The 72,089-nt window shown below is 37.1% G+C and overlaps 4 protein-coding genes and 1 pseudogene across 4 annotated transcripts in view; 1 reads left to right on the top strand and 4 right to left on the bottom strand.

Moving 5' to 3' along the window:
- Window positions 1–5,908: 5,908 nt before the first annotated feature.
- Window positions 5,909–6,745, bottom strand: LOC114165395 (uncharacterized). The gene is made up of 2 exons (XM_028050035.1): window positions 6,433–6,745; window positions 5,909–6,006 (listed from the first exon to the last, which is right to left on the bottom strand). Exons 1-2 carry the CDS (start codon window positions 6,743–6,745, stop codon window positions 5,909–5,911), a joined length of 411 nt encoding a protein of 136 aa, XP_027905836.1.
- Window positions 6,746–9,147: 2,402 nt separating this feature from the next.
- LOC146882409 (uncharacterized) lies at window positions 9,148–14,562 on the bottom strand. The gene is made up of 5 exons (XM_085667394.1): window positions 14,309–14,562; window positions 10,686–10,771; window positions 10,421–10,491; window positions 10,063–10,287; window positions 9,148–9,906 (listed from the first exon to the last, which is right to left on the bottom strand). Exons 1-5 carry the CDS (start codon window positions 14,560–14,562, stop codon window positions 9,148–9,150), a joined length of 1,395 nt encoding a protein of 464 aa, XP_085523520.1.
- A 1,149-nt stretch (window positions 14,563–15,711) lies between these two features.
- LOC114166360 (putative envelope ADP,ATP carrier protein, chloroplastic) lies at window positions 15,712–19,132 on the bottom strand. The gene is made up of 10 exons (XM_028051080.2): window positions 18,693–19,132; window positions 18,541–18,597; window positions 17,609–17,671; window positions 17,438–17,494; window positions 17,270–17,353; window positions 17,040–17,108; window positions 16,854–16,966; window positions 16,593–16,762; window positions 16,276–16,354; window positions 15,712–16,124 (listed from the first exon to the last, which is right to left on the bottom strand). Exons 1-10 carry the CDS (start codon window positions 19,026–19,028, stop codon window positions 16,019–16,021), a joined length of 1,134 nt encoding a protein of 377 aa, XP_027906881.1. The 5' UTR covers window positions 19,029–19,132; the 3' UTR covers window positions 15,712–16,018.
- A 7,461-nt stretch (window positions 19,133–26,593) lies between these two features.
- Window positions 26,594–49,824, bottom strand: LOC146882410 (zinc finger BED domain-containing protein RICESLEEPER 2-like; annotated as a pseudogene).
- Window positions 49,825–70,333: 20,509 nt separating this feature from the next.
- The window catches only part of LOC114165398 (zinc finger BED domain-containing protein RICESLEEPER 2-like), a 1,993-nt gene continuing 237 nt past the window's right edge, over window positions 70,334–72,089 (top strand). Inside the window, exons 1-3 of the mRNA XM_028050037.1 lie at window positions 70,334–70,406; window positions 71,217–71,743; window positions 72,027–72,089. The exon at window positions 72,027–72,089 is cut by the window's right edge and continues 237 nt beyond it. Of these exons, the coding sequence (XP_027905838.1) occupies window positions 70,334–70,406; window positions 71,217–71,743; window positions 72,027–72,089 (663 nt within the window). The remainder of the gene's footprint in view (window positions 70,407–71,216; window positions 71,744–72,026) is intronic.

Raw genomic sequence — 72,089 nt, forward strand, 5'->3', positions numbered from 1 at the left:
ATTTACTCATCAAATCAAATGATGCCTTTTGTTGAATCCCTGCCTGTTCTGCCATTTCAAGATCATATGCTTGACAATCTGTTATTTTTTGTTGACAAGGTAATAGATGAACTGTTTCTGGTGGATGAAGTGGGTGGTTATGATCATCAATAAAATCAACTACTCTATATTTTTCACCAACTCTTTTAACTTTCATTCTTGCAGCACATCCTGTTCTTGTCTCAGGTCGAGGATTATTGGTCTTAAAGTCTCTTTTATGTGGTTTTCACATACCTTCCTTGCAACAAACATAGATGTAAGAAGTAATACACCCATCTTTTTTATTCTTGCTAAGGTACTGTTTTCTAACTCCAAAACCTTTACTACCACCATAATTAACCCAAAACTTTCCATGCATCTTCTAAGTTATCAAATTCAAGACCAAGTTTAAGACTCAAACCTGTATCCATCAATTACTCCTATAAAAAACAAATATAAATAAAAACATTTATTAAATTGGTCATAAGAAAACATGAATATTTTTAAGGAGAATCATGACAGAAACACAATAATATATGCTTACACATTTAAATGTTGAGAAGAAAAAAAAAACTCAAAAGAACTATGCTGAATAACAAAAAAAAAATAATGACTTGATAAACTTCCAAGGTCTTGGTCCTGAGCAGTTGCACTGTTTCATTTAGATGAGGGATTTTTTACAACAGTGAAAGAGGAACTGTTAAAACGTTACGTTTCATTTTTCTACTAAAAGTTAATATATTTTATGAAATTGGAAAAGTGCAAACGGTGTCGTTTTAACTACGTTAGCAGGGATTAAATTGAAAAAGTGCAAACAATGCCATTTTAATTGGATCAGCAAAAACTCAGTACCTTCCTATACAGTAGAGAAACCCAACTCGCTTAATTCATCTGATATATGTTCGTATGTTTTGCAGGAATTCATGTAGACGGGTTTTACCGTGTAGTTGTATGAGACCATCTAGGTGTGGTACACTAGTCCCCCAACCTTTGCTGGTGAAGATATAACGACAAAGGATGAAAAGTGTGGGTGGTTTTTGTTAGGCCGCCTAGGTGGTACACCAGTCCCCCAGCCTTTGAGAATCTTAATAGGTTATAGAAGGTGAAAGAGTGGCAGATGTCAAAGGTCTAATTAGAAGGGTTTTGTGCCATCATTTTGAGGTTTGTGGCTTTTCGTATGCGTTGTGACGCTTCATCTAATCGCTGTTTCTGGTGGGAAAAGTTGAAACGTTTGAGATGATGATTATAAATATTAGTGTAGGAGAAAAAACTTCACTGTGGTTCATTTGCAAGAAATTTGAGGGAGTTGTTTGTTTGCGTGAGATCGTGTCTGATACCTTCATTGTTTCCACCGTCTACCTAAAAAAGAAAAGGTATGTCTAGTTGTAGTGATAGCGTTTCCTTGTCGAGTCCGAGTAGTGAGCAGTTAGGGGGGAGTGGAAGTAGTCAGTCAACTAGTAGTGATAGGGAGCAACTGGGAGGTGTAGGGAGAATCCTAATGGAGACAACGATTGAAGTTATGGAATATCCGCCAAAAGAGTTGGCGAAAAGCAATTGGCCGACGAAAGCAGGATATGAATGGGTTGCGATGGATGTGCGAACACAATACTCTATATTATGGTGGTTGCAGTTGCTGAAGATGTGGCTGAATTGTACTCCCATATTTGAGAAGGGCGCTCGAAGGGACATTGTGGATATCGGAGAGGGTTAGTGCTGTCGAATGTGTATGTCACGGCCGAGAGGGAGTAGACGAGGAGTTCTTCTATATGTATATGTGTCATTTTTCGCAGCTGCATATCAGGCTGTCGTTTGATGAGTTTACCATGGGGGTGTTGAGGTTGTTGAACATCGCTCCTACTCAGCTGCATCCGAACAGTTGGGCGTGTCTGCTAGTGGGAAAGGGCCGAAAGTTGGGTTGATCGAGCTGTTGGAAACGGTTGTTCCGCGAGATATTGAAATTAACATGTCAGAGACGTTTATCAACGCAATTGACAGTATGGAGCCCAACGCTTTGGTGAGGGCTATGGTGGAGTTTAACAGGAAGGCATTATTACTAGGGCGCCGAGTGGGGTCCTTGTACCAGAGGGAACTGAAGGAGGGGAACCGGGCAAAGCTCGAGGAGCTGCAAGGTCAAGTTGACAAGCATACGAAGGAGAAGGAGGCTTGGGAGAAAGAAAGGGAGGAATGGCAGGAAGAGAGGAAAAGGCTGGGAACGTGGAGGATTCAGTGCTTGGATTTCGAAGAAAAGTTTAAAGTCAAGATTGTTGATCTTTAGGCTAATTATGACGAGTTGAAGGAAAAGGACAAGGGCCTGGAAGTTGAGCTGGAGGATCTTAAAGGTTGCATTATCCAAGAGCACATTAATGGGTTCCAGAAAGGCCTGAGTCATACGGCCTTTTTCTGTAAAGATGTGGATGTGGCAGATTCCAGGTTCAATGTGAACAAGGACGTAGTGGATGGTCAACTTATTATTGAAGTCGAGACGAGTCCTGAGGAGGAGGGAGAGAAGAAAGCGGTTGATGAAGACATGAATGTTGAAGAGGCCGTGGAGGGTGGTGATGATCAAGCAACTTAGGATAAAGCTCTTTATGTTTTGTATTCTCGATTAATTCTAAGTCTGTAATAACTCGTATAATATTTTTCCTTGTTTCTAATGTGATGCATATTCTGGATATATCTGTTGTGTGGTTGTTGACGATAGTATATGTGATAGGAACACACTTGTTGAATTATGTTGTTATGTATTCGGTTTGTTACTTTAAATGTTGTTTCATTGGGATGAGTATTATTGACTGTTGTAGTGTAGTAAGAGTATTGTTATGTGGATGCTATGTAAGTTGTAGTGCTCGACCCAGGCTGCTTACTTGTGGTAAGGGTGGGGAACTTAAATGATTAAGAGCATGTAAAGGATATTCGACCCAGGCCGCTTACTTGTGGTAAAGGTGAGGAATCTTAAATAATTAAAAACATATATAGAGGGTGTTCGACCCAGGCCCCTTACTTATGGTAAGGATGGGGAATCTTAAACGATTAAAAACATATATAGGATGTTCGACCTAAGCCGCTTACTTGTGGTAAGGGTGGGGAATCTTAAACGATTAAAAACATATATAAAGGGTGTAACATCCTGTCAGGATATTACGGACTTATAAATAAATAAAATAAATAAATAAAAACAGCGCATTTAATAATACCTCATTTTCTCAAAACGCGGGAAAATTTAAAACTTTATTAAATGAGCGGATAAAGTTTATAACGTCCATTACAAAACCAAAATCACAATATTATCAAGTCACTCATCAGGGTTTACAAATGTTTTCAAAAACAATAGATAAACATAAGAGTTTCCCTTGTCGAACCCCTCTCTGCGACTAAGCTGCACTAGAGCCACCTGCATCATCAACATCTGCTCTCGCGTACCGCGTACACGATCATCGCCACACACACGCAGATAGGGTGAGCTTAGCAGATAAATCATATATATACAATGCTATAAACATATATATCAATATGCATACATATCACAACACTTAACTTAACTTTCCACATTGCCCTATATTTTTATTCCTGCAATCCGACCCTCGATCAGATTATTCGTGTTCTACATCGTCTAATGATTACTTCAAGGTGACTTGCTGCCATACCTATCGGCCATAACCGATAAAGCACGTGCGGGAAAACATGCTACGGAGTTCCCATATACGAACATAGTCCGTATACGAACATAGTCCGTATCTTCATACACCGCAACGCCAGGTAGAGTTTCCATATACGAACATAGTCCGTATCGTCCCAAGACTACCAAACTCGTCAGCCAACAACTGAGGAGGGCAATCTATCTGGACCCATCCGTACTGGCCATAACCAGCACACTCACACCAGCAACACTCGCCCACCCGAGCCACAACTCAAGGGTTCCTCGTGTTCATCCGCCATCCCGAGCCACAACTCAAGAGATGCTATTCCAAGCCACAACTCAAGGAATACCACGTGCTTAACCCCTATCCCGAGCCACAACTCAAGGGATACGTTCCGAGTCACAACTCAAGGAACACCAGCAATGCCACCCTTAAAGCATCACTAGACACATTGCAGTTCACAAATTCATAATCAAAACTCAAAGCTGCAGCAGTATAAATCGCCTGGCGGGGGACACGTGCCGCCAGGCGCTGCCAGCTCCTAGACCACCTGGCGGATGTCGCGTACCGCCAGGCGCACAACGCCTCAAATTATACAGACTTATTAGCTACCGCCTAGCGATTCAACCCCCCACCGCCAGGCGCCACCGCTTCATACCCTACCACTGTTCTCACTACCACCTGGCGGGATACCTCTCACCGCCAGGCGCCTCCTGCTATTCAGACCCATTGTACCGTTGCTATCGCTTGGCGGGTTGAACCCCACCACCAGGCGTCATCTCAGAACCTCGTCACGTGCTGGTTTATCTACAATCCACTCCTTTGTTATTCTTCATACTTGCGTTTGTACTATCTAAAACACTCGTTTTTGATGAATATGTTAACCCCAAGACTAGTTATATCCATTCGAGTCCTCTCATCCTATCTTGTCTATGAGTTACACTAATTAAGGTTATTTATAAAATGCCCCAGTCAACCACATATCATCCATATACACATTATCCCCTAGTATGACCACAGCGTGATTAATCCTTCCATTATGCTCACATGAAGTCCCCCTCTATTTTTTGTACCCAATCTGACCAAAAAGCACTCACCTCACTGCAGGTATTTTTCAGTCCTAAGACCTATCTGTCAACATTCTCTTCTCATTGTCCACCCCATAATTGACCCCATCCTATTAGTCATACTTAACTCTACACTCTCCTAATTTTCCAATTCATCTCGTAGTCAAATTTGTTCACACCCAATATTATTACCCCTACTGCACGAATTTCCACTCCTCCAGCCCGAACCAGTCCAACTAGACCTCCAGTCTGCCACTACTGTAACGATGCCGCCTGGCGGCAACTGATCTTCCGCCAAGCGATGTACCAGACCTAAAAGCCCTCCTGCTCTCTTTCGCCACTACTAATACTCCCAACCACCATCTATCGTCTATCTCAATGCAATTCCTCCTATTTTGGCATAACAACTCCAATAATTTCAGTCCCCCCATCTCACTACCACCGTACCCCATAAGGATCACGACAATTTCATCCCAAGAGTACTCCGCTTTCATCTCCGTCACATTAAATCATTATTTCATTCATTTCTACCTACAAATGCGTAAACTGCACATCATGTAATATCGAATTCCTCTATTGTTAATCACCAACAGCTTTTCCACCGATTAGATTTAACCCAGAATTCCAGAAAACCCCAAAATAGGAAAAATGGCCCCGCGCTGCTTGGCGGTTCAACCAGCCCCGCCAGGCGCTTCATTCGCAACCCAGAAATTCAGTGTAACTTCAAGCGTCGCCTGACAACCGGAAATGTGCAGCCAGGCGGTTCCCCCCAGAACCCCCCAAACTCGCATAGACAAATGAGCCGCCTGGCGGTGATTCATCACCCGCCAGGCGGTTTCTGGAAAATTTCCAGAAACGTAGAAATTCAAGCATACAACAGCAGATAGGCATTCCATTATCATACATCACATGTTATTATTCTTTTTAAAACAAAATCGCGGAGTCCAGCTCCCCTAACCTGGTTTTCCTTCGCTTAAGCTTGATGATCGAAATTCCTCCCTACGCCAATGGTTCCCTTAGCCTTCTCACAATTCAGTCCCTAAAATCCCCCTTCAATCTCACAAGCTCTCAGATTTTCGTGCTCTCTCCCTGGGTATGTTTTCTAGCTTGCAAAACCTTCACTATTAACCTAGTTTTACCTTTTAAAGTGTGCTTAAAACTTAACTAAATGCCCTAGAACGAAAATTAATTATTAGGTGGTGTTTTAATGTCATTCACCCACTCCTTAAGGCTATTTTCCAACCACCCCTCAGTTGTCATACCACTAGGGTTTTCCTTTCCACCTTTTCATATTCAAATCAAATCCAAAAATTCCAAAAATGAAGTTTAATGTAAGTTCTCCAAGGCTTGAACCCATAACCATGTAATTACCAAATCAATATCACACCATCATGCTAATTCATGTTTCATGCTTAACGAATCCAATCCAGACATCATATCGTACCAGAACATAATTTCATAGTTTAATTAATAAAGCAATAGCACAAAAGTTAGCATACATAGGACTCGAACCCAAGTCCTCACACACAATAAAGTACTCTCAACCACTTGAGCCAGTACTTTTCCACGTCATACCAACCATAATTTAATGTCATAATTATTTCCCATCCCGCATTTATTAATTAATTATTTATTTAATTAATTAAATTCTACGGGTCTTACAATACTCTCACCTTTTAAATTTTTCGTCCTCGAAAAAGAGAACTTACCAGTGAAGAGATGAGGATAGGACCGCCTCATGACATCTTCCATCTCCCATGTCATTTCTTGAGTTGCCTCATCCCATAACACTTTCACGGTTCTGATCTCCTTCCCTCTGAGCTGTTTTACTTGAGAGTCCAAGATTCTCACCGGTCCGACTCCAATGGTCAAGTCCTCCCGTATCTGCACATCGTCATCCTCCAGAACATGCGTAGGATCGACTATGTATTTTCTCAACTGTGACACATGGAAAACATTATGCAAGTTTCCCAAGTGTGGTGGTAATGCTATCTCATACGCTGCAGGACCAATCCTCCACATGATCTAATATGGTCCGATGAATCGAGGTGTCAGCTTCCTCGATTTAAGTGCCCTGCCAATACCTGCAGTAGGAGTCACTCTAAGAAACACGTGGTCCCCTGCTCAAACTCAAGCGGCCTCCCCCTCTTGTCTGCGTAAGACTTCTGCCTGCTTTGAGTCACACGCATCCGATCCTGAATCACCCTCACCTTCTCGGTGGTCTGCTGTAAGAACTCTAGCCCAAGAACCACTGCCTCGCCATCCTGCTGCCAACACAATGGTTTCCTGCATCTCCTACCATCGTAGGGAGCCATTCCAATACTGGAATGATAACTGTTATTATACGTGAATTCTACGAACAGCAACACATCACTCCATGTACCCAGATGGTCCAAAACACATGTCCTCAGCAGGTCCTCCAATGATTGTATAGTCCGCTCAGATTGTCCATCTGTCTGAGGATGATAAGCGGAGCTCATCTTGAGCTGAGTACCCAAAGTATTCTGCAATGACTGCCAGAACCTCGATGTGAACCTCGGGTCTCTGTCTGACACAATACTTGCCGGCACCCCATGTAATCTAACAGTCTCTCGCACATACAAATCCGCCAGCCTATCCATACTCATTTTCTGATTAATCGGCAGAAAATGAGCACACTTCGTCAACCTGTCTACTATCACCCAGATTGAGTCGTGCCCTCTCACTGATCTCGGTAGGTGGGTGACGAAATCCATGAAAATGCTGTCCCATTTCCACTGTGGAATGTCCAGAGGCTCTAACATACCACCCGGCCGCTGATGTTCTATCTTCGCTTTCTAACATACCAAGCAAGAAGCGACGTAATCAGCCACGTCTGTCTTCATACCCGTCCACTAGAAAGAGGCTTTCAAATCCTTATACATCTTAGTCATACCAGGGTGTATGCTAAGACGACTCTTATGCCCCTCATCTAGGAGCATCTTCCTCAGAACCCTGCTGCTAGGAACACACACTCTCTCCCTGAACCATAGAATCCCATCTCTGCCCATCCAAAAATCCTTCCTCTTCTCAGTGCCCAACTCACCAATGATCTATTGCAGCTCTTGATCCTTACCCTGTTCCACTCGGAGCTCATCTAGGAACTCGTTCGTGATCCTCAACATGCTGCATCGTATTTGTCCAGGCCCCATATCCAACCCCAGATTCATGTCCCTCAATTGGTCTATCAGCTCCAACTCTCTAATCATCATAGCTGATACATGAATTCTCTTCCTACTCAAGGCATCCACTACGACATTAGCTTTACCAGGGTGGTACAACAGCTCAAAGTCGTAGTCCTTTAAATACTCCATCCAGCGCCTCTGTCTCATATTCAGCTCCTTCTGATCAAATAAGTATTTCAAACTTTTATGATCGCTGAATACTTGAAATTGCACCCCATACAGATAATGCCTCCATGTCTTGAGGGCAAACACGACTACCGCCAACTCCAAGTCGTTTGTCAGATAATTTTTCTCATGCACCTTCAACTGTCTCGATGCATAGGCTACCGGTCGTTTATCCTGCATCAACACACAACCTAACCCCTGATACGAGGCATCACAGTACACCTCAAATGTTTTAGTCATGTCAGGGATTGTCAATATCGGTGCAGTGGTTAGTCTTCTCTTCATATCCTCGAAACAGACTTCACACTCATCTGTCCATGAGAAAGACTGGTCCTTTCTCGTAAGCTGTGTAAGAGGACTCACCATCTTGGAGAATCCCTCAACAAACCGTCGATAATAACCTGCCAAACCCAGGAAACTCCGCACCTCTGAAACTGTCTGGGGCCTCTCCCACTTCACCACAGTCTCTATCTTTGCCGGATCAACGGCTATTCCTTGGGTTGAGATCACATGGCCCAGGAATTGTACCTCTTCCAACCAGAATTCACATTTCGATAATTTCCCATACAACTGGTGTTCTCTGAGAATCCCCAACACTACTCTTAGATGCTCTGCATGTTCTTCCCTGCTCTCAGAGTAGATCAGAATGTCATCGATAAACACTACTACAAATTGATCTAGGTATGGCCGAAAAATCCTATTCATGTAATCCATGAATATAGCCGGCGCATTGGTCACCCCGAATGGCATCACTACATACTCATAGTGACCATACCGTGACCGAAAAGCAGTCTTCTGAGCATCCTCCGGCCTGACAAGGATCTGATGATATCCAGATCTCAGGTCTATTTTTGAGAACACCGCAGCTCCCCTCAATTGGTCCAACAGATCATCAATCATCGGCAATGGGTACTTATTCTTTATCGTTAACTTGTTCAGCTGCTAGTAATCAACACATAACCTAGAGCTACCATCTTTCTTTTTCACTGATAGAACCGGTGCTCCCCACGGTGATGCACTTGGTCGGATGAACTTCTTCTCAAGCAGATCCTCAATCTATTTCTTTAACTCAGCTAACTCAGCAGGCGCCATTCTGTACGGTGTCATAGAAACTGGTCCAGCACCAGGGATGAGATCAATGGAGAAATCCACATCCCTGTTAGGCGGCAACTCTGGAATCTCATCCGGAAATACGTTTGAGTATTCATCCACTACTGGAATCCTACTGATCTTCTCGGCCGTACTCATCTTCTCCGCCTGAGCCACAATCATGTAACATGTAGCTCCATCCTCAATCTCCCTCACCCCCTGATTAGACGAGATAAGCTCCAACCCCTCTGTATCGGGAAACACTATCCTGCGCTGCCAGCAATCAATGACGACATGGTTGTTTGACAACCAGTCCATGCCCAGGATCACATCTAGACCCTCCATCGGCAGACAAATGAGATTCAGTCTGAACCTACGGCCTGCCACCTCCATAGGGCACCCCACGCACATAGAAGTGGTGGATACCTCTCCAAACGCTGGCGTCGCGACTAAAAGCTCGCACCCCAGCTCTCGCATCGTAAGCTTGAGCCTCCTCACACATTCATTAGACACAAACGAATGAGTGGCTCCTGAGTCGAACAACACTACCACCTCGTGATCACACAACAAACACAAAAACTGTAAGAGGTTACCTGACTGTTTCGCCTTCGTGGTTGTCAAGGCGAACACACGCCCCGGTGCTCTGGGTCGATCTCCTACTGGCCTCTTGGTTGGTGCACCACTGGCTGGTTTTCTATTAGGACACTGACGTGCAAAGTGCCCTTTCTACTCACACACGTAGCACTTAGCAGTGCCACTGCCCCCACCTGTACTGCTGGCAGGTCTAGTACAATCCCTCCTCAAGTGCTCCCCGCCACAGTTATAACATTGTAGCCTCCTGGAGGTAGTCGGTTTGCTATAAGGTTTCTTCTGTGATCTGACATCTGAGGTAGTCTTCTGCTGTTTCCCTCCTCCACTGGCCCCAGTCTCCAACTGCTCCACAGTCTTGGCCTGCTCGACCAAAACTGGAAACTCTCTAATCCGAAGCGGCACAATGAAGCGGCGCAACTCATGTTTTAGTCCACCCTCAAACTTTTTGCACCTCCACTCCTCTGTCACTACAGGCGTATAAAACCGAGCCAAATACTCGAACCGCTCTATGTAAGCCTACACGGTCATAGTTCCCTGTTGGAGGGTAAGAAACTCTGCCTCCTGCTCGTGCCTCGCACTGTCGGGAAAGTACTTCTCCTGGAACCTCATCCTGAATATAGTCCATGTTACCTGCTCCTCACGGGTCTACATCAACTGCTGCATCCCCTGCCACCAGTACTCTGTATCTGCCACCAGGAGAAATGTGACAAACAACAGCCTCTGCTCATCCGTGCATTCCAGCACTCTACAGATCTTCTCACATTCCCGCATCTAGGCATCTGCCTCATCGGGAGTGGCCTTGCCAGAGAACTTGGCCGACCGGTGTTTCATCAAATCTTCCATAGATACTGGCCGGGTAGGTGCCACCACAACTCTGGGTGGCGCCGCTATGGGCTACATCGCGTCCACCATACGATGGATCGCCTGAGCTATGTCGTCAGCTCCAACAGTGTTCCTCCTCCTCCTGTTAGCCATAGCTTGTGCACGCCACATATTATAGCTGGTTCACACACAAACCCCAAATTAGGTTTTCATATCAAACAAAAAAAAATAAACTAATGACACAAACAATTAGCCACGCAAGCGTAACACGGTATGCTCACTCCCCATAGACCCCAAAAATCATTTTGAAAACCATTGCTCTGATACCAAATGTAACATCCTGTCAGGATATTACGGATTTATAAATAAATAAAAACAGCGCATTTAATAATACCTCATTTTCTCAGAACGCGGGAAAATTTAAAACTTTATTAAATGAGCGGATAAAGTTTATAACGTCCATTACAAAACCAAAATCACAATATTATCAAGTTACCCATCAGGGTTTACAAATGTTTTCAAAAACAATAGACAAACATAAGAGTTCCCCAAGTCGAACCCCTCTTCGCGACTAAGCTGCACTAGAGCCACCTACATCATCAACATTTGCTCCCGTGTACCGCGTACACGATCATCGTCACACACACGCAGATAGGGTGAGCTTAGCAGATAAATCATATATATACAATGCTATAAACATATATATCAATATGCATACATATCACAGCACTTAACTTAACTTTCCACATTGCCCTATATTTTTATTCCTGCAATCTGACCCTCGATCAGATTATTCGTGTTCTACATCGTCTAATGATTACTTCAAGGTGACTTACTGCCATACCTATCGGCCACAACCGATAGAGCACGTGCGAGAAAACATGCTACGGATCATACACCGCAACGCCAGGTAGAGTTCCCATATACGAACATAGTCCGTATCGTCCCAAGACTACCAAACTCGTCAGCCAACAACTGAGGAGGGCAATCTATCTGGACCCATCCGTACTGGCCACAACCAGCACACTCACACCGGCAACACTCGTCCACCCAAGCCACAACTCAAGGGTTCCTCGTGTTCATCTGCCATCCCGAGCCACAACTCAAGAGATGCTATTCTGAGCCACAACTCAAGGAACACCAGCAATCCCACCCTTAAAGCATCACTAGACACATTGTAGTTCACAAATTCATAATCAAAACTTAAAGCTGCAGCAGTATAAATCGTCTGGCGGGGGACACGTGCCGCCAAGCGCTGCCAGCTCCCAGACCGCCTGGCGGGTGTCGCGTACCGCCAGGCACACAACGCCTCAAATTATACAGACTTATTAGCTACCGCCTGGCGGTTCAGCCCCCCACCGCCGGGCGCCACCGCTTCATACCCTACCACTGTTCTCACTACCGCCTGGCGGGATACCTCTCACCGCTAGGCGCCTCCTGCTATTCAGACCCACTGTACCGTTGCTACCGCTTGGCGGGTTGAACCCCGCCGCCAGGCGTCATCTCAGAACCTCGTCACGTGCTGGTTTGTCTACAATCCACTCCTTTGTTATTCTCCATACTTGCATTTGTACTATCTGAAACACTCGTTTTTGATGAATATGTTAACCCCAAGACTAGTTATATCCATTCGAGTCCTCTCATCCTATCTTGCCTATGAGTTACACTAATTAAGGTTATTTATAAACTCCCCCCATCAAGCACATATCATCCATATACACATTATCCCCTAGTATGACCACAGCGTGATTAATCCTTCCATTATGCTCACATGAAGTCCCCCTCTATTTTTGGTACCCAATCTGACCAAAAAGCACTCACCTCACTACAGGTATTTTTCAGTCCTAAGACATATCTGTCAACATTCTCTTCTCATTGTCCACCCCATAATTGACCCCATCTTATTAGTCATACTTAAGTCTACACTCTCCTAATTTTCCAATTCATCTCGTAGTCAAATTTGTTCACACCCAATATTATTACCCCCACTGCACGAATTTCCACTCCTCCAGCCCAAACCAGTCCAACTAGACCTCCAGTCTGCCACTACTGTAACGATGCCGCCTGGCGGCAACTGATCTTCCGCTAGGCGATGTACCAGACCTAAGAGCCCTCCTGCTCTCTTTCGCCACTGCTAATACTCCCAACCACCACCTATCATCTATCTCAATGCAATTCCTCCTATTTTGACATAACAACTCCAATAATTTCAGTCCCCCCATCTCACTACCACCGTACCCCGCAAGGATCACACGACAATTTCATCCCAAGAGTAATCTGCTTTCATCTCCGTCACATTAAATCATTGTTTCATTCATTTCTACCTACAAATGCGTAAACTGCACATCATGTAATATCGAATTCCTCTATTGTTAATCACCAACAGCTTTCCCACCGATTAGATTTAACCCAGAATTCCAGAAAACCCCAAAACAGGAAAAATGGCCTCGCGCTGCCTGGCGGTTCAACCAGCCCCGCCAGGCGCTTCATCCGCAACCCAGAAATTCAGTGTAACTTCAAGCGTCGCCTGACAACCGGGAATGTGCCGCCAAGCGGTTCCCCTCCCAGAACCCCCCAAACTCGCATAAACAGATGAGCCGCCTGGCGGTGATTCATCACCCGCTAGGCGGTTTCTGGAAAATTTCCAGCAACGTAGAAATTCAAGCATACAACAGCAGATAGGCATTCCATTATCATACATCACATGTTATTATTCTTTTTAAAACAAAATCGCGGAGTCCAGCTCCCCTAACCTGGTTTTCCTTCGCTTAAGCTTGATGATCGAAATTCCTCCCTACGCCAATGGTTCCCTTAGCCTTCTCACAATTCAGTCCCCAAAATCCCCCTTCAATCTCACAAGCTCTCAGATTTTCGTGCTCTCTCCCTGGGTATGTTTTCCAGCTTGCAAAACCTTCACTATTAACCTAGTTTTACCTTTTAAAGTGTGCTTAAAACTTAACTAAATGCCCTAGAACGAAAATTAATTATTAGGTGGTGTTTTAATGTCATTCACCCACTCCTTAAGGCTATTTTCCAGCCACCCCTCAGTTGCCATACCACTAGGGTTTTCCTTTCCACCTTTTCATATTCAAATCAAATCCAAAACTTGTCAAAAATGAAGTTACCAAATCAATATCACACCATCATGCTAATTCATGTTTCATGCTTAACAAATCCAATCCAGACATCATATCGTACCAGAACATAATTTCATAGTTTAATTAATAAAACAGTAGCACAAAAGTTAGCATACATAGGACTCGAACCCAAGTCCTCACACACAATAAAGTACTCTCAACCACTTGAGCCAGTACTTTTCCACGTCATACCAACCATAATTTAATGTCATAATTATTTCCCCTCCCGCGTTTATTAATTAATTATTTAATTAATTAATTAAATTCTACGGGTCTTACAGAGGGTGTTCGACCCAAGCCGCTTACTTGTGGTAAGAGTGAGAAATCTTAAACGATGAAAAACATATATAGGATGTTCGACCCAGGCTGCTTACTTATGGTAAGGGTGGGGAACTTAAACGATTAAAAACATATATAGAGTGTGTTGGACCCAGCCACTTACTTGTGGTAAGGGTGGGGGAATCTTAAACGATTAAAAACATAAATAGGATGTTCGACCCAGGCCGCTTACTTATGGTAAGGGTGGGGAATCTTAAACGATTAAAACATGTATAACATCTTTGACCCAGGCCGCTTACTTGTGGGTTTCCGTCTCTTCCTTGGCTTTCCCCTTCTGAGTGGGGTCAGCCTTGATCTTCCTCCTCAGTCGTGAGTTTTCTTGCCTGAGTGCCTCCATCTCATCGACACTGCGCTTTCTCAGATCATCGAGCTCTTGTTGTATCTTGGTTTGGCCTTCCAAGATGGCGGCCAAGTCCGGGGTGAGGCTAGCAGGTGTTGTAGGACCTGCTTTGGGCTGTTTCGTGACTCCAGCTCGGCTATGGGTGGAAACCATCGCTGAGAGTGTGCGGGTTGATATGCAAGGTGTTACTTTGTGCCCCACAGTGGGTGCCAATTGTTCCTACAGACTCAATTCGCACAAATATCAGACACAAATATCACCTTACCTCAATTCGCAATCCCTCTATTAGGCTTCCTCCCGACTCGCATATGCTATCTGCTGGTACTTTGGCTTGGACCCGTGAGGGGTTACCTTTAATTGCTGGGGTCCATGCATATTTATAGATTATTAATTATGTTTGACTACGTCATGGGCTGGGCCATCGTTTGGGGCTGTAGGTGGGCCTGGTCCTAGGTCAGGCCCTTTGGTTCGATCATTGTTGGCTCTAGGGGTCTTGGTTGTAGTACCTTAAGTTTGGAATAGTTGACAAGTTCTCGTTCTATCTTCTTATGTAGGTGGCTTGGGCCGCTTACGCCTGCTTGCTTGATTCATCTGATATTTGTTCGCATGTTTTGCGAGAATTCATGTAGACGGATTTTATCGTGTAGTCGTATGAGACCGCCTAGGTGTGGTACACCAGTCCCACAGTCTTTGCCAGTGAAGATATAACGGCAAATGATGAAAAATGTAGGTGGTTTTTGTTAGGTCGCCTAGGTGAGGTACATAAAGTATGATTATTCTATTTTTTTTTTCTCTACTTTAGTTACTTTTGATTCTCCAAATATACCTTAAACTCTTAAACAGATCCTAAGCTAGGAAACCACGTTATATATATACTTCCCAAATGCTTTTCTCTTGCAAGGTCGGATTTGTGTGGCTATGTCAGGACCTATATATGCTTTCCTTATAATTCTACTTGTCAAAGAATTGTTTAATTCATACTAAAACTTCAAATGAAGTGTATATCAATACATATAAAAAAGGTTAATGCAATTCAAGAAGAAATATGTGTCATTGGTTTCACTTTCTTCCTTTAATTCAATTACCAAGTTTGGTTTTAGTCCTTGGAGAAAGCTAATTACATATACATTCTAATAAAAAAAAAGTTTTCTGCATACATAAAATTAGAACTTATAAGGCTAATCAAAGTTAATTAAGTACAATTATATAAATGCTTTGTGGTATATGAAGATCTCAAGTGATCATGGTTACCTTCAAGATAATGGCTGATGGTATACACTCAATAAATGTTGAAAATTTGGCTATCAAAACAAAAAAGCAATTATCGCAAATTCTAATTGCCGAAGCATTGGTCCTGAAACTTCAGCAGCAAAAGAAAACATTTGGAGTTTCTACTGAATTTTTGGTATACAATTTCTGCTGTGCCTTTAAAATATATTGATGTCTAATTATTTTGATACAGTTTCTGCTATGCTTTCATAATATATTAAAAACTTTTAAATATATCAATGTCAGTATATTTTGAAAGCCTAGCAAAGGAACACTAAAAGAAACCAGCAGAGAATGTGAACTGAGAAAAGAATACAACAATACGAATCATTGTCATTGACTATTGAGGTTTCTTTTTGTTGCGGTTTTCCTCGGTAATTGTTTGAAACTCTTTCTCACTGGCTGCAATTAGGCGTTTGACAATGTCATATGTAGTAAGCCTGATGCTGCAAACATAAACATGGACTGGATCAGGTAATTGATCATAACAATGTGCTTCATGTCACAACTAGAATAGAACTAAGATTCAGCAAAAGGAATTTCATGAGGTGCAGTGAGAAGATTGAAAACTTATTAAAAATAGAAGATCAGAAGTACCTGCTATTTGGTAGGTTTTTCAAAGCATTTGGCACAAATCCCCGATACAAGCCAATAACTCCATCCCTTGCCACAATACCTTCATCAATGAAATAATGAATTTAATAACAGTATAATGAACTTGCCTAACTAAAGATGGCATGTAATCCACGCATGAGGTAATGATAATACTGAAGAAGACTTTGACACGCATAACAATGGTGATTATTTTGATGCGGATAAGAAAAACTCATAAATATGGTTATTATAGTTATATATCTGTCATGTCAGTGACTATAGCATGCTAATGCTAAAAGGTAAATCCGAGAAGTCCTAACCTGAAATGGCATCTAATACAGTCTTATAAGGTGTGCCCTTCAATTGCATTTGTCTTCGTACTGTGTCCAAAGGATAGCATGTGAGTGTGGCAAGAGATGATGAAATAATAGCAGTGAGTAAAGAAGTTTCAGTTCTCTTCTGATATTTCTCTGGCAATGACTTCTTTAATCTATTGTCCATAGAAGGTCACAATAATTCAATGTCAATGTCTTGCCCATATCCAATGATCTTAAAGACAAAAAGATTACTAATGAACTCACAAATCAAAAACGCAGAAGTTCACTGCAATATATGGAGCAATTCCAATGAGAGAAGGCCCAAGGCCATAGTAAAAAGATGCAAATCCTTCCTCTCTTAGCATGCTCAAGGCAACCTAGAAAAACCACAACATGCTTCATTTACATAGGAAAATCTTGTGAAAATATTTCACATACAAGTTTATATACCTCTGACATTGTTCGATAACCAGGTTCAACAGCTAATCTTAACCTTAGGACATCTAACGGGTAAGTGATCTACATATAAGACATATACAACGTTAGATACATATATTGATAATTAAGAAGTTGTTCATAAGTGTTTAAACACAAGGTTTAATCCCTTGGATGAAACAAAACAAACATTGCAAAACCAGTTGCATATCATACAAGGTTGAGCATCGTAATTAACTACTTACAAAAGTTGATGTCATGCCAGCAAAAGCACCTGCTGCAAGTCTTCCCACAACAGAGAGCTCACCATCCTTTCCCTCGAATACTTTCTATGAATCCAAAGGTATAACTTAGACATCAACATGCAATAATTGGGGTTGTAAGAAATTCATGAAAGATAATTAACAGTTAACCTTGTAAATTTCATAAGCAAAAAGTTGGACAGCACTGTAAGGTATAACTCGAATCACCTGGAACATTAGAAGTAGAGACACTGAAACAAATGAAAAGACTAGCTAACAGAATAAGAAGATATACATACAGAAATACTAATTACCGATAAATTCGTTCCTAATTATAGAGACCTGGGGGAGATTGCCCTTCCAATAACCCTTGATTCCTTCTTCCTTCCCTATTACAGTTATAGCCTGTAAATCATGATAATGTAAGCCCCATCAAAAATTTCACTGGTATTATTTCAAATCATTCATACATCACATACACAATTTGAACATTTCCTTTCTAATAAAACAACTACATTTGAAAATTAGAGTTACAATGAAAAAGGAGAGAAGAAGACACGGAAAAATTTGAAATCGGATTATACCATTCTGTTCATATTTAACTGAGTTCCAGTAGTTTTGTAGTATCATAACCACAAGCCTATTCAATAAGATTTTTAAAACAATAAGAATCCTAAAATATTCCAATATCTACGATCATCATGCTTCTCGGAAACAACCTAAACAAACACCACAAATTAAACAACCATTGACCAAAACAAACAGATAGATCTCACTAAACATTTACAAAAGCACCAATCACAAAAGTCAGACTGTCACACTTTTCAATAATGGACTTCCACTAGTTGATAACAACACATAAAATATTTTATCAACAGTGGCCAAAGAATAAGCCAGCTACTCCACATTTTGTTGCTCTCAGAATAATCTTTTCACAAATTTGCTTCCCGTTTTCAAATTGCCTTTAGAAAATCTTTTTATGGTTTTGTGTTTCTACTAATAAAATACTCCCTGAACGAGACATGACCCCATTCTCCAAAGGTGATATGATACCGAAACTCATTAACAAGAGAAGCACTAATATAAAATTAAAACAAGGATTCATGGTGAACCAAACATATAATTTTAAATTATATCACAAATTCATGCTCCTCATAAAATTCAACAATAGTTACATAAATTAATATTAGTATATGTCTGTATGTATAAGTATAAATACATGTGTGTGTGCATAAACAGAACCAAACACGGAAAAAGTTGCGATTACTCAATACCTCAATGAAACCAATCGCTCTCTTGGCACTTTCTTGTCCAACTCGCACGCCGTGAGTCTGCAAAATGCGCAATGTTGAATTGACCGAACTTTCAGACACTAACTTATCCGCGAAAACGGCGATAGAAGAAAAAAAACGAAACGAATGCGCACCTGCATGAGAAGCTTAATGCGGTCGAGGGGGGCGGTGACGGATTTGGCGGCGGCGCCGGCGATAGCGCCAGCGAAGAACAGAGCGGCGTCTCTAGGCACCAATGCCCCGACCGCGAGCGGGTGCTGCAGAAGCTGAGCCGCCGTCGGCGAGAACTCCCTTTCGAATTTCCTTTCTGCCACTGACACGCTCGCGAAATTACAGCGTGTGCCACTTCCAGGTGCGAGGCGGAGGACGGCGACGCCGTCTCGGAGCGGAGAAACGACACCGTTGCTGGAGGATTTGAGGTCCGGGATTTTGCGCCACGTCAGGGTGGCTCTCTCCTTGGATTCTACCATGTCGGAAATTTGAAACGTTGTCAAGTGTCGGGAATGAGATGCAGGGAGGATAAGTTAGTTTGGTCCGAAGGGAGAGAGAAGTTGGAGCCAATTTAAAGTATGAACGAATGATTGAAGAAAGATATAAGCAAACACGTTTTTTCAATTGGTTTTCATTTTCGTGTTTTTTAATTTATACTATTTTTTTTAAGATATAGACATTGAATTTTATATAAATTTATAATTAATTATGATATTAAATAAATTTTAATCTAATAATTTTAATGTAGTTTTATTTTATTTAAAAGATAAAAGTGTATGTAAATATTATACAAATATTTTAATATTTTATTTAATATACATGAATTCATTGTTAAAATATAATTAAATAATATAATAATGTTGTTAAAAATTAAAATAGAATTAAATGTAAAAAAGTTTAAATTAAAAAAAAATAATAAAAAATAGAGTTAAAGATGTAAAATGATTATAAAAAATAAAATAAAATATGAATTTGAAAATTTATTAAAAAAATTTTCTTTATCTTTTCGATAATTTTTTGTAACCTTTTAGTATCCGAAATTATTAATTATAAACATATAAAGTTATCGATATAAAAATTTTAATTATCTAAACTTCTAAGTGAAATATTAGATTTAAATTTACATCTCTACAAAATCTTACAAATTTTAAAGTATTTATTTTATATTAAAGAGATATATCTTAAAAATTTTAAAAGATATTTTTTTTCTTCGTAAAAGTTATTATATGAATTTATTTTATTTTAATTAATAAAGTTAATTATTTTTTATTTCTATATAAAAACAATGAAATAAAAAATGATTAATTATACATTTATTTATATTCTTCTTATTTGTTTTGATATTAAGAATGGAATTATGCATAGAGATGGGTTGTTTTTGTTTGGATCAGAAAACAAGGATTGATATTACGTAAATAAGAGAAATAAAAAGAAAAAGTAAATATATAATAAGTGTAAATAAAATGAAAGTTTACATGTATTATTGATCGTTAAAATGAAATTAAATATAAAATATTATCCATTTGTAATAAAAAAACAAGAATTATAAATTAAAATTAAAAATTAATTAATTAAAAATTAATTATTTTATAAAATTGAAAATAATAATATTAAAACTTATTTAAAATTTAAAATTTAATATATTTAAATTTAATTGTAAATTATGTAAAAAAGTTTACCTACCAAATAAAAATAATTAATTAATTAAAAGATTCAGAACGAAAAATTAGGAGTGAGGATTAAATTAAAAGAAAATTTAATAGATACAAGTATAATAACTAGTTTGATTTTTATATCGTGATACTACATTTTATTCACTACCTAAACTATTTATATTCAGATAGTTTTATTTGTATTCTTAAAGTAGGACAAATTATCAAGGATAACTAAAAATTATAAAATAGCAAAAATTTAAAATAATTTAAATTAAATTACATTGATATACTTTATTTCAATTTATGTCTACCTCATTTGATAGGAATGAAGTGAATGTCTGGTTTGAAATTAGTATTTTAATATTAATATATTAATGTGTGGATTTATATATAGAATCGAATGGTGTGCGTGGAAAATTAATTGTAAAATGAATATTGAAGAAGCGCGTGATTAATTATAACTTTAAAATCATCAATTCATGTAATTATTTCAAGCATTTATTTCAAATCAAAGTCCATTTTGATAAAATTGCATTGATTGCTATAATTATTTATCCTTTATGATTATTATTGATTTTATTAATTAAACCAAGTTAGTTTAAAATTTATATTAAAAACTTCTTTAATATTTTCCTTTTTATCTAATTTATTCACTTAATACCGGAAATACATCTGTCACTTGCATGTATGTCGATTTCTTTTTATTCTAGTAAAAATTGATTAAACTATAATTGTTTTTTAAATAATTGTAAAAATAAATAATTATATAAATTAAAAAAATGTATTAGAAGGATAAAATAGTAAAATAGTTATATTAGTTTATAAAATAATTAAATTTAGATGACAGTTATTTAGTAAACTTAGAAATGTAATTATTTTAGTTTAAAATAACTATTACTTAAAGGGTAAAATTGAAAAAAAAAATAATCTCCTTTGAATTCAGATATAGATAAAACTTGAAAAGAAAATAATACCTCGTTTGAAATACATGATAAACTTGTCGATCGGTCCCTTACTTACTATTGAGAAAAGGTAAACATGAAGAGTTGTCACTTTTTTTTATTACACTACATTGTTTTAATATGTGGTAGTTAAGGGTGTACATGGATTGTATTTTTTTAATATTCAGTCTAGATCTAATCTAAATCCAATAAAATGAATTGGATCTATAATACAAATCTGGTCAATCTAATTAAAATAGATTTATTTAAATGTTATAACAGGTACAACTCAATATTTCATAACCAAAAGGAGAGTGGATTGGTTGTTTTTTTAAAAAATTACTGATTTTAGATTTCAAGAAAACAGTTTTCAAAACTTTTGAATCAGTTAATAAGATTTATGTGATGTTTAGAATTTGGAACCTTTACACATATGAAACAATTAATCAAGCATAAGGAAAGAAAGAGTAAAATAAAACCAATTTATAATAATTCGATTATTCAAGAATCTACATCCAATTTCTAGCGAACTTAGTTAGAGAATCATTATATCAAATACAGTTTACAAGATCAATAGATCACCTAATCAATCCTAAACTCTAAGATATAAAATCTTGATAATCCTATCAAGAAAAATACACTAATGAAAAGATACACACATTTGCATAGACCCAATCACCTACACAATGATTACAATACATTAAAACTGAAGTTACACAAAGTAAAATGGAATAAAAACACCTGGTAGATTTTACAAATTCACCCTATGTCAAGCCAAGATGCATTAGAATCAACATAATCTTGATCAATTTTGAGGTTTTCCAGTAAAAATGTAAAGAATGCTCCAAGAAATCTTTAATCATTTTCAGAATCTTTGTTGAATTGAATTATTACTATTTTGAAATCAGAACTTTAGTTTTTAAAGTGAAAACTAATTTTTGAGAAATTTAATCGATTAAATTAATGAGCTAATAGATTAAGTTTTGATTTCTAGGCAAACTAAATCTTTATATAATAATCGATTATATTAGTACTATAATCTATTAATTCACATAACAAAATATTTTCTCAATTAACACAATATTAATTGATTATTATTTTTTTAGTTAAGTGAGATATCACTTTAAAATACATTCATTTCTCACCAATTTTATTCATGAACTATTAATTTGTGATTATGTTGATTTTAATAGCATTTCAACTTGGTTTTACATATTTTCTAGACACTACTTCTAGCCTCATACTCTAGCACACACCTTAATTATCAAAAAGGCAACAATCAACAACTTTTCTCCCTCTTTGGGCATTAGCAAAAAATAGGAAAACATAATGTAGTTATCATATGACAAAGGGTAATATCATTGCAGGATATATGATAATATCAAAGATTGTTTTAAGCATTTTATAATTTAGGGTAGAATCGCTTTAATATATTATTTTGAGAATACAATTTCTATTTTACAAGGCTAGAAACCTATTTCAGGAAGTATAATAATAACACCTAGATAACCAAATTCCTATGATTTAGGGATACCCATCATACACTATAATTATAATATGCTAAATAAGGAAATAATAAAACACAAATTCTGAGAAAATTAATACAGGTAATAAAACAGATTCTAACAAAGCATAACCTAGGCATCATGCAACAATTAAAACAAAATGACAGAAATATAAATGTGCATGCTTATAGAGCAATATAAACAAAAAAGATAATTATAAGTAGTGTTTCAAAGAAAGAAAAAAAAATAACCTTCAAACATGTCCTCTTCTTGAGTGGGATCTTCCTCCTCATCATCATTATCATCCTCATTCACTTCATCTCCTGTATCCTCATGTTGATCATCAACATAATCTTCCTCCACATCATCATTAACATTCTCAATCACTTCATCCCCAATATCAGTATCAAAATTTTGTTGAGCAGGTGCCTTTACCTCTTCATTGTTTGAAGCATGAGTATCCTACTTTTCCTTAATATTCATATTTTGCATTAGTTTTTCCATTTTCTTATCTAGTTTGTTAAATCTAGCCACGTTAGTTTGATGATTAGCCGTAAGTGTATCAAGTTGTCTAAGCACACACCTCTAAAAAATAGTTTTTGGTTTAACTCTAAATATTAGTTGAGCTTAACAAACATCCACATTGATGGGATCAATTTCTTTTGCTATCTTAGGAGGGTCATCTTTAAAGGCCATTCCTTATCAAATAGAAAAATTCCCATGTGGTGCAACACATTGTCTTCAATTTTGTTTGTGGAATCGAGGTCCATGGATACTTCTTTTATTAAATCAACCTTATACTATTCAAAGGCCTTTGAAAGAAAAATGTCATATAGGAGTGGATACATGGGAAGTCAAATGGCTTTTAGAATGGAGTCACAGATAAGCTCAACCGAGCCAGTTTGAATTTTAGCTTTAAGCGTAAACATAAGATATATTTCTCTTTTAGTCAATTGGGCATGATTACTCCGCTTAGGAGCTAAAATCCATCCTATAATGAAAGCCATAACCCTATCATCTCTTTTCATTTCTACAGCTTTAAACAAAGTACAATTTTCAATAGAGTTGTCAAAATGGGTCACTCGGGCCGGGTTACCACGGGTTGTCCACATAGTGTGCTAACCCAACCCGACTCACTTATTAGCAAGCCAAAAATTTTGAATTTGGCCCAGTCCACTATGGGTTGGTAGGTTAAACGGGTTGACTCACTGACTCACTTAATTAAAAAAAATGCAATTCCTTTTTCTTTAGTCTCAAAAGAACTAAATTATAATTGTGACTGTAATTATAATTGTGATTATAAAAGATAGTGATTGTGCAACTTACAAATACTAAGCCTAGTTAACGTAGAAAAAACTGGTGATAATGAACCTATCAAATTGTTCCCTTTTAAGCCCTTGTCATTTACAAAATGCTTATACTCATAGATACAACTCAAGTCTTTACATAGGAAATTTGGAATAAACCCAATGCTAAAGGAACATTAGTGAGAAAACAAAGTCAATGATAAAAGAAGAAAGACACATTCTAGAAATTACTATCAAACAATGCTTAAAAGCCAACAAAATTCACAAATTCCTTTAAACCAATATGTATGGCTTCTTCCTTATCATAATATCTCTTCAAAACATATGTAATGGAGATATCTTCCAAAAAAAAAAGCATACAAATTTGGTCCCTGCATTTGTTTGTAACAAATGCCTTAGAAAAAGACCACAACTGCATAAAAGAAAACTAGTTAAAACTTAACAAAATAATAAGTAAATTTGTTAATAATAATAATAATTAAAGTAAGACAAACATCTTAGATGGATTAAGAGTCATATTATTGATTGTTCTGAGATGATGAACCAACTCCGCTTGTAGAGCCAACTACTCTAGATGTTACTTCAACTCTTCCCATTGTATTACCATTAAATTCTAAAATTAATTAAAACACTATATTATTAATATACAAAACAACATAATTGCAAAATAATTTCTCAAAAATATAAACCAAACTCTTACATGTGAAAATATTCTCAAAAAGCTCAAACTCTTCATTAACATTAGGCTTAAATATACATTTGGTCCCTATTTTTGTTGATTTTATTCAATTTGGTCCCTATTTTCGTTTTATGTTCTATTAGGTTCTCATTTTCGTCAAATTATAGTCAATTTGATCCTTTTCACTAACGGTATTTAAATAGTTAAAGTTTTTGAACAGTACATGCCACGTGTCAGCTCCTGGTTTTTTCGACTTTTTTTATTTTAATTTTTGATTTTTTTTGATTTTTTTTAAATTTTTTTAATTTCAAAAAAAGTGTCCACGTGTCAAGTCACAATTGTGCCACGTGTCAATGCTAGTGTCATGTGTTAGTTTGTAGATGTATTATTTATTTTTGTTCAATTTAGTCCCGATATTCGTTATTTTTGTTCAATTTAGTCCCTATATTTGCTATTTTTGTTTAATTTAATTCCAAATTTTGTTAACATAAAACCATTTAATTTTTAAAATTAACATTATTATTAGTTATTTTTTAAATTTAATTATAAATTATAATATTTAATTATTAATTGAATGTAATTCTTAGATTCAATTGTTAAATAGAATATAATTATTTAAATATTATTAAAATATAATTATTAAAACTTTAAAAATATATATTAACATTTGTAAAATTCACATTTAAATTTAAAATATTTAATATTTTTATTGCATTTTAGATATTAAAATCTAAAATATTTTATATATAAATGTTAATTTTACAAATATTAGTTTATTTTTTTAAAATATTTTGAATATTTAAAATATTTTTATATATCAATTTTAAAAATATTTTAGAATATAAATATTAGGAAAAAAAATTGTAATTATATTCTTATAATATTTTAAATAATTATATTCTGTTTAACAATTAAATATGAGAATTTATTCAATTTATAATTAAATTTAATAATTTATAATTGAATTTAAAAAATAATAAATTCAAAGGTCAATTTTAGAAAAGATATTAATATAATTTTTATAAAAGATATTAAATTTAGTTTCAATTTGAAAGGGACAAAATTGATTTATTTGAACAAAAATGGGGACTAAATTGAAAAAAAAAAAGAATGAATATAGGGACTAAATTGAACAAAAAAGAATAATACTACCACAAACTGACACGTGGCACTAGCATTGACACGTGGCATAACTGTGACTTGACATGTGGACCATTTTTTTGAAATTAAAAAAAAATTTTAAAAAATTTTTAAAAAAATTTTTAAAAAAATTAAAAAAAATCAAAAAAACCAGGAGCTGACACGTGGCATGTACTCTTCAAAAACATTAACTATTTAAACACCGTTATTGAAAAGGACCAAATTGACCACAATTTAACGAAAATGAGGACCTAATTGAACATAAAACAAAAATAGGGACCAAATTGAATAAAATCAACAAAAATAGGGACCAAATGTATATTTAAGCCTTAACATTAATACCATCAAATTAAGTTATAGTGGTCCTTAACCAATTTTGAGCATAGATAAGCGCCTCAGCCATTGGTGGATTTAAAGAGCTTCTAAAAGCATCCAATATCCTACCTCCAATGCTAAATGCACTTTTAGAGACAATTGTGGAAATTGGGATGGCTAATACATCTCTAACCATTTTTGCTAGAATGGAAAACTGTGAAGAATTTATTTTCCTCCAAACAAAAAAATCAAGATGCTCATCACCATCAACAACAAATTCATTTAAATACCTTTATAACTCATTTTTTTTGTCTATTGTGTCTTTTTCTCTCAAATGCTTCTTAAAAGGATCAACCCTTACCAAATATTCAGGAATTTCAGCAATGGTTGATGCATCACATTAATGTTCAGGTGGTTGCTCATGTCTATGTTGTTCATCATGAACTAATTTGTAACAAAGATACATTTTTTTTCAAGCTGTCTTTTACACAATTACTTAACTCTACAACTTTTTTAGCATCATGTTTGACCATTTATTGAAAATTCCAAATGAAATACTCATGTAACAAGGATAAAAAATGACACCAAAATACAATAAGTGATTGATGTTATCAACATAACCCCTATACTTGTGATATTTTAGCCTCATATCACAACCAGTAGGTGCTAATATACTATTCAAATTCATAGTTGTCTTGTCAAGTGCAAAACGAATAGTAGCCATTTGGTGAAAAGCAATGTGTATACTCATATGCAATGATGTAGAAAACAATTTAGTGGCTTTATAGAAAATTGTTAGAAACTTCACAAAATATTGGCCATGTTTCCAATCACTAGTAGTTGGAGGACCTTCATAACCAAAAGACCTATATAGCTAGAGTCTTCATTGTCAAGCTTTTCATAGGCAACTTGAAACTTTGTTGTTGCTTCTTACATCAAATATGTTGAATTCCACCTTATGGGAACATCAAGACACATTGGTTTTTTGCAATCAATTTTTGAAAATTCAATGCACTCTCTAAACTTAGCCAATCTTTGTGGTGAAAACCTTACAAATCTAACTCCATTCCAAATACTTGTAATTGAATTTTGTAACTCTTTTAAGCCATCACCCACAACTAAGTTTAGTATATGAGCACAACACCTCATATGAAAAAATTGTCCATCCATTAATAATCCACCCATATTCTTCAATCCTTTTTTTAAATTTGTAACAACCATATTAGATGATGCCTTATCAACAGAGTGTGGACACGTTCCTAACTCCCCATTCCCTTAAAACTTCTTCAACTTTCCTTCCCATTGTTTCCCCTTTATGATTAGGTATGATTGAAAAACTGATTATCCATTTTTGATATCTCCAATCATTGTCTATGAAATGTGTAGTGAGCATTAGGTAGCTTAAGTTTTGAATTGATGTCCAATAATCGATAGTTAGTGCTACTTTAACAATTTGACTTAAAAAAGACCTTCAACCTAACTTTTTCTTCCATATATAGCTAAAAACAATCTCTAACTCCGACCCAACCAACACTACCTCCCCATCTTGATACCAAAAAAGAGGTATCCTATATCTCCTACCATAAACACTTCATAAGGGGGCATTCCAATACTAGCGTGATGATTGTTATTATATGTGAATTCTTCCAAGGGTAAAATAACATCCCAACTACCTCGATGATCTAACACATTTGTCCTTAGCAAATACTCAAGAGATTGAATATTCCTTTAGAATACTTATTCGTTTGACAATGATAGGAAGAAATCATCCTCAACCGACTCCCCAATAGATTTTATAACATCTTCCAAAACTAAGAAGGGAACCTAGGATCCCTGTCTGATATGATACTTGATGGCACCCCATGTAGCTTAACTACCTCTCTAATAGATAGTAGTGTTAGGTTGAACTTAGGCATCCTAAGATTTATTGGCATGAAAAGAACATTCTTTTTCAATCTTTCCATAATAACTCAATTTACATTAGTGCCTCTCATTGTAAGTACAAAATGGGTAACAAAATCCATTGAAATGCTATCCCATTTTCAATCAGGAGCCCCAAGCTACTGTAACATACCACCCAACCTCTAATGCTCCACGTTAGCTTTTTGACATGTCAAACACATTGCCACAAATTGAGCCACATCTCTCTTTATCCTTGGTCATGTTGGTCTGCATACTAAGTGTACTCTTGCACCCTTCGCCAACACCAACCTTTTTAAGTCCTTATAACTAGGTATACACACTTTTCCATTGAATCTAAAATCTTCATCTACTCGTAACATGAAATCCTTGGCTTCCACACTTGTTCTCTTTAACTTGCTCAAGAAAAACACTAGATATAGTCAGATGACCACATCTAATGTTATCCACCCCAAACATCGCCTGTAACCTCACATCTATGAATTTCCCTACTAACCCCAACTCTTTAATCATCAAAGAAGACATATGCACTATTTTCCTACTTATTGCATCTACCACCACATTGGCTTTACCTGGATGATACATCAACTTAAAATCACAATCCTCTAGGAATTCTATCCATCATCTTTGCGTCATGTTCAACTCTTTTTTAACAAACAAATATTTTAGGCTCTAGTGATCACCAAACACTTGAAACTATTCTCTGTACAGATAATGTCTTCAAGTCTGTAAGGAAAATACCATAGTTGCCAACTCCAGTCATGAGTAGGATAAATACTTAGAGCATAGGCTACCACTCTCTTCCCTTGCATGAGCATGCATCCCAACCCCTGATGGGAGGTGTCATAATAAACCTCAAAAGGTTTAGTTATGTTAGGGATCACCAAAACTGGAGCACTTGTCAACCCTATCTTAAGCTCTTGAAAACTTTTCTCACATCTATTTGTCAAAACAAATGGTTTATCTTTATGGGTTAACTATGTCACGAGTGCTACTATCTTGGGGAGTCCTTCTATTGATCTTCTATAGTAACCAACTAAACCCTTAAAACTTCTTATCTCTAAAACATTCTTAAGACACTCCCAATATAGCATTGCCTCTACTTTGGCCAAATCCAATAATATCACATGAGTTGATATCAGATCGCTAGTGCAAAACAGGCTTTTTAGGTTTGCCATTTTGGGCATTTTTTGTCTATTTTCAAACTTAAAATTGGTAGTCTAAACCTTAAAACCAGACCTAAGCAAAACCTAATCAAAACCTAATTTACATGGTGGAGGAGATAACTTGCCCATTGATGTGTTATTTCGGCCATGTCCTCCTTTGATATATGTCACAAACCATTGAATACAAATACATCACGTAATACTTATATTCCCATGAATTTAAGAATTGATATTAAACAACTTGTGCAAGAAATAATGAATTTAAGAATTAAATGATATATCACCTTAGGATATATATTTAGGAATGATCACTATTAATTGTCAATGGGGACCTACAATGAAGGAGAAATGTTTAGTTGAATAATTACCATAACTTTGAAAAAAAAAGTTATAGTTGGTAAGACTAACCCATCAATGTATGGAGCCAAGTAAACATGTCTTTGAGAGGTGGACATCCATGTTCGCATAGATTTTTGTATGTTAACCTTTATGTTGTCAAATTTTTGCATATACACGTGAGGGACTTTACTTCACACTCATTGTGTCTATATACCTAAAACAAATAATTATAAATTAAATGTCGTAAAATTTAAACAATAAATATAGAAGAAACATTACTACTTACATTGTTGCAGCATGGAGGCAAATCATTATTATAACCTAAGATTTCACAATTAAAATTTTATTCACAGGGATTATATAACTTGTGTTGAGTAGTAAAGGCCATGATTCTCTCAATACCACTTCTCTGATGCAAACCAAGCATATGTAACTAGCCAAATCTTTGTTAAGGGTTTGTGTTTGTTATCCTTTTCATGAATTACCACTTCCAATTTAAATTTAGAGTTAACTCATTAGTTTCTAAAATAGACTATTTTCTATTTATATATTTTTCCAACTTCTATTAATTCATATAAAAACCTGCCATCAACCCCAATTAAAAATAGATATGCAAACCCTCAAGAAAAAAACATAAAAAATACATTCTATTATACATTTTCAACAGAAATAAATGATAAAATGAATACAATATCATTTATATCATGGTATATATATAGGCTAAAAAATGAAAACTAAAAAGAAATGGATGATATTTTGAAAGTGGAAATTATCATGAAAAGGTATTGAATTTGGATCTAGGAAAAGAAAAAAGAAAAATGTTTATTTATAAATAGATTGGTGGGGAAGAAAAGGAGACAATAGGAAGGTTAAAGAGTGGTGTCTTCTTGGGTTTAGTCCACTACCTTTTCCTTTTCTTTTGCCTTCTTATTAACCATTTTGATCTTAACTTGGTAAAAGTTTCAGCCTTGAAATAACAAAAGAACTTGTTTTCCTTCCTTGAATTCTCTCCTTTGAATCTTCCTTTCATGATACTTTTCTCATTACTTTTATAGAGTTTGGAAGATTCGTAAGCCCGCAATCTCAGATGCTCTAGTTCATGCGTTGCAAAATATATTTCTTTTCAAGAACTTGATCATTGTCATAAAGTCAAACCTTTGAATTGATGCGGCTTGAACCCATTTTGACACATAATTTACAACTACTAGAATATATTCATAAGTGTTTGACATTGGTAGTAGACCAACAAAATATGTTCCCTAACAATCAAAGATGTCAACTTCTAACATGTATTGTAAAGGCAACTCATGTCTTTTTGTGATTCCAATAGTCCTTTGGCATTTATCACATCTCTTACAATGTTCATAAGCATCCTTGAAAATGATGGGCCAATAAAATTCAGATTGCAACACCTTAGTCGTTGTTCTTTCTAGTTGTAGTTCCCTCCATATGGTGAATTATGACAATGCCATAGCACATGTTTGATTTCATCACCAAATAAGCACCATTTTATTAATCCATTTACACCAATCTTGAAAAGATAAGGATCATCCCAAACATATTGCTTGGCATCCATAAATAGCTTCTTTTTTTGCTGCCAATTATACTATTATGGAATCACATCAACTACTTTGAAATTGGTCAGATAAGAAAACCAAGGCCTTTCTTTTATAGACAAAAACTTCACATTAGGGAAACTTTGCAAAATCTCTCCTTCCTTACTTGTGATTGCATAGATGATAATTTGGATAAGTGATCAACTACCAAATTTTTGCTTCCTTTATTGTGTTTGATCACTAAGTCAAATTATTGCAATAAGAGTATCCATCTGATCGGCTTGCCCTTTGAATTTGGCTTAGTTAGCAAGTACTTGATTGCAACATGATCAATAAACACTGTAATAGTTGAGCCAATGAGATATGCTCAAAAGTTTTCTAGACCATAGACAATGGCTAGAAGTTCTTTCTCAATGGTGGCATAAATATCTCCACCCTGTCATTATTCTAAAAGGAATGAGTTCATTGTTTTTGTTTTCAATCACAATAATTCCTTTTTTTTAGGCACAACATGCACAAGGTTGACCCAATCACTATTTGATATTGGATATATCATTTCAGCCTCAAGCAACTTTGTCACTTCCTTCCTTACTACTTCCTTCATTGTTGGGTTGAGAGGCCTTTGAGGTTGAGCTACAAGTCTATACTCATTCTTCATGAAAATCTTATGCATACAATAGGATGGACAAATACCTTTCAAATAAAACAAGGTCCAGCATATTGCACTTTTGTTGCCTTTCAAAAGTTCAACCAGCCTTGATTCTTCATCATCTGTCAAGAAACTATTGAGAATCACAGGTTGTTTACCATCCTATTCATGAAAAACATATTTTAGATGTGATGGTACCTACTTTAACTCTAATTGTTGTTGCTTTTGTGCTCTATTTTTGGAGTTGAGCACTAGTTTTGGAGCTGTAACAGAGGAAATTTATTTGGCAAGATTTAGATCTTCTAAACAATTTTTGATGGCCTCCTCCTCTCTATTAATCCACCTTTCAAGTTGATTTGTCAAAACCTTCTCTAAGGGGTCTGATGTTAGAGCTTTCTCTTTGATCTCACAACATACCTTATCAAGTGTATCCATTATTGATGAAGGATTGACCACAACCAAGGATGGAGGCAAATGCTTAAGAAGACTAAGTATGTTTAGAAAGGAAGTTCACTAATCCTTCATCCCTTTCATTTGACTTTGCTATTTTTGATTCCCAAAGTTGACTTAGTTGAATCAACTTTAGTTGACTTATTGACCTTTGACTAGGTTTGACTTGTTAACTATAGTTGACTTGACTTAAGCAAACATGCTAATCTATGTTTATTTGCTTTGTAGGTTAATTAGGAGTAAGAAAGCAATGCTAGGTGGCACATGGTGATTAGGGAGCATAAATGATGTGGAGGAGAGAGTAAAGCAAAGACATAAAGCATAAAGTAAAAGGCATGAAGCAAGTGTACCTATGTACCTTTGGTCTCCTTTGTTTTTAGCACACTTTGGCCACTTTTTGGAGACATATGAGACACATTCTTTGTCTCCTTTTGTGCTAGAACGAAATTAGCCTTCCACACACCATAGTTAGCTCTTTTGTCTCTCATTTTTGTAACCTCATTTGACCTAGTTTCTAGAAGCTAAGGTTAGGTTTTTGTAGAGACATCCTTAGGTATCTTTTATTTTCTTAGAGGCCCCTAAACTCTTCTATATAAGGGGTGCTCCTAGACATGTAAAAGGGTTGAACATTTTGAAGTAAAAACACTCTTGTGTCTCAACCATTTGTGAGAGTTTCCTCCCTAGGGAGTGAATACTTTTAAGCCTTATCTTGCATAGCAAGTGGCGGCACACATCCACTCATCTTCAAGGTTTCCATGGCTTCTAGCCTAGCCTTGGAGTGACGTGCTTCTCACATTTTTACCATTTCTTTCATTTCCATTTTATGTTTTCTTCTTCCTTTAATTGTTCTTGGTTTTCTATGGTTTATGTGCTTTCCATTTCCTTTTTGTTTGAATCAATCCATCATCTTCTTCTCTTGAGCTTTGTGAAAGGAACCTTCACATCTAGATAGCTTGCTATCTTAATGTCCAGTGGGGATTTCACTTAGCTTTCTTAATCAACTCACACCATATTCAAAAATCTAAAAAGGAACAAGATAATCCTTCATCATTTGGTATCTAGAGCTTTGGTTGTCCTTGAATATGGTGATTTTATGTTCTAACCTTGTCTTGTGTAGCTATCTTTGAATGGTCCACATAAAAACAATGGTGGCAAAAACTGTTCACGATTTTAAAAGATTAAACTGCACCTGCTCAGTGGTCCAAAAATTACGTTCTTGATGTCCAAAGAAAGCTCTGTTTGTCTAGTTTTTAAAAAAAAAGAACCAATGCATTTGGAGTTCTGTGGAGAGAGTTATGATTGAAATAGTGAGCAAAGGTCAGAGCTGCAGAGATCACCGCGAATCAACATTTTTCAGGTTATGTTGGGCAGTTTGGGCTACTGTTTTTGTTACTCTTCTTACTCCTAAATGTTGTTGGATAACATGTCTTTGTGTGCTTAATCATTGACCTTCATTTCCAAAAGTTTAAATGCATGATAGCTACATGTTTGAGTGTTTAAATGTGCCTAACTTTTGCTTGAGTCATATGTCATATGTTAGCTTGAAGTTTTCTTATTCTTGTTTTTCCAAGTATTTGAATCTTGCTTTCACTTTATGTCTTGCTTGATGTATGATCCATGAAATTGATTTTGACCTAAAACTTGAGGAACTAAATGTTCAAGCCACCTAAAACTCTTTCTCACCATTTTATGAAACTAGTTGTGAAAAGAAGAAAATTTTTGCACCAAATATTGTCTAAAAACCGAGAGCAATCTTGCTCATTGGTGAACTAAAAGTGTGTTTTTCAGTAAGTGTTATGCTACTAGTTTCATGCTTGAGAAGTGGGTGATATTGGCAAATTAGTTCCATGCTTTAACTTGGTTATGATCTTTCTTGGTGTATGCATGATTTAAGACTTGAAGATGCTTGTCAAGTGCTTTCCATAGAGTCTTTAAAATGTGCTTTTCTTGTTTTAGTCTTGTTAAAAGTTTTGTCTCAAACTTTTCTTCTTTAGAGTTTAGCTTTCCTTGTTTTTGTGCTTTTCTTGCTTGTCACTAGGTGTTCTTTGTTTTGTCTTAGTAGTTTTCTTTTCTTGAAACTCTTGGGATGTTGTGGCCGAATCACTTGTCTTGCATTTGAAAGGTTTTGAACAAGTTTTTAAAAGTGTTTGCTTCACTCCTTTGGTGGATTTTGAGAGCTAGCCTTGCCTTGTTACTTTGGGAGAGTGATCTAAACACTTGGGTTACATTGTGGGTTGGATTTGGTCTCGGTTTTCATGTTGTCTAACCCCTAATTCATTTATTTTGTCTTGGCTTTGAGTGTTTTGTTGTAGGAATCATGGCAACTTCATCAAATGTACCTACTCCAAACAAAAACAATACATTGATGAGATTGCTTCGGGATTTAGAGTTGTCTAGGAAGGAGTCCTTTGAACAATTGAGAAAGGACAATGAGAAAAATGACCTAAGAATCCAAGAGCACATTCAAAGGCTTGAAGCTAAAGAGCAAGAAAGAGAGGCTAGGAAAAGAGGGCATTTTAGGCGCAACCCATCACAAGAGAAGCAAACTCCAAAGATTCCTAAGTTCAAAGGAGAAAATGACCCAAACATCTACATTGAGTGGGAACAAAAAGTGGACCAAATTTTTACCATTCATGTAGTTAGTGATCAAAAGCAAGTAGATTTGGTAGTCTTAGAGTTTGAGGATTATGCCATGACTTGGTGGCAACAATTATGTATGGACAATATTAACAAAGAGTCACTCGCGACTTCTTGGAGGGAAATTTAAAATTTGATGCGCGCTAGATTCGTTCCTTCCTATTATAGGAGGGAGACTCTTTTGAAGCTCCAAAGGCTTCAACAAGGGTCCATGTGTGTAGATGAATATTACAAGTTAATGGAGTCCATGCTTCTAAAAGTAGGACTCCAATTTGAAAGTGAAGAGGAAAATGTAACTAGATTTGTGAGTGGGTTAAGGAGGGACATACAAGATTTAGTAGAGTTATATGAGTACTCCTTTCTTGACAAAGTTTTACATTTGGCCATCAAAGTTGAAACTCAATTGCAAAAGAAAAAAGAGGCCAAGAGGAGTGGTTCATACAATGACTACTATTCTAGTACTTGGAAAGGTAAAGAAAGAAAACATGATAAATCACCACCCAAGAGTTCCCAAGGCCCACCTCCTAGGACTAATTCGTCTAGGCCTTCTAATGAAACTCCTAATTCTTCTCAAGGTACAAAGACAAGTTCTATAAAATGTTTTAAGTGTTTGGAATATGGACACATAGCTTCAAATTGTCCTACGAAAAGAACCATGGCTTTAAACCTTAGAAGAGAATTAGAGAGTGAACATTCTTCTCCCCCTTCCCCCAAAAGTACTTCTTCCCACACTTCTTCTCCAAGTGAAAAGATTAAACCCCTTGAAGGTGGATTGTTAATGATAAGGAACCAACTAAGACAAGTTTCCAAGGAACTTGACCCTTCTCAAAGACAAAACATTTTTCATTCAAGGTGCCATATCAATGACAAACTATGTCCCCTCATCATAGATAATCGAAGTTGTGTAAATGTGGTTAGCACAAGGGTTGTGGACAAGTTTGGCTTGAAAACTATCCCTCATGGCAAGCCTTACAAACTATCATGGCTTAAGGAAGAAGACATTAAAGTAACTCAATAAGTCCTCATTAACTTTTCAATAGGAAATTTTAAAGATGAGGTGTTATGTGATGTTGTGCCTATGGAAGCAACTCATATTTTGCTAGGTAGGCCATGGCAATTTGATAAAAAAGTCTTTTATGATGGCCATGCTAACACCTATGCTTTCTCCTTCCAAGGCAAGAAGTTCACACTCCTACCTCTCTCACCCAATCAAGCAAATGAGGACCAAAATAAAGTGAAAGATAAGAGAAAAGATGAAAAAGAAAAAGAGCAAGTTACCTCCAAAGTGTTACTTGACTCCAAAAAAAGATTTCCAAAGCAAGATGGACATCACCATTCTTCCTTCTCTTCCAAGGCTCAAAAGGAAGACCCAATGCCCAAGCATGAGAGGAAGAATGGTCTAGAAAATAGAGATGGCCTAACCAAAGCTAGGGGTAATACCCTTAGAAAGGATGGAACAAGAGCTCATAAAAGGGAGGCGCAAATCCTCCCCCAAATCAAGTCAAGCTCCATCTACAAAGGCTTAAAGAATTTGTGGTCAAATTCTCTCCAAGGAGGGGAGGATGATGAAGGATTGACCCCAACCAAGGATGGAGGCAAATGCTTAAGAAGACTAAGCATGTTTAGAAAGGAAGTTCACTAATCCTTCATCCCTTTCATTTGACTTTGCTATTTTTGATTCCCAAAGTTGACTTAGTTGAATCAACTTTAGTTGACTTATTGACCTTTGACTAGGTTTGACTTGTTAACTATAGTTGACTTGACTTAAGCCAACATGCTAATCTATGTTTATTTGCTTTGTAGGTTAATTAGGAGTAAGAAAGCAATGCTAGGTGGCACATGGTGATTGGGGAGCATAAATGATGTGGAGGAGAGAGTAAAGCAAAGACATAAAGCATAAAGTAAAAGGCATGAAGCAAGTGTACCTATGTAACTTTGGTCTCCTTTGTTTTTAGCACACTTTGGCCACTTTTTTGGAGACATATGAGACACATTCTTTGTCTCCTTTTGTGCTAAAACGAAATTAGCCTTGCACACACCATAGTTAGCTCTTTTGTCTCTCATTTTTGTAACCTTATTTGACCTAGTTTCTAGAAGCTAAGGTTAGGTTTTTGTAGAGACATCCTTAGGTATCTTTTATTTTCTTAGAGGCCCCTAAACTCTTCTATATAAGGGGTGCTCCTAGACATGTAAAAGGGTTGAACATTTTGAAGTAAAAACACTTTTGTGTCTCAACCATTTGTGAGAGTTTCCTCCCTAGGGAGTGAATACTTTTAAGCCTTATCTTGCATAGCAAGTGGCGGCACACATCCACTCATCTTCAAGGTTTTCATGGCTTCTAGCCTAGCCTTGTAGTGGCGTGCTTCTCACATTTTTACCATTTCTTTCCTTTCCATTTTATGTTTTCTTCTTCCTTTAATTGTTCTTGGCTTTCTATGGTTTATGTGCTTTCCATTTCCTTTTTGTTTGAATCAATCCATCATCTTCTTCTCTTGAGCTTTGTGAAAGGAATCTTCACATCTAGATAGCTTGCTATCTTAATGTCCAGTGGGGATTTCACTTAGCTTTCTTAATCAACTCACACCATATTGAAAAATCTAAAAAGGAACAAGATAATCCTTCATCAATGTGGTCCTACCAACTTAAAACAAGTTGTAAAACACAAATTTATAAGAACCATGCATTTACGTAAATGTTGAAACCCAAAATCTCACAAAGAAGCAAAAGTAAGTTTATATGTAGGTCCCATCAAACTAAAGATGTACTACATAAAAGAGAGAAAACAAAGCTATTAAATGGGTTCTATAGGAAGCAAGGAAAGTGGAAGAAAATGGATGTGTGGTTTGAGGCCATTACGTAAATTTAAACGCTGCCATAAAGGGCTTGTCCCATCAAAACTATGAAAGTTTAACACTAAGATGAATGGATCTCTAACTAGCAGCCATGGCCTTTACTATTAATGAAAGAATCCAAAGCTACATTCCTCACATTAAAACACCAGCCCAAATATCCCAAAAACTGGAAACGAAACTTGCCTCAAGAAAACTTATAGAAACGTATGACCTGCATTCCCAAATCACTCCAACGCTGTACTCAATGGGAAATACATTCCAAACATAAACCCTCTCAAAACTATAGCAATACCACGTAGAACCCGACCTAGTGCATATAGCATTCTAGTTCTACAGATCCTATGATGCTTATGTAGTGACCATCAAAACCACTAAAACATAAACCCTCTATGCTCATGCGTCCCCACGCATCCCAAAAAGGAACCCTAAATGCTTAACATAAAGAAAAATACTAATATGAATCCTTGAGGTACCCCTCTAAGGCAATGCAAAGGTAGGCTTTCTTTCAATAAACAATGGATCTAGTGTGAAAATAAAGTAAACGTACAAGGTTGTGGAGACTATGAAGCAACTCTACCAAGTATGGAAAATATGTCTAACACGTGAAGTAGAAAATGAAACAACACAACCCTTATCATCATTCTATAAAACTATACAAACTCTCCAAGGAACCATTCACCAGACAACCAAAGTATAGAGAAAGAAAAGAGAATATATCAAGCTTCGTGCATCAAGTAACTAGAAAACAAGGAAAAGGAAAATAAGATATAGCTTCCCCTACCTGGATTTGGTACTTCACTACACGTTTCTCCCGCAGCCTCTTCTTTCACTCTCCATGTTTCTCCTGTTTCTCCAAATCTCGTTCTCTCCCTCTCCCCAAAACCCTAACCTTCAATTAATATTAATACCCTCCTGTTTTGGGTTTTTTAATATTTGGTTAAGATTCTATAAATTAAAAACTCTCTCTTTTATTATCTTCACGTAGCATCAAGGGTTTGAAAACAAATACATAATATAAATGTTGCAGGTTGCAGCAATGGAAAAAGAGAAACTTAATTTGAAAAAGTTTTATGGGCCCCACAACTTAAAGGAGGCAAGAGAAAATAAAATAATTAAAACCACTACATATTCGAACCCATGTACCTACACATATAAATAATAGCGCTAGCCACTAAACTAGATGTTCTCTCGTGACATAAGGCGCACCAATTATTTATACATATATATAGTTTACATTCCATAATTAAATAAATATTTAAAATAAATAAACAACACTTAATTTAAATCAATCAATTAATTATTCCATCATATATCAAAATTAAATAAAATAGTTAATCTAAATAAATCCACAATCTCAAACAAGCCATCAATTTTTATGTGTGTTTCCCTTTCGTTTTCTAATTTTTCTCGGGTCTTACAAAGAAGCTCTCTCAACTTCCGCAAGATCTTCAAAATTTTTCTCAAGCTCAACACCAACAATAGGTGCAAAATTGTGAGTTGAGTGGTGGGGATCATACCAATGAGTAGTGCGCCATGCTGAATACATCTCAAGAAGAGGTTAATTACATGGGTAATACAAGTCGCCAAGGCAATTACAACCAAGGTTGGAGGCCTCACCCAAGCATGGGACAAGCAAGGCCCTCAAATAGACCACCACCTCAATAATTTCAACAACATCCCTCTCTGGTACCAAAGGAGAATTGTTTGTTGTTTAGGCAAATCGTGTGTTATTTACCAGTTTAGGCTTATTCATTTCATTCATTAATTTGTTTTTCACATTTCATTGTATATATTCCAACTGTATATACTTACCCTTTTGCGTAACTTGGCTTTTCTAGTGTTTCTTATTTTGCATGAGAAGTAGAACTAGAGCCGATAATTGTCTCTTTGATCTTGAAATCGAAAGAACGACTTAAAGAAATAATACTAGAAGAAGAAGGTAGAGCAGGGAAGCTAGAGAAGCAACTTTTATTCCTGATCCAACTCTCATTTCTTCATCTGATCAGGAAGAGGAAGAAGACTTGGCAGAAAATCCTCATGACGATGTTGGAGGTCAAAGATGACGCACTTTAGAAGGGAGCAATAAGAGAGCTCAATCTCAACAAAAAAGTGTTCTACAACTTCAGTCTCATAATGCTTTATTGGCACAAAACAAAACCATGACACGATAGCTTGAAGCTCTCATGAAGAAGCTCTCTCAACTTCTGCAAGATCTTTGAAATGTGTCTCAAGCTCAACATTAACAATAGGTGCAAAATTGTGAGTTTTGTGGTGGAGATCATATCAATGGGCAGTTCCCCATGCTGAACACATCTCAAGAAGAGGTTAATTACATGGGTAATACAAGCTGCCAAGGCAATTACAACCACGGTTTGGACAAGCAAGGCCCTCAAATAGACCACCACCTCAACAATTTCAACAACATCAACATCCCTCTTTGGCACCACACTCAATCAATTCATGCAAGTGTCAATCTCAAACCACAAGAGCACCGAAGCTACTATTCGTAACTTTGAAGTTCAAATGGGCCAAATAAGTAAGAGGACGGAGGAGAAATCTGATACAAATGTTATGGCTAACATTGAAGTTAACCCAAAAGAGCATTTTAAAGCTATTACTACAAGGAGTGGAAAGGTGTTAGAAGAGAGAAAAGAAAAGAGAAAAGATGAGAAAAAAAAAAGAGAGTGAGAGTTAAATGAGAGAAAAGTAGAGAGCATTGAAAAAGAAGATGAGAATGTTGAGGGAGGACATAAAGAAATGGGAGAGAGAGAGAGAGAGAGAAAGAGAAAGAGAAGAGTATAGGAAAAAGTGTTGAGAAACCCCTTCCTTACCCTAAAATGCATTCTAGAAAAGAAAAGGATAAGCAATTTGGGCGATTTTTTAGACATATTCAAGAAGCTAGAGATTAGTATCCCTTCTCCAAGGCTCTCCAACAAGTGCCTTCATATGCTCGATTCATGATGGAGTTGCTCACCAAGAAAAGGAAGCACATAGAAGAAGAGACCATCGAAGTCCAAGGAAATTGTAGTGCCATCATCCAAAAGTTGCTTCCACCAAAGTTCAAAGATCCCATTAGTTTCACTATTCCATGCACTATTGGAGAGTTGGCTATTGGGAAGGAATTAATTGATCTGGGAGCAAGCATTAACTTGATGCCTCTTTTTGTAATGAGGAGGATTGGAGATTTGGAATTAAAGCCCACAAGAATGACACTCCAATTAAATGTGGGTCGTGGGAGCCTTTATGGCATTTAATGTAGTTTGTTATGATGTGGAAAAGTACTAGCTCAAATGGTTGAGAGTACTTAGTTAAGTTGAAAGGACTTGGGTTCAAGTCTTATGTATGCTAATTGTATGCTATTTTAATAAGTGTATTATTTTAATGTTAATGTTATGTGTGAATGTGCTTACTGATAATGTAATCCTAAAATTATAGGAATTATCACGAAACATGAATTGGTTGAATTGGTCGTGCATTGACTTTGTAATTGAATGGTTGTGGGTTCAAACCTTGTTAAGAACGAATTTAATTTTCTTTTTGCCAAAATTTCTTTTGGCATGGAGATGAAAAGGGAGGCAGCCTAGTGGGCTGGGAGACAACCAATAATGGTCTTTGAATGGTCATTAACACCTAATTCAAAGCCATTTTCGTTTTCCCTATCATTAACAAGCATTAAGGCTTAATTAATGCTCTAATTAGAGAGTTTTTGATGAAGAAAGAGAGACAAACGTGAAAGGGCAGAGGACAAACGAAATTATCAGTGGAAAAGGGGGCTCTGAAGGTGTTTTGGGTGGACTTGAGAAGAGCATCAAGTGCATTGGGAGAAGGCCAAAGTTGGACTAGTGGTGGCACAAGAGAAGTCTTGGTTCTTCCAAATTGAGCAAGGATTAACAGGTTAGGGGAGTTCCTTTATATGTGTATATGATCTATACTTATTTTCGTGTTATACTATATGAATGTGATGCCTTTATATGATAAAAATCTCTCTGTTTACGCATTTCTGGAAAATCCCCAGAAACCGCCTAGCGGCTTTGTGTATGCCACAAGGCGACGCATGATTATTAACCCAATTCTGGGTTTTTTCTGATGAATCTCCAAGTGATGCGAATACTGTACAAAAACGCTATTTTTCGTACTTTTCGTGCAGCAGGAACCGCCAGGCGCAGCTTTGATATCGCCAGGTGCCAAGCTTTGATTTTCTAGGCGCTAGGCGCCACCGATTTTTCTAGTCTACGCAGTTTTCGTAAAACTGCATTTTCCGCTTCGTTAACCGTCTGATTTAGGTGAAATTTTGGAAGGGGTTTCACAACATGTTTTTCTTCACTTTGAATGGGGGAGATTTGAATTGGATGCCTGTAGAGGGAGATATACGTCACTCATGATTGGTTGTTGAATTCCCTAATAGTATGATTACTAATGGATGATTAAGTGTGCTCAAGTGCTGGTATGGCCTTGATTGGTGAATGTATATATATAAATATATAGATGTGTGATTGATGACTATGTTTTTGGTAATGCTTGCTGAGACATGTTGAATATATGAACCTATATATGTTAGCTCGAATGTAAGATGTTATCAGTGTGTGAATAAGGCCACTATTGATGATATCACTATGACCGAGTGTTGCATGATCATGACGGGTTTTGGGAAAGTATGGGAACATGATAATCATACTTTAAATATAATGGAATTGCGAGGGCATGCAAAATACGTATATAACTTTCATTGTGTCTTTTAAGGGGTATGTGAATTGTAAACATGCAAAGGGTTGGAAAAATGAGAAGGGGAAAATAAAGTGTGTGTTGGAATTGATTTAAGAGGTAAGTATATATGAATTATAAAAGAGAGGAATGTGTGCTTATACTTAAAAGATGCATATGTGTTGTGATGTTATAATTTGGAATATATGAATGTGTGTGTTGATTTTTGGATGTTTGAGAATTGAATGGTTGAATTCTAGGAAATGAATTAGAGTACCAAAAACCAGTAGTGTCACATTACTAGTGTAGCGCCTGACGGTGTAGACTGAATCGTCAGGCGATAGTAGGAAACAGGAATGTCTTATGAGTTGTGGCACCCGACGGTGATGTGGAACCGCTAGACGGTCTGTACTTCCATTTCGCCTAGCGTTGCTTAGGTTGTGCTAGGCGATGGTGTAGTGGCAGGGTTGCGTTGTGATATGTTTTGCATGACTTGTTGTGTTGGTCCTGGTCTGGGATATGCTTGATGTTGTCATGAGCGGGTAGGTTCAAGATTGGTGATGAACACGTGATGATATGAGCGGGGAGGTTCATATCATGATACTCTCGTGTGGGGACACGAGCGGGGAGGTTCGTATGATCCGTGCTCACACGTGAGAGATGCTGCGAGCGGGGAGGTTCATAGCTGGTGGATCACGTGTGTTGGACTACGGATGGGGAGGTCTGTAAAGTTGGACTACGAGCGGGGAAGTTCGTAGAGTTGGACCACGAGCGGGCAGGTTCGTGGAAGCATTGGAATCCCTAAGACCAGCTTGAGTATGTACCTTGTGTAGCGTAATGTGCTTTTCTTGTTTTTGTTATCATGTTGTGATGTGAAACTTGGATAAGGGGTTGTTGTGCCATGAGCGGGTAGGTTCATGGATGGTAGTGAACACGTGATGATCCGCTAAATTGGAAACAAGACTTTGAGATAATATGTGATGCTAGCGACTATGTTATAGGAGTTGTTCTTGGCCAGAGGTGAGAAACATTGTTTCATGCCATTTATTATGCAAGCAAGGTCTTGAATGGAGCTGAATTGAACTATGCCACGACAGAAAAGGAGTTTTTGGCTATTGTATACACTCTAAAGAAGTTTAGACCTTATCTCATTTGGTCTAAAGTTACCATTTACACTGACCATTCTGCCATAAAATATTTGTTGACCAAACCTAACTCCAAACCACGGTTAATTAGATAGGTTCTCTTGCTTCAAGAGTTTGATTTGGAGATCAGAGATAAGAAGGGGAGTGTGAATGTTATTGTTGATCATCTCTCTCGGTTAGTGAATGAAGAAGTGACATGCAAAGAGAAGGAGATCCAAGAAGCTTTTTTAGATGAAAAGCTTATGCTAATTCAAGAGAGGCCATGGTTTGTTGACATGGCTAATTTCAAGGCTACATGAGTTCTCCTAGAAGATCTTAAATGGCATCAAAAGAAGAAATTCTTGCATGATGCAAAGCAGTTCATTTGGGATGATCCCTTCTTATTTAAGCTTGGCGTTGATAATCTTTTGAGGAGGTGTGTCATTATAGAGGAAGTTGCAGGAATCTTGTGGCATTGCCACAACTCGCCGTATGATGGTCACTTTAATGGTGATAGGACAACTGCTAAAGTGCTTCAATCCATGTTATATTGGCTCACTTTGTTTAAGGATGCTTAAGCTCATGCCAAGAGCTATGATAAATGCGAGAGGATTCGAAGCATCTCGAGAAGGCATGATATGTCGTTGCAAGCCATTTTGGAAGTGAAGGTCTTTGATTGTTGGGGAATTGACTTTGTTAGTCCCCTCCCTTCTTCATTCAAGAATGAATATATTTTGGTGGCAGTCGATTACGTCAGCAAGTGGGTGGAGGCAATAGCTTGTCAGAAGATGACAAAACAATCATCAAATTTCTAAAGAGACAAATATTTTCTCGGTTTGGAGTCCGCAGGGCCTTCATCAATGATGCAGGATCCCATTTCTGCAATGCTCAACTGGCAAAAAAAGTCTTGAAACACTATGAAGTGAGGCACAAGGTTGCTTCACCTTATCATCCACAAACTAATGGTTAAGCCGAAGTGTATAACTGTGAGATTAAGAGGATTCTAGAGAAGACTGTTGCGTCATCTAAAAAAGATTGGTCCTTAAAGCTTGATGATGCTCTCTGAGCATATAGGACTGCCATGAAGACTCCTTTTGGATTATTGCCATACCAGCTAGCCTATAGCCAATCATGTCACTTGCCTGTGGAGATGGAGCACAAGGCATACTAGGCCTTGATGTTTTTGAATTTTGAGCCCTCCTTATCTACTGAGAAGAGAAGGATGCAATTGTTGAAGCTTGAAGAGATGAGATTGACTGCATATGAGAACTCCAAAAGCTACAAGAAGAGAGTCAAAATGTATCATGATAAAAAGCTGTTTAAGAAAGAATTTCAACCTGGCCAACAAGTGTTGTTGTTCAATTCCAGGCTCAAATTATTTCTGGACAAGATCAGGTCTAAATGGTCTGAACCCTTCACCATTAAGGAAGTCAAACCCTATGGAGCAATAAAGTTGATGGATCCCTCTTTAGATGATCCAATAAGGAGTTGGGTTGTGAATGGTCTATGGCTTAAGCACTGTCTAGGGGGTGAGGTTGAACGCCTCACCATTATCATTCATCTAGATGACCCCGTGAGCTTACAAGCGTTGAGTTAATGATGTTAAACAAGCGCTGTTTGGGAGGCAACCCAGTGTTTTGAGTTTTTCTTAGTTAGTAGATTCTGTTTAGCATATTTTGGGTGCCTAAGGTTTGTCATTGTTCATCCAGCGAAGAGAAACTAGCTTTACAAGTCTAGTTTTTCATAAAAAAACAATTCCAAAATTTTATAGACTCGCCCAACGACGCCAACCCTCGCCTAGCGAGCAGGACCTCTGCTCCATCAAAATTTTTTGGCCAATAAAATCGTTGGGTGAAGTTTTCTTGCTCACCCTATTTCTGAACAATTTTTGCCCTTGGAACCACTCGCTGGGCGACACACTCACACAACAACGAACATTGTTTTATTTTCTTTAAAAAAAATCAAATTCAAATTTTTGACGAGGAAACCTGACCACTTGCTCAGGGACTGAAATGACATTAATTATTGTCAGAGGGTAGTTAGGGTCAAAGCTGCTTTTTAAATTTTCGAAGCAGTTTGCGCAGCGAGAGGATTGGCTTGCCCAACAAGCAACTGCGGTTACACCTCATTAATTGTTTTTCATTTTAACCCTTCTTCCCTTTCTTCTTTTTACCCTAGCCATCCCCTCCCTCTTTCTTGCCTAAGCTACACCTCCATTTACTTTAGAATCCATTTTTCACGTTTTCTCCTTGCCTCTTTCATCAAGTAAGTGGTACTTGCTTCCATTCTCTTTTGTTGTTGTTTTGATGTTTAGGATTGGTGTTAGGGTTCTATTTTGGTTGATTTAATATTCCTGCTTCTTGAATCTATGTGTATTGTATGTTTGGTTCATCTTGTGTGCCATTTTCATAAGGTTTAGTTGGGTTAGTTGTGTGTGCGCCTAGCGACTGCGTGTTTGTTGTGTTTTTGTGTTCTGCTCATAGTGATTTGTCCAGCGAACATAACCCGTCAAGTGAAGCAGCTTGCCAGCGAGCTTGTTTGCTCAGCGAGTGAAGCTCCCTAACATTGTTTGTTGCAATTTTTTATTTCTTTCCCAACAAGTCAAACCCACTGTCTTCTGCTGTTATATTTGTTTTGATTGCTCGCCGAGTGGCAATATACTCCCCCAACGAGATACCCTTGGAACAGTTTTGGGCGAGCTCAGCTCCATCCTGCTAATCTTCTTTGTTCTTTGTGTATTGTTCTATTTTAATTCTGTTGGTTATCCTTGTTTTGTGTAGTGTAATGTTTGGTGTAACATCCCAACCGAATATTACAGATTTAAATAATAAAATAAAGAAATAGTAAATAGGAGTCAATTAATAAAACCTCATTTCCCAAAAAAACGAAAAATTTAAAACTTTATTTCATCGTGAAATATCTCAAATTCATAATTTATAAAATTCAAATATAAAAACGATGTTCAATAATCCAAATGTTTACATAATCCTTAAAATACATAAATTAATAAAATTGATTAAATCTCTTTTCTCCCAATACTAGCATCGCTCCGGCACTAAGCCTCACCAGATCCACCTGCAAGATCATTTGCTCCCGTGTACCGCGTACATGATCATCGCCAAACACAAGCAAATAGAGTGAGCTAACAGAATAAAACATATGCATACAAATCATATGATTTCAAACACACCAAAGGAAACTATATCCTTTGATTTCACACACACATGGCCACCACCAAGTCAACCGTGTTCTACGTCTTCTGATGAGTACCTCAAGATGTCTTGCTGCCACACCTACCAGCCACAACTGGTAGAGCACGTGCAAGAAACCTTGCTACGGATAACACACCGTAATGTTAGGTTGAGTTTCCAATACGAATATCATTTGTAATGTCCCAAGACTACCAAACTCATCAACTTATTACTGAGGAGGGAAATCTAACTAGATCCATCTGTACACGCCACAACGTGCACACTCACATCGACAACACTCGCCAACCCGAGCCACAATTCAAGAGTTCCTCGTGTTCATCCGCCACCTTGAGCTACAACTCAAGAGTTGCTCGTGTTCATCCGCCATCTCGAGCCACAACTCAAGAGATTTCATTCTGAGCCACAACTCAAGGAATGCCACATGTTTAACCACTATCCCGAGCCACAACTCAAGGAATACGTTCCAAACCACAACTCAAGGAACACCAGCAAGCCAACCTTTGAAGTATCACCAATAGAGATGGCAAATAAACCCGTCCCCGTGGGTATTGTCCGAACCCGTCCTCGTTTTGACAGTGAATCCCCGCATTGACTGGGTATGGGTATGGGGAATCCCCGATTTTTCAATTGGGTATAGGGATGAGGATGGGGATGTACATATCCCCGCTATAATACTCGTCCCCGCCATATCTCCATCCTCGATAAAATTATTAAAATATTCACAATTAATTAAGTAACCATATATATATATATATATATATATATATATATATATATATATATATATATATATATATATACTTTCTATCTTTTATTTCTTCTAATTATTTGGTTTGTCATGAAACTCCTTCGCATCTCCAATATATTTTTATCTTATCATAACCTTTATGTAAAAATGTTAAAATGATGTATGTCAATTAAAAGAATTTTATGTCTAACATTTGAATATTTCTATTATTTTTTAGGTTAAATTACGCTTTTGGTCTTCCATTTGTCATAAAATTTCAATTTGGTCCTCCAATTTTTCGTTGTCTCAATTTGGTCCTAACCGTTAATTTGACCAGACGATTTTAAAGTGAACGTCACGTGTCAATTTCTAGTTTTTTTGAACTTTTTGAATTTTTTTATTTTATTTTTTGTAATTTTTTTCATTTTCTTTTAACTCTTTACACGTGTCCCTTTATAGTTGTGCCACGTGTCAAAATTGTTAATTTTTGACACGTGGCACAACTGTGAAGTGACACATGTAAAGAATTAAAAATATTAAAAAATATTAAAAAATCTTAAAAAAATATTAAAAAAATTCAAAAAAATTCAAAAGAATTCAAAAAAACCAGAATGTTTAATACTCTCAATTTAAGTATTTATTGTATATTTTCCTTTCATATGAGAATATTTAATACTCTCAATTTAAGTGTTTAATAGCATAAACCTTTCATTTACTAGGTAATATAAAAAAATTATTTACTTATTATTATTAATATTAATTTTTGTTTCATTTTAAGAACTATTTTGTTTCGCTCAAACAATTTTTGTTATTTCTCAACCATTGAGTATATATGTTGATATTTGAAAATTTTTCTTAGATCTCTAAGATATTTTTCATCTTATCATACCCTTAATTATACATTTGTTTTTCTTTATGCGATTCCTTTCAATGGTCTCCAAATTGTTTATAAGACACACATTTGTTAATTTTTTAATATTTTTATTTTTTGTTTATTTTTATATTGTAGAATATTATTTTGATAAATTTTATCTAATTATTTTTTATTTTCTAACTCATTACAATCATATTTTAATTTTTTACTATAATTGAATAAATAATTTTTATTTAATACAATATAAAAATTTAATGTAATTGCCATGAATTTTTTTTTTTATCACCATCTAACATATATTGAAGTTTAAAAGATACAAGATCTATCTTAAAATTGTATTATTATGTTTATTATGTGTTCTTTGTGTCATTTTGATAAAGTGATCTATTATAACTTTTATTAGTGTATAAAAAAGAGATTCATTATAATTTAAAAAATTGAAGTAAACAAACATTTAAAATATATTTTAATTTGAATATTTCTTTTCTTTTTATATTTTTTTAAAAATATTTTTAAATTTTATCAACTAGGTTTCATTAATGTTTGCAAATTTAACAAATGTTTTGGTTCTCATGAAATTTTATTTGATATTCTAATCTAAAATGTAAACAATTATAATTTATTTCAAAGTATTTGATATCGAAGAAACAACCATACTCCTAATATTGAATATTTGATAATATTATGTTTCCTTTACCGTAATTTTTTATTATTTTATAAAAATTAATTAAAATTAATATTAAAGTAGTAAGAAAATGGGTACGGGGATGGGTACGAGATTATACCCGTTACCTGGTGGGGATGGGGATGGGACAAAAGTTTGATACCCGTTGGGTTTGGGTATGGGGATGTGTATGAATTTTTTTTACGGGGATGGGTATGGGATAGCGAAACCCATTCCCACCCCGCCCCGTTGCCATCCCTAATCACCAAAGCCTTGTAGACCACACACAATCAAATAACCAAACCACTTTGGCCTCACCAATATCGCCTGGCGCTGCTCACAAGCCGCCAGGCACAATGCGCTCCCAGACCGCTTGGCGGGGGACACATGCCGCTAGGCGCCAAACGCCTCTGGTGCCCACTGATCTGCAGATATCGCCTGGCAGGACACACCCCACCGGCAGTCACCATTCGTAACTAGCCCTTTTGATTTGGTAGCTTTCGTCTAGCGACCAAACACCACCGTTAGGCATTACACCAGTACAAGCGCAATACTGGTTTTTGCTAAGCACTACAGACCCCTATTTCACACGTTTTCACTCATAGCAATCAGACTTATTCTCTATAATAGTTGGTTTCCATCATGCTATCAGCCCCACATAATTATAGTTTCATGATTTCGCACTAAATCCATAGATACACCTTATCTTTCTATCAATTCACGCTCTAAGTCATGTAACTCCTTACTCCATAAGGTCCATATCCATCACTACCACATTTTTATCTAGCCTTGCACCCACAAGTTTCCCATTTCCAATAGCGTCCTTTGCCACGTACAAATTCTTATCATACATTAAACCCATATCGTATATCTCACTCGTGCATATTCATTTAGTACAACTAGTTCCTAATGGTCATATAACTCACCATTCCAATGATGCTTTTATGTAATGAAGCTCCCTATGGTACTGTTATTACGATAATGATGCATCTCACTTCCTATTCACCTTATAATTAATTTATATTAACATGTTATATATATATATATATATATATATATATATATATATATATATATATATATATATATATATATATATATATATATTCACCCTAAACCCTTGTTTAGTTAACTTCTCAATCCCACATTCAACCACATCTGATCTCCAAGAATCCCAGACTTCGCATTTCTCCTCACAACCACTCAATTCCCCCTTCTTTACGCTGGTGCCTAGCGACACATAGTCTGCCGCCAGGCGGTGCATCAGTTCTGGGAAACCCAAAATTCTGCCCTGCACCTGCGAGAATTCCAACTTCCAAACTTTCTTTCTTTGCAGCTTTCTCCTACTTCTCACGTGAATTCACTTGTGACTATAAGGATTCACAACCTAAACACATGCATTCCCATTTTACAATACAATTCAATCACTAATTAACCTCGTAACAACAAAAACCACAATTGTTCAACCCTAAAATCACATTTATACAATTTCCCCCAATTTATATCCATTTACAACGTAATTACAACAATTCTTAATCCTCAGCAATCCATACATACACACAGTCTGTTTTCCCTCTATTAGAATCGTTCCAGAACCCCAAGAATAGCAAAATCGAACCAATTTGGTCCACATCGCCAGCGGGTGTTCATCACCGTCAGACAGTTCAACGATACCCAGAAAAACTGGGTAATCTAGCATGCATCGTCTGGCGGTCGAGAGCTTACCGCCAGGCAGTTCCTCTTCTAGAACCCAGAATGCACTGAAATGGTATGAGTCGCCTAGCGACTATGAGTACCCCGCCAGGCGGGTTTTGGGAATTTTCCAGAAACCCAAAAATTCAAGCAGAACAGAGAGTATTCATGCATTTCATACTGTATATCATACAATTAATCACACACTTAAACAATAACGAGTAAAACTTCCCTAACCTGGATTCCTTAGCTTAAACTTAGACTTTTTGTGAGTTTCTTATTGATCACCAATGATCTTCCTTTGACTCTATCCCAATTCAGCTCCTTGCTTCACCAATCTTTACCATACACTCTCTAATTTCGTTTTCTACTCTCCAAGCACAATGGTAGCCACCAAAAACACTCTCCCTCTCCCTTAATTGGTCACAAATTGTCTTAATTGGCAAGGAAAAAAAAAATGACATTGAAGGTCCATTAGTGGTTGTTTTCCAGCCCCTCTTGGTTGCTAGGGTTTTCTTTGCCCTTTCATATTCATGCCAAAACTAATTTTAGCAAGAAAAGAGTTTAGTTTGGGTTAACCAAGGTTCAAACCCCTAACCATGCTCATGCCAAATCAATGCACAACCATTCAACCAATTCATGTTTCATAATAATTCCTATAAATATAGGATTAAATTACCACTCATCACAATCAAGCATACTATTAAAAATAATAATAAATTAAATAACACCCAATTGGCACATATAGAACTCAAACCCAAGTCCTTTCACACAATAAAGTACTCTCAACCACTTGAGTTAGTACTTTTCCATGTCATACATGGCAGAATTAAATGTCATAAAGGCTCTCCATACTCGCATTTATTTATTAATTAATTATTTAATTAATTAATTTTCATGGGTCTTACATTTGATGTTATTCTTTTTGTAGATGGCTCCCTTTAAGACTTCTTAAGTTGCTAAAAAGAAGAGAGTTACCTAAAGCTCTTTTTCCCAGAACCCCCAGCCGGATTTCATGGAAACACATATGGTGCAAAATTATGATCAACATAAGTTTTCTTCTAAGACGACCACCAATTGCTTTGTTGAGATCATGCCCAGGAGCCTAATACCTGAGAGGAAGGTCAAATTAAACCCTAGGGAGTATAATGAGTTTCGTTTGGAGCTTGAGAGGAAAAACTGGCACAAGGTGTTAGCGGATCTTCCCAATGAAATTGATAAGATCTGGTTAAAAATTTCTATGCAAATGCCTACTAGTAGGTGAGGGATGGCCCACATCAATGTAGGATGCGGGGGAAACTGATTAAATATGACAGGAAGACGATTAATACCTTTTTTAGGACTACTTCAGCTCCTATAGGCCAAGTAATTCCCTTTAGTGAATTCTCAAGTGCTCACAAGGACCATGATGAAATTGCCTCAATATTGTGCATCTCGGGCCAAACTTATGTGTTGGGCATCAATGGCAACCCCATATGCATACTCCAAAAGCATCTGACCTCGTTGGCCCAAATGTGGAGTGCTTTCTCTTACAACTTGAGCCCAAACACTCATACTTCGGATCTTAACCTTGAGAGGTCCTATCTCATTTATGGGATAGTAACAGGTTTGGACATGGATGTGGGGGCCCAAATTTCTTAGGATATCGCTTACACTATTGACATGGAAAATGTCAAGTTGGGTTTTCCTACACTTATCACCACTCTTTGCAGGGAAAAGGGAATCCTTTCTGACACTCCTGTACTCCTCTCCCTCCAGCCACCAATAGATAAAAAAAATCACCAGGAAGAATTGCATTAACAGGGTGGAACTCAATGAACCTACTCCAACACCCCGAGCACCTCATCCACCCCGAGCTGCCACTTCCTCTCATTCCACACATGATCCTTCCTCTACTTTCGAGGCGTCCTTCCAGGCAACCATGACCAAAATGTTTGCAAGGCAGGAGGAGGACTTGTGGCTGGGTCATCAAGCAATCAGGCAAGGCCAAGTCAACATCATGGATAGAATGCACTAGTTGTCTTTAGGTGTTCTGAATTTTCTAGATGATCTCATTATGACAGGAACATAGTTTGAGCCATGCATTCCTTGGCATGTGGGCAGACTTGACTCTCAGTTAGGGGAGGTACTGTTGTTGATGATGATAATGAAGCAAGTGGAATATCAAGAGCAGAAGAAGGAGGTCAAGAGGACCTTAATGCAGAAGGAGAACAAGGAGGTCATGAGGACCTTGATGCAGCCAAGAGTATTGAACCTTGAAGATTGTTGTTTCTGTTGTTTTTCAGTGTTTTAGTATGTGTTATTAGCCATTTGTTGATTTAGTTTTTACTTTCAATACTTTATTTTATGGTGGAACTCTTGCTTGATATTTGAACTAATTCTCTTTTCCTCAAATTATGTTGGCTAGCCTTGTTTTGGATGCCTTATTTTGTTTTTGGCATTGGGAGCTTTGATTTCTTTTCATGTTATCCTTGCATGACCTTGAGGAATTAGCTTGCAAATTTAAGAGTGAGAATGTGGATGTGGTTGCAATTTGATTAATTCCTTAACCTGTGTTTGATTATGAATAGTGGATTGAATAGTGAGAATTGTGAGAATGCGTTTGAAGTGTTGGCAAAAGCAAAAGACAAGTCAAATGCTGAAGCAAGATTTTGATGATGATAAAAGAAGCCTAAAATTCATCTGGAAGTCAATACGAAGAACATGTGTTGTTATGTTTAAAGTTATATTCTAAATTGCACTTAAAATAGTTTAGAATCAACATCAAGATCAAAATTCTGGTATTTCTCGAAAAACAAATGTGATAATCGATTATCACTTAGGATAAGCGATTATCCTGAGCTGAGTCCAATTTTTCAGAAAAGCACTAGAATAATCGATTATCACCTCTAATAATCGATTATTTGCTTAGAGTTTTGTTTTCAGAAAATACATTGATAATCGATTATCCTTGTCAGTTTGAACGTGATTGTTTAGTTTTTGACCTAATTTTTGGAACCCCTATTTAAGGCTTTGAACTTACCTTTTTTAGAAGGTAGATTGCTAGTGTTGTCACTGCACAGAGAGTTCTCTGAGTGTTCTCAAAAGAAGCTTTGAAAAACCTAGTATGGGTAGAGCGATAACTTTTCCTAAGAAGTTTTCTAGGAGATTGAGTGCTATTGTTGTTGCTAGGAAAGCTTAGGTCAAGGTTATTTGTGTGATTCAGAGAAGGGTGTTCATCTCTTGTGTGTTCAAGAGAGGTGTTTTCTTTCCTTAATCTTATGTTATCTGATTATAATCTGATATTTGTTAGTGATTGAGTTAATCTCTTTATTTGAAGAGATTAACAAATGGACGTAGGATCTTTTGATCTGAACCAGTATAAATATCTATGTCATTTCCTCTTCTCTATCTCTTTATTTTATCTACTATTTCTTTTAAGGGAATTGATATTTAACTTAATTGGTAAAATTTCGGAAAAATTTTAAAGCATTAAGTTTATTACTTAAAACCAATTCACCCCCTCTTGGTTTTTGTTCAAACGGTAAAACATTCCGCTGCGCGATACTAACATGAAGTGTATGTGAGAAATTTGTTGTTGCTATGGATTTGAGTTTTGCATGATTCTTGTAAATGCACATACACACTTGATAAAAAATGAGAAAGGCACTACTTTGTTTTAATGTTACATAACTACTTGGCCAAATAGCCACCCTTGATGCATGACTTTGAATCTTTTGTGAACCTTTCGAGCTTTGATATATTCTTTTGTGACCCATGAGCCTATAAAGAGAAATAAATCTTTTCCCACACCCTAGAAGAAGAGAACAAGTAGTATGTGATGAGGGTATAAGTTGTAAGATTCGCTAAATTTAATTAATTAAATAAATAAATAGTTAATAAATATGGGTAGTGGGTGCATCTATGGCATTTAATTCTGACAAGTATGACATAGAAAAGTACTAGCTCAAATGGTTGAGAGTGCTTGGTTGTGTTGAGAGGACTTGAGTTCAAGTCCTATGTATGCCATTTATGTGCTATTTAATTTATAATTATTTTAATTATGTAATTGTTTTATATAATATGTTGGTTGTTGTGCGTGCTATTATATTCTTAAATGAGTAAGAATTATCACGAAACATGAATTGGTTGAATGGTTGTGCATTGGTTTGACATTGGCATGGTCATGGGTTCAAACTTTGGTAAATCTAAACTAAACTTCCCTTTTACAAAAAATAGTTTTGGCATGAAGGTGAAAGGGTAGAGAAAACCCTAGCTGAGCAGGCAAGGGAGGCTGGAAAAACAATCCATAATGACTAATTGAATGACAATTATCATGAACATTAAGCCATTTTCGTTTTAACACATTAAACTACCATTAAGGCACCATTAAAAGTCAAATTTTAAGTGAGAAGGAAGGTTTTCTGTGCTACCATTGTTGAGCATTGTTAGAGGTGTGAATTTAGAGAGTGTACTATGATAATTGAGTGAGAAGGAGAGCTAAAGTGGGAAAGTAAGGGGCGCCCATTTTTTTTTGAACAAAGAAGAAGCCAAGAACCTTACAGTTTAGCAAGTAAACCAGGTTAGGGGAGCTTTACGCGTTAATCTTATGTTTAAATCTGATTGGCATGTTAAATAAAGTATGATTATGCTTGAAATTATTTTATTCTGTTTAATCTAGTGTTTCTGGAAATTTTCAGAAACTTGGCAGGCGATGAACTGCCGCCAGGCGACCCATCCTTTTTCTAGGCAATTCAAGGTTCCTACAGAAGAACCGCCTGCCAAGTATAATTTTCAAATAGTTTATTTGACCAATTTTGACCAATCCTTGTCCAAAGTTGACTGGTTGACTAGTTTTGACTCTTTGAATGTCCATTGAGAAGCGGACATGTGGCAGTGCGCTTTCTCTCTCTAGAATTAGGGTTTCCCATGTGTTTCTTCCATGGTTGACGACTATTGCGATGGTGGCTGATTGGATTGCCGTAGGTGGTTGCGATAACTTAGATCTGCACTTCCGATGAGGCTCACGGTGAATAGTGCGATGGTGATTCAGTCCAAATCAAATGGTTCAGATGCGCGGAAATGATGCTAGCTCCATGGTTGGTAGAGACTATTGCAGGTTTGGCCGTCACGGGATCGCTCTGCTCATGTTCACGTTGTTGCGTTTCAGGTGCACGAACGCAGCATGAGCTAGAGGAGAAAAATGGAGGTTGGTGGTGGCTTCATGAGTGGTTGCGTGAAGGGCTCGCGACTGCAGGTTACGATGGTTCTGCAATGGTGGTTTCTGGTAGCGTGCTGAACGGAGAAGATGGTGGCACAAAGATGATGCCACGGAGCTCCGCGTTGGCTGCTGCAGGTCTCATGAGCAGTCTTGGTGCAGCAGTGGTGGTCTTGACATGTGTGCAAAGAGGGTGCACCAGTGCGGTTCCGGTATGAGCATGACGGTGAAGGTAGTGTTGGTGTAGGTGCTGCCGGAGGTTTCGTGTGAGAAGATGGTGTAAACGTAGAGGAGGCAGGTCAACAATGTGTGCAAAGAGAGAAGGAAAATTAGGGTTACGGTTTTCTGATTGTGTGAAGAAGAGAAGGTGATGAGGTGTCATTCTTTGATTGGTGATGACGTGGCAAGTTTTTTAATTGGTTAGTTTAGTGAGTGGAGGATTGATGACGTGGCAATTTTTAATTTGTTATTTTAGTGAGTGCAGAATTGAGGACGTGGCAAGCTTTAATTGGTTATTTTAGTGAGTGGAGGATTGCCATGTGGCATGATCTAGTTGAGTGGAGTTAAGTGGTGGAAGGGGTGCAAATTAGTAAAAAGTAGGGGTTCAGAACAAATTTTGATTACCCACTTGCAGGAGGGGTGTGTAAAATAAAAACTAGAGGTGCATTTAGCTCCTGAAATATTTCTTTCCAAAATTAGATGGCCCAATTGTAAAAGGGTTGTGTAAAAATGAAAACTGGGGATGCATTTTGTAACGTCCTAGCCAGAAATTACTTATTTAAAACAAAAATCAAGAATAATATATATATATATATATATATATATATATATATATATATATATATATATATATATATATATATATATATATATATATATATATATATATATATATATATAACCTCATTTATTAAAACTTCTTTCCCAAGACGCGGAAAAATTTAATCCAAAGTCAACGCGCCAATAATAAATAAAACTGCAGTGTTTAATTATTACAACATTAAATCATCCATAAAAGTATTACAAAATAGTCCATATTTCTTCGTAAAGAAAACTACTATAAAAAGAACTACTAAAACTCCCATAGTTGTTCCCCACTCCATCGCTAACCATCCACATGCTCACTTACATCAACATCTGCTCCCATGTAACCAGTTACATGATCATCGCCAATCACACACAAATAGGATGAGCTCATTTAAATCAACCAATAAAATATGACAATAAATAAAACATCTCAAGATTATAACCCGTGTTAGTATTTCCCTTTTTTCCTTAGTTCCTCAACTTTCAACCCTTAATTTAGACGTCTATTATTTCTACACTCTTTGGGTGAATTCACTGATCGATCTTTGTTGCACGAGTGTCTACTCGCCCCTCCGACTACAAGCCACCACCTCATAGTCCACACACGGGAATATCTTTGGCACGGCCTCACACCGCGACACCAAATGGAGTTCCTCAAAACGAATAGAAGTCTGTAGTTGTTCCCAGACTACTAAAACTCTATCAGATGCACTAAAGAGGGAAATCATCTGAAACCTCATCGTACGAGCCACGATCTCGAACACTCCACTGGACTTCCTAAACCACCAGGCTACAACCTAGAGTGGCCATGTGTTACCCCATTACAAGATACACTCGTAATTAGGCCCCCAACCAAAGCATTGCATCATGTACATCACCTAAAGCTGTGTAGAAATCATTCCTCATGCACCAAAACCGCCTGGCGCGCCTCTCGCGTCGCTAGGCGGAACCTGGTTCCAAACCGCTTGGCGGGCATCTCACACCGCCAAGTGCCAAGCGCCTAGCGGACTCTGTCACCACCTAGCGGACTCTGTCACCACCTAGCGGACTCCACCCTACCGCCAGGCGCCTCACGTAGACGATGGCCACTGCCACTGTTTTAGAACTCTATCGCCTAGCGGCTCACCCCGCGCCGCCAGGCGCTATACCAGTAGCGCAATGCTACTAGTTTTTGGCATTTTCCTCAGGTCTTAAGAGATTCCAAACATACAATGCATCATTCTCATATTAATCATAGTATTTCAGACATAATACTATAACCAAAACTCAATATATATAATTAACTCACGCCCAAATCATATATTATCATGTCGTAGCATGCTTTACTTTATTCACTAACTGGAACAAGCCACAAAATTTTCAATATCGTACCCACCATTTGCCACAACCCAAATTATACAGTTTACAGTTCCATGCCCAAATAAAAAATACACACCTAAATCATACCAATTCGATTACTATCATGTACACATACTCTTCATCATTTGCTACTTTAAACCTACCACATACACTCAATATACTCTAAGTCTTATAATCATACAGTCTAATATTTATATAACTCATGCCATCACGATTTGGTCAGTATTGCACATGAACTTTATTCCATCATACTCCATACAAAATCACATTACCAATTATTCACAGTTTCACAATTACAAACCCACCTTTACATAATTATAACATTTTCTACTACTCACTCATCATATTACCAATTCACATTTCTTAATTATTGAACCCACTCATACATGGTGCACATGATTACAATTTTCTAATAATTTCAGTTCATATCAACATACAAATTTATTTAGCTTAACACATATATCTCAATCATTACCTTCTCATACATTTTCATTTCATATTCCATGCTTGAAGTTCCTTCCACACCTCTACCTACTAATTCCTATCATACATACAAGTTATCCAGCCTAATACTCAATACACGTAATCACAACAGAACTCAAAATAATCAACAAAACTGAGATGTCGCTTGGCGGCAGCCCAAGCGCCGCGAGGCGGTGCTTGATAATTTGGGTTCTGCCCAAATTTATTTCGAGTCAACCCTGATTCCCAAGCACTCTAATCACAACACCCACTTTCCATGCTGACATAATTTCACATGCTCGCATATGACAACATATACATCAAACAATGCACTAATAATATACATAAATCATGCTTAATTGTATCCAACCCCAACATGAACCCTAGTCCCAATTTCATACAAGAATTCATATGTTCAACATAACCCTAATATCCGCAGTCAATTATACTAATCAAAATTCACATTCATGCATAAAAACATCACTACGACATCACTGATAACACAGAAAAATCCAAAGCAATCAAAATCGGGCAACCTAGTCCGCGTTGCCTGGCGGATCATTCTCCGTCGTTAGGCGATTCATGAAGAAAACCCAGAAACTGGGTCTGGAGCTTGTGCCAACTGGCGGGTCGCGCGTGACCGCCAAGCATTTTCTGAAAATTTCCAGAAACCAGAGCGAAACGCGAATGAATTGGAAGATTGTCATTTCACATACTCAAGCACATCATGAATACATGCAAATAAAATTAAAACATCAAACAAGAACTCCTCTAACTTGGGTTCCTCGCTTTAATGTTGATAATTCTAGAGCTCTCCTTTGACCAACAATGGCTTACTTCCACATCAACCTTCCACCTCTCTGATTGTTACTCTTATGCTCTCAAAACGCTTCAGATGTTTCCCTTAGTATGTCCTACGTTTCTCTCCCTATTTCTCCTCTTTCTCCTCTTTCTCTCACTCTAAATTCCCTTAATTATCCATAATTGAGCCAAAAACGAAAAATGCCATTATGGTTGTGTTAATGGTTATTCAAGATACATTATGGGTTGTTTTCCAGCCCATCCCTTGGCTGCTCCTTTGACCAGCTAGGGTTCTTATACCCTTTCACATTCATGTCAAAAGTAACATTAGCAAAAAGAAACTCAATTTGACTATACCAAGGTTTGAACCCATGACCATTCAATCACAAAGCAAATGCACAACCAATTCAACCAATTCATGTTTCGTGATAACCTTTATAAATATAGAATTTTATACTTTCTTACCGCGCCTAAACATATCATAAGAAAAGGATAAATTTAAATAACATACAAATGGCGTCGATAGGACTCAAACCCAAGTCCTCTCACACAACCAAGTACTCTCAACCATTTGAACTAGTACTTTTTCACATCATAAAGGTTAACATTAATTGCCATAAAGGCTTTCCCTACCCGCATTTATTAAATAATTATTTATTTAATTATTTAAATTCCTTGGGTCTTACACATTTAGCTCGTGAATTCTTTCTTTCCAGAATTCTGATTTTTTTGGACTTATTTTGTAACTTCAAATATTCCAAATTCACACTCTTAAGGACTTAAATTAAATTCTAGTTGCATTATTAAACGTTAAGAATATACAATAAGATTTTATACAACTAAAATCAATTCTTAAGCACAAAAATGATATTAAATCCCCAAAATTTAAACATTTAATGAGGGCAAAAGTTTGAACTCATCACACCCGCCAGGCGGTCTGGAAGTGGAAAGCGCCTGGCACCTCGTGAGCAGCGCCAGGCGATATTGCTGCAACAGAATCATGTTTTGCTCGTTTTGATATGCGTGGTCTACAAGGCTTTTAGGATATCTTAAAGGTCCGCTTGCTGGTGTTCCTTGAGTGGTGGCTCGAAACGTATCCCTTGAGTTGTGACTCAGGATAGGGGTTAAGAAGGTGGTATTCCTTGAGTTGTGACTCAGAATAACATCTCTTGAGTTGTGACTCGGGATGGCGGATGAACACGAGAAACTCTTGAGTTGTGGCTCGGGTTGGCTAATGTTGCCGGTATGAGTGTGCACGTAGCGACGTGTACGGATGGGTCCTGTTAGATTGCCCTTTTCAGTAATTAACTGACGAGTTTTGTAGTCTTGGGACCTTATGAATGTTATTCGTATTGGAAACTCTACCCGGCGTTATGGTGTGTAATCTGTAGCATGGTTTCTCACACGTGCTCTATCAGTTGTGGCTGATAGGTGTGGCAACAAGACTTCTTAAGGTACTCATTAGAAGGATGGTACACCCTATCTGCTTGTGTTTGACGATGATCGTGTACGTGGTACACATCAACATATGATGTTGCAGGTGGATCTGGTGAGGCTTAGAGCTGAAGCGGGGCTAACTTGGGATAAAGATTTTATTCAGAGTTTTTTTTTGTTTTGGAACAATTGTAATATTTTATATTATTAAACTTGGTTTTTTTTAGTATGGATTTTTATGTTTGAGTTGTAGTAGAGGTTTTGAGAATATTTATTATTATTATAAAGTTTTAAATTTCTCGCATTTTGGGGGAAATGATATTCAATAAATGAAGTTATTATTTATTTCTTTATTTTATTTATTTAAATCTGTAATATCGGTCGGGATGTTACACAAATTGGGATTAAGTTTGGGGAAAAATTTTGTGAGAAAGTAAGGGGTGAAGTGGTTGAGAATTTCTTTTAGTAATGTTTGAATATCTCTTTCAATAAAATAAATGAAGAAAAGAAAAAGGCAAGCAAATAGGTTGCTACAGATAAAAATTAGATTAGAAGTATATGGGGCCTATGTTGTATATGAAGGTAGAGGATGTTGATGAATGATTTATGCATATTCTTGTTTTCTTCTTCTCATGTGGTGTCTTTGAATCCAAGAAAAACCATGTTCCTCTAACCAAGTCAAGCTACAACCCTTAAAGACCTTTTGATCTAAATCAAGTTGTGTGAAGTGTTTTTGAGATGAAGTGCAAAGGTTGATGAAGTAGTTTTCTAACATGCTGAGTTTTAGTTGTTTAAACACTTGTTAGTTGAGTGAAACACTACCATTGTGAAAGCTGTGTTGATAAAAGCACCATTCCATGTTCACTCTTTGAAATACAAATGACTTCTCTCTATTTTGTGACAAGGATAGTGCAAGTTGATATCATATGCTTCTCTTTTTGTGTTGATCAAGATGGCCTTGATTCTCATTTTTTGTTTTTATGGTTTTTCCTTTCATGAGGACATGAAAAAAAACTCAAGTTTGGGGGGAGTTGATAAGTGTGATAATTACCTATTATTTACACTTATTAGAACCTCTGAATTGTCTTTTATTCATGTGTTTTGTGTTAATCTCATGAAAGAATTTAGGAATTTGTAATTATATTTCAAAAACAGGTTTACTTTGATGTCTGTGGACTTTTCTAGAAAAAGTGGAAGATTGAAGAAGAATCACTAGACGTTGCCTAGAGTCACTCGCCTAGGGACCTTGACGTGCTCGCCCAACTACCAAGACTTGCTAGCCCAGCGAGGAAAGCTTGTTCGGCCAACGAGAATGTCTGCTGGCCCAACGAATATCACTTTTTGCTTAAACATTAAAAGTGTCCACACTAAAAAAAGGCGATTTTGGTTGGGGGAATGCGACTGGAACTCAAGACATGGGATTTTTCCTGCAAATTTGTTAAAAAAAAATTTTTTAAAAACTTTTTTCAACCATTTTTTCTAAGCATTTTAATTGGTATGTAATAGAGGTGTCAATTTGGCCAGCCAACAGGGCTTGGCCTTGGCCCATGTGGGCTAGGGCAAAAATGCCCACATCAAAAAAAAAAAACTCATCAAAGAAGCCTACAAGGCCAAAAACCCCACAAAAGCCCAATGGGTCAGGGCCAACCCATGGGCTTTCATCTTCAACATGAAAAATATATTATTTTTTAAAATATATTTTTAAACTTTTCGACGACCTAGATGTGCCTGACAAGCCAGATTGGCCAAGCTGCCCAACAACACGAGCAGACCGGACGAGGTCGACGACTAAGACAGGCCCAACGACTTGGATGAGCCCAACGACCAAGACTGGACCTACGATTTGTGTGGGCCTGACAACCCAGACGATGCCATCGACCCGGACGACCCGTGTGGGACCAACAATCCATATGAGCCCAATGACACAGACACATGGATGGACACAACGACCAGAACGACCCAGACAATCTCGACAACCAGGATGAACCTGACAACCTAAACAAGCACGACAAACCACACGGGCCCAACGAGACAGACGAACCCAACGAGAAAGACGAACCAGACGATCTGGACAGGTCGGACGATGCCAACGACCTAGACTGTCCCGACAAGTCAGATGGGCAAGACGAGCTGGACAAACACAACGAGACAGACAACCTCGACGATCCGTACATGCCCAACGACCCTGACAACCACGACTACACAAACGGACCCGACGACCCAGACCTAGTCGACAAGTTAGATAAACACAACAACTCGAAGGGGCTTGACGACCCAAGCGGATCTGATAATCCAAACATGCTCGACAACACGAACGGGCTCGACGAACCGAACGGGTCAAAGGATTCGGATGGGCCCGGTGAATGGGCCCGACGACTCGGACTTGTCCGACAATTCGAACGGGCTTGACGACCCAAACAAGTATGACGATCCGTACAAGCCCGACAACTCGAATGTGTTCGATGAACCAGACACATCCGACTACCTAAACGAACCTTACGAGCCAGACGAGACTAATGATCCGAACAATCCCAACAACCCGAACGATCCCGACAACCCGGGCAAGCCGAAAAGCCTTTACGAGCTTGACGACCAAGACGGGACCATCATTGTTATCGAGCTTGTTTGGGTCTTTTGATTCGTCCAAACCGTCGGGTGCGTCTTGATCATTGGGCTTGTACAGATCATTGGGCCCATCAGGATCGTCGGATCTGTTTCGGTCATCGGATTCGTCCAAGTTGTCGTGCAAATTCGGGTAGTTAGGCCCGTTTGGATCGTCGGGTATGTCCGTGTTGTTGTGTTTTTGGTCTAGACGGCCTCGTCCGACTCGTCAAGTCCATTCGGGTCATTTGGCTCGTCTATGGTCGGGTGCGTTCATTTCGTTGTGTCTGTTCGACTCGTCGAGCCCGCATGGCTCATCTAGTATGTTGGTTCGTCGGGTTCGTTTGGATCGTTGGGCTCATCCGGATCATTGGGCCTGTTCGAATCGTCAAGCTCGTCCGTCTTGTTATCTTTGTCCCACTCGTTGGGCCCGTCTGTCTCGTGTTGTCCATTCGGCTCGTCAGGCCCGTTTGGCTTTTTGAGACCGTCTGAATCGTTCGTGTCGTCCGGCGCCATGCAGATCGTTGTTCTTGTATGGATCATTAGGCTCGTCCGTGTCGTCAGGAATATCCATGTCATTGTGCCTGTCTAGATTATCGGGCATGTTCAGATCATTAGGTCCATTTGGGTTGTCGGGCATGTCCGTGTCGTCGAGCTCGTTCAATTCGTCGGGCCCATCCGAGTCATCGTGCTTATCCGGGTCATCAGGCACGTCTCGGTCTTCGGGCCTGCTTAGTTTGTTGGGCTGCTTCGGGTCTTTAGGCTCATCCTAGTCGTTGGTCATGTCCTTGTTGTAGGACTTGTCCGGGGCTTCAGGCCCGTCTGGGTCGTATAGCCCGTCAAGGTCTTCTGGCCCATCTGGGGCTTCAAACTTGTACGGGTGATCGGGCATGTCTGACTCATCGAGCCTGTTTAGGTCTTCAGAATAGTTCGGGTCACTCGGCTTGATCTTTGACTCTAACTTAATGTAGTATTATTGGAGGGCCTAACCCACCTTAGCCCTGACCCTAACCTACCAATGATGGGGCTTTTGGGGCTGGGGCTTTTTTTTGGCTCCCTCAGTTGGGCCTGCCCTAAAAGGGGGCTTAATGAAGAGTGGGCCAGGGCTGGCCCATGGGCTAGGGGCCAAATTGACACCTTTAGTAGGTAATTCCTTCATGGGTAATCATTTCCTTAAAAATTTGTTGCGAAAAGTGTTTTATACAAAATATTTTACAAGAAAATTGGTAGCAATTTCTTGTAAATTTTTTTCACAATAAATTTTGTGAGTATTTCCTACGAAAAAACTTTCAAAACAAAATTGGCAAGAAATATGGTTTTTTTAGTAGAGTTGATAATAATAAAGAACAGTAAGCTTTGATCTCTTGTAAATTTTAATTGGTTTAGTTAATTTTCCTACATACTCTTACTCGTCGGTCAAGATCCAAGATCAATTTATTTACATAAAAGGGTCTGACTTCTGCCAATGCGTAATCGGATTATTATGGCTATGTCCAAGTTCGTTTAGTATATATTATCTTTTAATTGTTTTATTATTTTATATCAATTATCATTGAGATTTGTAGGCTAATTAACTTTAGATATACCGTATATCACACATGACTAACATATAATGTTATATTCATTTTTACTCTCATTTACTAATTCATATTCTCTTGTTGGCTTAAACTTCAGAATGTCTTCTACAAAAGAAGATTTATATTCTTAAACCCCAAATGAAAAATGGTACACTAGTATAATGAAGAGCTTTGGTTTTGATTTTTTTTATATACTCTAATTTTACACCTGAAGTATATCTAGGCGAAGTAAAAAGGAGGTTTAGACTTCGGTTTCTAACCGAAGTTTATACTTAGAGAATAAACTTTGATTGGTAAGACAATCGAAGTCCAAAACCATTCAGTTCAAAACCAAAGTTGTCGCTGGAAAAAGCTAGAGCGAGAGCAAGAAAGGAACGTTTTCAAGACAAGTTCAAGTGGCTCGACCACTACACTCAAAGGAAAGTAAACGAAGAAAACTACTAATACAAAACAAAGAACCTAAAGACAAGCAATAAAAGTACTTAAATCAAAGAAAGTTAAACTCTAAGGAAAGGATATCAAGATGACAAAACTTTAAATCAAACCAAGCAAGAAAAGTACATGAAAAGACTCTATTGGAAAAATACTTGAACTATGCATCACCATTTCTCACTCAATCATATACCAAGAAAGACAATAACCTTTAAAACGAATTTGGACTAATAAGCCAATTTCACCCACATTCAAATCAAGAAACTAGTAGCATAACCCTTTAAAGAAAATTGCACTATGCTTCACCAAATAGAAAGTTTGGTCTCGGCTTTAGGAAGCCAAATGTTCAAATTAATTTTGTTTTCTTTCTTCTTCAAACTAGTTTCCCAAAGGTTTTAAGGCAAGAGATTGTGGTGTCTTGAACACTTAGTCCTTTCTTTTCAAGCCAAAATCCAACAAGAGAAAACTTCAACTAGCATATGACATATGACTCAAGTAAAAGTTTGGCACATTTAAAGACTCAACATGACATACACAAAGACACAAGCACGTAGCTATAATGCATTAAAACTCATGGATTTGAAGTTCAATGACTAAGCATCCAAAGACATGTTATCCAACCACATTTAGGAGAAAAAAGAGTCACAAAACCGAAGCCAAAATTGTCATAACATAACCTGAAAACATTGATTTTCGTATTCTCGACAGCTCAGACCTTTGCTCACTCATTTGATCATAACTCTCTCCACAGAACTCCAAATGCATTCATTCTTCTTTTTTGGAAACTAGACTCAAAGGGCTTTCTTTTGATATAAAGAAAGTTAATTTTTCACAACTAAGCTAGCTGCAATATTTTTTTCAAAAATTCACACGTTGCTGCCAACATTATTTTTATGTGGACCATTCAAAGATAGCTACACAAGACAATGTTGTAACATGAAAACACCATATTCAAGGACAACCAAAGCTCTAGATACCAAATGATGTAGGATTATCTTGTTCCTTTTAGAAGATTATTGAATATGGTGATGATTGATTAAGAAAACCAAGGAAATCCCCACTGGACATTAAGATAGCAAGCTATCTAGATGTGAAGGTTCCTTTCCAAGGTTCTAGCGAAGAGAATGATGAAGGATTATCTTGTTTTCTTTTAGAGTTACGAATATGGTGAAGTTGTTTAAGAAAGCATTTTGAAAATTCTCACTGGACATTAAGATAGCATGCTATCTAGATGTGAAGGTTCATTTCTCAACCTCATGAAAGGAATAAGAGAGTTGGATTCAAGTTAACACACACACGGCTTCAACAACACTTAAAGAACAAAATGAAAGAAGAAACATTAAAAATGGAAATCATAGAAGATGAGCAATGGGTGAAGCACGCCACTCATAGAGGGATCTAAGCCAACCAAACCCTAGAGATGAGGGATGGTGCCACCACTTGCAAGCAAGATAAGGCAAAGGTGAGTTCACTTCTAGGAAGGAGAGGTCACAGAATTTGGTGGTTGAATACACAATTTATAACAAAATGATCAACCCTTTTACAAGACAAGGAGCACCCTTTAAATAGGAGTTCATAGGGATCCTTTAGCAAATACAAAAACATGAAAAAGATGAACTAGCAAACCCTAAACCTAATGTGAAAGTAATTCTCGGCCAAGTGAAGGGAGATGATTGGTGGATGCATTCCCATGAGGATTCTAGGCCAAAAGAGGAAGGAGACCAAGTAACCTTCTAAGGAATAAACCAAAAAGGCAAAATGAGACAAGGTACATGTCTACTTTTGCTTTTACTTTATGCTTTTTGCTTTCCTCTCCCTTCCACTTCATCCATGTGCTCCAATCACCATGTGCCACCTAGCCATGCTCTACTTTCTCTTAATTACCTACAAAATAAGACAAACAAGGATTAGCATGTTGGTTTAAGTTAATCTAATCTTGGTCAAAGGTCAACTTTGGGTCAAAGTCAACAAGTCAACCAAAATAAGTCAACTAGAAACCAACTTAGGGAATTCAAATTAAAGTAATGCAAAACAAAGATAAAGGTGATGGAATAAAAGACTCCCCTCTAGACATGCTTCTAGTGATCCTTCTTGAAGGAGCTTCTAAGGAGGTGGTATGGTGGGTCACACCTTTATCAGAGAAGAATGAATTGATTCAAAACAAATAAGAGTTGACAACACATAAAAAAGAGTAAAATGCAAATCACACACACAAAGGAAGAAGAAAGCATAAAATGGAAAGCAAAGGAATGATAAAAATGTGAGAAGCACGCCACTACAAGGCTAGGCTAGAAGAAGCCATGGCAACCTTGAAGATGAGTGGATGTGTGTCGTCACTTGAATCAAGATTCAAGATAAGGCTTAAAAGAACTCCACTCCCTAAGGAGAAAGACTCTCACAATGGTTGATACACAAAGGCATTTAATTTCTCCAAAATGTTCAACCCTTGTACAAGTGTTAGAGGTCCCCTTAAATAGGCAAGTCTAGGGGGCCCTTAGCAAAACAACAAAGTAGAAGGTTACAAAAGAAACCTAGCATGTTCTAGAAAGTAGGTCAATATAGGGTGCACATGGGTGAAATTTCGTCCAAGCCATCTAGGTGGCAAGTCTTCATGGCCAAGGCTTCCAAAGGAGGGTTCTAAAACATTCTAGAAGACTTGGTATCCAAGGCATGTGGGTCTCCCCTTTCTAGATGCTTCAAGAAAGTCTTGTTCCTTCTCTCTCTTCCTTAGGACACTAAGTGTCTCCTATGTGGTCCTCCTCCTTTCTTATTCCTACAAAAGCAAATTAAGGAATTTAGTAGAATACTGGTTTAAGGTTAAGCTAATCTTGGGTCAACAAGTCCACCCTTAAGTCAAGGTCAACAAGTCAACTCCAAATAGTCAACATAACCAACTTCAAGAAATTGAATCTAAAGAAATGCAAAATAAAGGTAGAGAGGATAATGCCTTTCCTTTTGTCATGCTCCTAGTGATCCTCCTAGGGTTGGCCTCCTTGGAACTTGATGAGGTGGTCACATATTGAGGAGCTTAAATGATGTGGAGGAGAGAGTAAAGCAAAGGCCTAAATCATAAAGTAAAAGGCATAAAACAAGTGTACCTATGTACCTTTGGTCTCCTTTGCTTTTAGCACACTTTGGCCACTTTTTGGAGACATATGAGACACATTCTTTGTCTCCTTTTATGATAGAACGAAATTAGTCTTGCACACACCATAGTTAGCTCTTTTGTCTCTCATTTTTGTAACCTTATTTGACCTAGTTTCTAGAAGCTAGGTTTAGGTTTTTGTGGAAACATCCTTAGGTATATTTTATTTGCTTAGAGGCTCCTAAAATCTTCTATATAAGGGGTGCTCTTAAACATGTAAAAGAGTTTCAACCATTTGTGAGAGTTTCCTCCCTAGGGAGTGAATACTTTTAAGCCTTATCTTGCATAGCAAGTGGTGGCACACATCTACTCATCTTCAAGATTGTCATGGCTTCTAGCCTAGCCTTATAGTGACGTGCTTCTTACATTTTTACCAATTTTGGGATGTCACGGAACATTTGGAAAATGTTTGCATTTAGCGAAAAAGGATTATCATTGGAAATGTACTAATAAAAAAAATCTTTTAATTTGATTTAAATTACGTAGTTCAAAATGTTAGCTTGTCAAAAAAAATCAAATAAAAATTGCGAACAAAAGAAAATTACATAGTCTTCAGTATTTGATTTAAAACAACTAAATAATTTATAAAAACTCTAGAGTCCACCCCAACCTCTCGTCAATCTACTCCATGTCAAAATTATCTGCAATATCATCTGCTCCCGTATAACACACATGTTATACGATCATCGCACATACAACAAACACACAAACAAACAAATAGGGGTAAGCTAACCATAAAGAATGATATTTATAAAAGAAATTCATAAATAAAACATGTCCAATAATACTCAACGTCGCATTCAAGTAACACTTAAGCATTATGATCACAATCAATCCTTGGTTTGAACACACAAACCCCAAAACCCAAAGAATCATATCAAACCAAACATAGCATCACATTCATCTAAAATATTCAAACATAATGACCATAATCAAGCTTTGGTTTTCCGCTGCCTTTTAGCCCACAACAACATCTAGTTTCCTAGAACAGATGGTTCCATGTGTCCCACTATCGCAGCTAGACTGTCTCCCTTATTCCTCAAGGAATTATGAGTAAAAACGTCGATGCATCTCACATCAGGCACTATACTCGCAACGAGCCGAAATAAGGTGAAACATCTTTCCCCTCCCCACTGCTAAGAAAAAAATATATGTAAAAGTAAAATTGCTAAAGTCGACAATGTTAAAATAAAATTTTGGACAAAATATATTAAGAGAACTTCTATAAATTAACTAATGTATTAGTTAATTTTAGTTTATGGAAAGTCTAATTCAATTACTTTTTTATTATATTTTTCTATCCTGGTACAATTATTTTTAAAGTAAAATCAACTTAATGTAAATTGGATTAGAAATTTTCTATTGATGAGAAAAAAATATGTACAACAAAGTTTTTTTTTTTTTTTCATTCTATGAACAAAATGTGAATGTGACTATGGTTAAAATGATAGATTTGAAAGTATACATTTATATTACAAAGTGTGTTAAACTATCAATGGTAATTTTGTTGGTTAATTTTACAGTCAAAGCTTTCTTATTTAGTTTCCTTGGCCAACTTCTGCTGTAGGGACTTCTATTGGGTTGAAACTTTTTTCTTCCAACAATCAATTTTCTGTTGCTGGAAATAATGTGATTAATAATGATTTTGTTCCAACAATCATTTTTTTATAGATAGTAAACTCAATTTGTTTTATGGATTAAAACTGATGAATAATGTGAATAAGTGTGTATAAGTGCTATTAACTGGGATTTTCTATGTATAAGTTGCCACATTTACATTCTTTAGAAATTTTAATCATTATAATGATGATTGAATCATTTGTGCTAAAATATTGTATGAAGTTGTGTGGAATAGCTTTAAAATATGGATCATTCTAAGAGCAAGCCTTTAAATTTGGATGATGATCTTGTATCTGAAACTCCTGGTCCATCTGAAAGTGCTGCCACAAATAAAAAAGAAGTATAAAATGTTTGGAATTTTTTCACAAGAATAGGTAAAGACAAGGATGGGATTGAAAAGGCTTCGTGTAAGTATTGTGGCCATCACTACAAAGTTGGCAAAAACCCTAAAACCAAAAACAATTATGGGACTTCACATTTAAGTCGTCATATCCATTCATGTAAAAGTATTGCAAACTGAGATGTGGAACTCAGTCTTGATCAAGAAGGAAAGTTTGGGACACGAAAAATCAATTAAAAGGTTCATCGTAAGTTACTTGCGAGAGCCATAATTAAACATGGTTTTCCTTACAATTTCGTTGAGTACGAAGGAATTAGGGAGTGGATAAAATACATTAATCCTTATATTGACATGAAATGTAAGAATACCATTGTTTTAGATGTGGAGAGGGAATACATTAAAGAGAGGGATAAAGTTAAGCAAATCATGTCTAAGATTCCTTATAGAATTTGTTTAACTTCTAATGGTTTGACTGCAATTACTTCTAAGGGTTATATTTGCCTAACTACACATTTTGTTGATGAAAACTGGAAATTGACAAGTAGGATTCTGAACTTTTGTTGAATGAAACCACCACACACAGGTGTTGAACTAGAAAGTATTGTATTTGATTTCCTAAAGCAATGGGGTATTGATAAGAGAATTTTCTCCATTACCTTGGACAATGCTTCTACAAATAATACCTTACAAGATATTTTAAAAAGCCATCTTTGTGTTCAGAGAAGTTTATTATGTGATGGTGAGTTTTTTCACGTTCGATGTTGTGCTCATACTCTTAATTTGATAGTTCAAGATGGTTTAAAGGTGGTTGATAAAGTACTTCATAACATTAGAGAGAGTGTTAAGTATGTTAAATCATCGGATGGAAGAACTCTCAAATTCAAAGAATGTGTTAGTGATATTGGCATAAATATGAGCATTGGTTTGAGATTAGATGTGACTAAAAGATGGAATTTGACTTATTTGATGCTTGAAAGTGCAATAAGATACAAGGCTTTTGAAATTCTCAAAGTGGTTGATAGAAGTTATAAAAATTGTCCATTTTTTGAGGAATGGGATAAGGGAGAGAAAATGTGTCAATTCTTAGAACCATTTTATGACATCACAAACATGATTTTCGGTTCTTCTTATCCCACTTCAAATTTGTATTTTATGGAAATTTGGAAGATTCAATTAATCATTGAAGAGAATTTTTTGAATGAAGATGTCATTTTAAAGACAATGGCTTTGAATATGAAGGAGAAGTTTCAAAAGTATTCGAAGGAGTATAGTATTGTGTTAGCTTTTGGAGATATTCTTGACCCACGACTAAAGGTTGATTTTATAATGTATTGTTATTAAAAATTGGATCTTCTAACTTATGAAGAGAAAACTAAGAAAGTGTTAGAAAAGTTCAAGATGTTGTTTGGAGATTATGCAAAGAACTTGTCTACCTCTTATGGTTCTCTTTCCCAATCTGCTACAGAATATCTCTTCATGTCTCAATCCAATATCGAAGAAAGTAAGGCAAAAGATCAAGGATTATTTCGGTAAGTATTTTACACTTGGTGTTCATTGTTTTCATTTGTTTTGATAATTAATATGTAATACATTGTAGGATCTTAAAATGTATCAAAATGAATCAAAATCCATAATTGGCAAGAGCGAGGTAGATGTTTAC

Source organism: Vigna unguiculata, chromosome 10 (genome assembly GCF_037176805.1).
Source record: "Vigna unguiculata cultivar grain cowpea cultivar isolate G323 ecotype 2 chromosome 10, ASM3717680v1, whole genome shotgun sequence".
NCBI classification, from domain to species: Eukaryota; Viridiplantae; Streptophyta; class Magnoliopsida; order Fabales; family Fabaceae; genus Vigna; species Vigna unguiculata.

Bases quoted from the DNA above. Each gene is read 5' to 3' on its own strand.
- LOC114165395 (XM_028050035.1), bottom strand. From the start codon at position 6,745: ATGTGGAGGATTGGTCCTGCAGCGTATGAGATAGCATTACCACCACAC. The intron at 6,007-6,432 runs GTAAGTTCTCTT...GAATATGAAAAG, and splicing joins CTATCCTCATCTCTTCACTG to GTGGAAAGGAAAACCCTAGT.
- LOC146882409 (XM_085667394.1), bottom strand. From the start codon at position 14,562: ATGGTTTCCACCCATAGCCGAGCTGGAGTCACGAAACAGCCCAAAGCA. The intron at 10,288-10,420 runs GTAGACCCGTGA...ATGACCGTGTAG, and splicing joins CAGGGGATGCAGCAGTTGAT to GCTTACATAGAGCGGTTCGA. The intron at 9,907-10,062 runs GTCAGATCACAG...GTGTGTGAGTAG, and splicing joins AGCAGAAGACTACCTCAGAT to AAAGGGCACTTTGCACGTCA.
- LOC114166360 (XM_028051080.2), bottom strand. From the start codon at position 19,028: ATGGTAGAATCCAAGGAGAGAGCCACCCTGACGTGGCGCAAAATCCCG. The intron at 17,672-18,540 runs GTATTGAGTAAT...CATGATTTACAG, and splicing joins GAGCGATTGGTTTCATTGAG to GCTATAACTGTAATAGGGAA. The intron at 16,763-16,853 runs GTGAGTTCATTA...TATGGACAATAG, and splicing joins AACTTCTGCGTTTTTGATTT to ATTAAAGAAGTCATTGCCAG.